We start from the raw sequence: 72,089 nt of genomic DNA on the forward strand, positions 1-72,089 counted from the left end.
GTATCTAAGACAAGAGTGGTAAAAAACGATTGACATTCTTTGAGGATTGGGAATCCAAGATAAGAATAGTCCTAGAAGGACATAACTTGTGAACATATGGATGGGTTATGTGCCTTGATATGTAGTGTGGTGTCCCATGTAAAGCCTCCCAACATTGTTCTCTGATCTTGTTGAGAGACAAAGTTTGTTAGTCAAGGCCTTGCTATGTTGAAAATGTTGGTTGTGATCATGTGATTTTGATGCTTAAAGATGGCTTACCAATCTGACTCTTCTTATAATAACTTTATAAAGTGAGTATTATCCTTGTACCAGTTGAATAATTATGAATACCTCACTAGTTAAGAGGGAGTGTTGAAAAGTGTAACTAATATCGGTCTCCATAAGTGTTGTTTGGCTCATGATATGATGTAATTATGTACTTGTCAAAAAGAAGAAAAAGAAAATATTGTAAAAGAAAAATTATTTTATTAAGCGTGGGTTTCATGCTAGTTTTTTTTTGTCACTCAGTCAAAGAACCCATTGAGTGCTTCTAGGGTTTTTGCATTAGACATGGTCCATATAAATATGTAAAATACCCCTTTCGGGCATTCGTATCGTCAAGAAAATATTTATTTTACATTCTAGAAGTGTCCTTTTTTTCCCAAGTCTAATTAGGCCAACCTTCCACAAAAACTTATTGTAGGCTTAAAGATCCATGAGACAGATAAATAAGACGACTTCAACCTCCTTTTGTGACATGACAAGAAAACACACATCTATCCTTTCATTTGTGGTTTGAGAAAATGCATATGAAGGTATGTTTTCAAGCTAGAAGAGCCTAACAAATATAAGTCAAGTCAAGAAGAATTTGGATCCTTACATCTATCTTTGTTTTGGTTACATATGTGAAAGGTCTGAGACGACCAGGGTTACCTCAAGTTTTAGTACCTCAGAGGAAGCTATAGTTTGTTTTCAAAGCTTGAAAATTCCTTATCTTGTGAAGACATTAGCTCACTGCTCTTGGGAAAATTAGTCTTTCATTGAAGAAAGGCCAGTTGGCTTGGTTTTGGTGGAAGCAGTGTTATTGTCTTGGCCTTGGAAGTCTCCTTTGAAATTGATTCTATAAGAAGAGAATTTATTTCTAGGTTTTCCCCTTAGAGGGGTTTTTCCCTAGTTTGGAGCCTATCTCTGGTGTTCTTTCTATGTGTTTTTGATCTTCATTGTATTGAAATTTATTTGATGATTAGAACATAAGAAGTAGAATATAACAACATCACAGTTAATTTTCAAGTAATAGAGAAATGAAATAATAAAATCCCTAACTACTTCCCTAAAGGATTTATCAATAGTTGTAACTTGTACTATCAAAGTAAAGTGCTATAAAATAGTAGTGAAATTTTAGAGACCTTATTTTAAAGAGTTATCAAGATTTCATAAAAAGAAACCTCTCAAATGTGACACCTACATTCTTAGGACAAATTCAAAATTATGACATCCCAACATATGCTAACAAGCTCGAACAACATGGAACAAGAATAAACTATTCCTACAATGCGTTGAAATGAAAAATTTTGACAACATTGAACAACAATCAGATTTCTTTGTTTAAATAATTGGAGAGAAACAAATATAGGTTATAGACACATGCATGCCCCAAAAAATCATTCTCAAATCATCAAAATATTTGTTATTTAAGGAACAAAAAACTTGTTTATTTCCCATGGATCCAATGTTACTAGAAACTCACGATGAGATACACAATGAATTATAATAAGGTTTGGAATTTCTTTTTTAAAAAATGAAACAAAGCTATTTCCATGTCCAATCATTGTTGAAACTTCATCTATGAAAAATGAAATCATTATACTTAAGACCTCTATCATTATTAATTGATTAAAAATATCATATATTGAGTTTCCTTTTCCATTCATTATGTTCGTAAGCTTCATACACTATGAGATAGGTGGCCCAAAGCCCTTTCAATCTAAATAGGTTGTATAAACAACAAGATGTTGCTCTAAGCTTTGATCAATGCTCATCAACCATTAATGAGAAGAAATGATTTTCTAGCATATTTTAAATTTGAATATACTCGAGATGTTTTGATATGCAATATATAAAAACATTTATAATTTGCTTATTTGTGTATGAATAATACTCATGAAAATTTCACATATATGGTGTTTTTGCATCCATGATAAATTTGAAAAGTTTTTGATATTTCGATAAGGATAAATCTTCTTGAAAGACAAAATATGATATTTTCATTGTAGTAATCACTCTTTCTTTATTTGCATCTTCCATCTCTCTAATATGATTTGGAATTAGCTTTTTCTTTCTTTCCAATGTACTTATCCATGCCTTAGCATCTTTATGTACTAGTGACTTTTCATAAGTAATAAGAGCATCATGTTATAATGCAGTACAACCATTCCGCAAACCTCATGGTCCACTCATCCTATACTTCTCACAATAGATACATTTCATAGTTATTATATCATCACACCACACATAATTCAACCAATCAAACTTATCTAACCATTCCATAAGAATTTTTGTTTTGGCACTTTCATTTGTGCTTGATAATTAACCTTTTCCTTACCTCCATTTGTTTTTATCTGGATCTTCATTAAAAGAGCTTCCAAAATTTTCATGTAATTATTGTTTGAATTGAATATCATGGGTTTCTTCATGTGTTATTGAATGATCTTCAACCTTGGAGGTTTCTGTTTTTTCTGTCCACATTTCTCCAATAGTAGGTTGTATTTTTATTTTTTGAGACATTTTTGAAATTGTAAAAGAAATAGGTGAAACAAAAGAATTTAACTCAATCATAAATCATAAAAAAGGTCATATATAAGCCCATGAGACGTAGAATAAACAATGACAAGGTGTATTGTTAAGTGACTATATAATGTGAAGGTCACTAGTTTGAAACTCTGTGGGCAAAAATCCAGTCATGTTAAAGATTGGTGTGGCTGAGGCCAGGTGCGAGCCCAAGGTGATTTTAATGGTTTAGATGCTTTTGGGTCATTGTTTCTCAAATCAAAAGTTAAGCCTATAATCGTATTTGGAGACTCAAAAGATTTGACCCAAAAAAAATAGAGGCCATATATATAAAGTAATACTTATCTAAGAAAATATTTTCAATAATTATAAAATCTCTAAAGGTAAAGTTTTATAATTTTAAAATGCATCTTTAAAATATATCACTACTAATATCTATTACAAAATCAAAATTTATTAAACCAAAATCCTAAACCAAAACCAAATTTAAATTGATTGAAATTCTCCTCTTAAAAAAATACATTTCAAAACATATTGAATATATTCAATGTACTTATATAAGCACAAAATTTTATGATGTTATTAATATACTTTATATACTAAATAAACAATGAAAAGAGAAAATGAATTTAAACATTGGCTAGTATCTACAACTTCGCTTAATTATAGCTTAATTAAACTAAAAAATAACAAAAGACAGATTTCATCACAAAAATAAAACAACTAATAAAATAGTGTATTGTTGAATATCATCACCAAAAATTAAGAAATGTGATTAACCAATATTGTTTATATTAACATGTATGTGTTATATATATATATATATATATATAGAGAGAGAGAGAGAGAGAGAGAGAGAGAGAGAGAGAGGTTTCTAACATAACAGTAAGTCATCTTAAATTGAAAAATGCCTAGTTTCTAATCAAAATACTTAGTTCCTAAAACATTTGGCATGGTGAAAAAAAATCATTAAAAAAATTTAAATATTGAAATAAAGAAAATATATCATTGGCCCTTTCAAAAAAATATCTAAATATTATAGGTTTGTCTATAATTTGTGATTTAGTATTAAAATCGTTGAATTTGCACTTTCAATAAAACCAGGAATAAAGTTGCAATAGATTAAACAACTTTAATAAAATTCACACCAACTTTTTGAATGGTAACTGAGACCAATATTTTGTGTTTGGTTCGAGGAAAGAAGAAAATTCACACATTAACCTCCCAATAAATGTCGAACAATCTCCAGCTACTTGAAACAAAATATGGAACTTCAAAGTGGGATCCTAATAATACCCCAATTAGAGTTTCAAATCCTTTGGAAGATTAATTTCTTGAATTATTGAATTCAATTTCTTGTTACAAGATCAATTTCTTAAATTTTTTATATACTTGGAGGTAGAAATTATAAAAATTATGCTTAAATAAAACAAATTCAACAAAGTTAGGAAAAAAAATGTTCATGAGATCCTAAAAATTAGTCACTATACATCAAAAAAAATTTCTTAACAAAATTAGGAAAGAAATGCTCACAAGATTCTAAAAACTAATAATTAATTATTATAAAAGTTACGTGTAAACAAGATTTTTTTTTATAATTAATGCAATTAGAATTGAAAATAGAGAAAAAAAATTGATAAAAACAAAAAAGTCAAATTAAAAAGTAATAAAACAAAAAAAATTATTAGGAAAATATTTTTTAATTATTTTTTCCTCTTTAAAATTTGTCATCTTACAAAAAAAGCTATAGAAAAAATAAAAAGTTGAAAATATGGAGACAAAACTATAATTCATGAAAATAGAAATAATAGAAAAATGGGAAAATTCAAAAAGTTATATAAAAAATAAATAAAACTAAAAACAAAAAATTAGTAACTAATAGAAATGGAAGTAACTAAATAATCCATAATAATATATCAATCAATCACCTTACAAATAAATAAATTCTCAATATTAAACTATGAGTAAGCAACATAACCTTTTTGGTAAAAAACAAACTAATAAACAGTCAAAGACCACTTAATACCTAATACCATAAAAATAATAAAAAAATAGATTTCTATATATATACATTCAATATATATTTATATAAATATTCAATTAAACATTACTTACTATTTCATCAAATAAATAATAATAATAATAAAAAAATTAATTTCAAAAAGCTAGGAGTATCATTTACAAGTTATTATCCAATAAGACAACTTGGAGCAATGGTGCATTGAAGAATAAAAATTACAATCACCTAAACAAGAAGTGAAACCAGGTTGAGTAACCCAAGCACCTGGTTGCACTACCTAAAACATAAAACTGTAATGAAATTGTTTTATTTTTCCCTAAATTTTCTCAAATGTTCCCCTCACTTCTTCATTACTCCACAATTTAATTATTACTTGGTATGCATTCTATGAGTGGTTTGGTCAAGATTCAAAACCATACCATTGCTAAGGAAGTAGAGAAGCAGCTACATTTGGATCATTATTTCTAGGCATTGGATCAAGCTACATTTGCCCTAACCATGTACCTATAGCCAGACACAAATATGGAAAACTAAAAGGTATTCCCTTAACTTGAAATCAAGGTATGCTCTTAAAACTTATCATAATTTTTAGGTTTATTAATTAGTAGTTAAATCGTAAACCTCACATGCATTGGCTTTGGACTTGGGAATTCAGAGAGAGTATTTTCAAAGTCCAATTTTAAATTGATTTAAACCTAATCTTCTTGTAACTCACCTAATCCCTATTACTTACTCTCATTTAAGACGTGTAGCTAAAGAACTGGGAAGTGGGAAGTCAAATATATGGTTTATATTTTTTTAACCTCTCTTTTAATGCCTATTTATACCTCTCATCTCATCACATGATTTTTAAAGTTATATTTTATTTTCATTTATGCTTTATATTTAATTTTATGGCTTTGTATTTTTTGTTTTTTAAATGGATTATTTATTTATTTTCTTCATAATTTGTTAAAAAAAATATCCTTTAAATCATATTATATAAAGAGGGTAGGAAAAATGAGCTGGCTAGAGTTTTTTGAAAAAAAAATAAAAATGATTGATCAATGTTGCCTACTTTATTTATTCTATCATTGCAAGTTACTAGAAAAAGTCATTTCATTGCAGCTTTAGCGTATTGTTAATGATTATATTTTCATTCCATTATTTATTTTTTACTAAATTATTATCTAATATAAATAATTTCGAATACTAAAATTGTAATTAAAATATTCATTTTTGTCTTACCATAATTACTATTAACAAATTTTTAATAAATAAATGAAAACATTTCACCACTTAATAATCTAAATTTTCATTAAACATTTCAATCAAATTATTAATAAATCTATATATTAAAGATTTTTATCGAGATTAAAAAGTTATAATTATGTTTATTGTATTATTTAGAAAATAATTCACTTTATACTTTTATTTTTTTTAATATTTTTTAGGTTACATGAAAAAGTATAAATACAAAACTAAACTTGGTAGAATTATCATTACAATAATGAAATTAAACTAAGTTGTACTAATGAATTCCTTAGCATATTTTCTTATAAAGTTGTCAAAGTGACACCAATGATTGAGATTTTAAAATTAAAATTAAAATTATGTTTAATGTATTATTTCTAAAATAATATTGTTATATAAACATGCTCACATTGAGTATGTATACTTATTTTTGCATTTTAAATAATTTTTTATATGATATGAAGAAGTATATATACAAGGTGAAACTTGCTCACGATTATCATTGCAAAAACAAAATTAAACTAAGTTATAGCAATGCATTATTTGACATATTTTCTCATAAAGTTTCCCTTTGACTTAATTTGGGCAAACAAACCATAAAAAATATTTTTTTATAATATTTTTTTATAAATGAAACCATATATCTTTTGACACCTTCAAAGACACATTACAATGAATACAAGACAATATATAAGATCATGGTGATGCCACAAAGTCAATGATCAATGTAACTCAAAACTAATTCCAACCATCTTCAAGAAAGCTAACTCTATATCAATAAACACTTATAGTATCAAATGCCATGTATCATAAACACTTCCAAACACTTATAGTATCAAATGCCATGTATCATAAGCACTTCCAACATGAGTTATTGAAAAGGAAATCAAAAAATACATGATTAACTATCTTTGACCTTTAAATTACGATCACATGCCATTTAGAATACAAATTTTGTCCATTTGAATTTGGTGAGTAAACTCTGCCAAATAACCAACTAGACAAACAATCTCACCAAATAAAAACCTTGAATAAGTAAATATGATACAATTATCCATTGAAAATCGTCCTTTAAGCTACTCCATTATTTATTAAAAATAAGAAATAATAACATATTCTTATCCATAATGTGATAAAATTTCCTGTGGTTAAACTTCGAGTTTAAAGAAGATTTAAAAACCATTCATCTTAGATATAATCTCTTTCAAAATAATATTGCAAATACATATTAAGGCATCTATTTAAGATTCGAAGGGTTTGACTATGATAAATCACTTTCCAATCAGTCCACATCGCAAGCTTAAGTTAAGGTAAGTGGCAAATGTAATAAATACTTATATGTAACATTCGAAACCACAAGAAATCTATGTATAGACCAATTAAAACATTGTGAGTAGCAATTACTTTTCTCTTGAGCATAGGACCAACTACTAGTGCATTGAAGTTTTAATTGCTTTATTCAAAATTAAAAGCCCAATCCAATGAAAATGTGCATTGAAGTTTTAATTGCTTCATTCAAAATTAAAAGTTCAAGCAAATGAAAATGTTAAAAATCATTTCAAGAGATTACAATGAAGTTTATTTGGTGAATTGATGATTCATTAACTTGGATAATTAATGTATTAAATCATGGTGGATTCTTTAAGATGTTAGAAAAATCAAGTCATTGTCAAAAACTTAATATTGATAAATTGGTTAAATTTTTTGTGAAAAAAATTTAAGAATTTGGTTATTAAAACATAGGTTTAAGACTTGAGTTAATGGCATGTTCTTTTATTTTTTAATTACTTGAAGTATTTTTGCTTCATGAGTCTTGATTTTTCTTCAACTCAATGTTGAAATTTTTAGTGACATGGACATTATTGGTTATTTTTTATTATGTAAAAATAAATTCTAATAGAAAGGCAAGTAGTTTGCAATATTTTATATTATAAATAATTTACAAATTTTTTTATTTGGGTCAATTTATGATATCTATATGTCAACTCATATAATCCAAAGATTATATTCAAGGTCACATATATTAGAAAATATAGCTAAGTTCGGTCTTCATAACTATCATTGTGCTTTAATCATCTCGTATTTCATGATATATATATATATATATATATATATATATATATATATATATATATATATATATAGTCAAATTTGTTCTTCATGCTTCTAGGGTTTATTGAGTCAAAATAATATTTGTCATGAGTCAATCTATTGTACTTGAGTCAAGTCCCATTTGGACTTTTGGAAGAAAAATGAAAAAGAATTTTATTTGAGTCAAAAGAGTCAATTTTGTCCCCACAAGACCAAGTTGTCCCTGGAAGGTACCTATTTGACCTCCTGGATGTATATATATATAATGCATTTCGACCTGATTTGGAGACCATCAAGAAACTTTGAATTTTGTGCCAAGATGAGAGTGAAAACCAATGAAAAAAAGAGGAAAAGATCAAAAGTAAAAGGAGAGAGAGTGAAGGTCAAAGGAGAGAGAATTATGCCATGTGAAAATTTTCTTCCTTAATTTTTGTCACATGTCTAAAGTTTCAGAGAATTGCAATGGTTGAAAATTAAAGGTTGTTGCCAGAAAACCATAGTTTGGCCAGATTTGAAGAGATTTGACCATCATTGACTTAGTTGGATTTGAATTGGTTGTATAAGATTCGAAGGAGGGGTGACTTGGGTCTTGTGGGAGGTCTTGGTCTTGGATTTCTCAATTTGACTTGATTCTATAAGAAGAGAAGATTGTTTGGGTTTTCCCCATTGTAGGATTTTGCCCTTGCTTGGAGCCTATATCTTGTGTTCATTCTCTTTTATGATCTTCATGGTTTATGTTTTGGTAATTTCTTGATGAAGGAAACATAATAAAAGTAATAAGCCGCTAACATATTTTCATAAACCATTATCAAGGAAGAGAAATTAACCCTAATTTGTTGTTGTATTGGTTTCTAAACATGGAATCAAAGCTAAGGTGCGAACAAGGCATCTTGAAGATCACCTTTGTTGGCATAAGTGGAAGATATTGTTACAACAATCATCCTAGCTACTTTGGAGAACATCATTTGAAATGGGCATAAGGAAGAAGACTAAAAAATCATCACTCATCTTGAAGAAAAGACTAATACATCAACTATCCATCTCTCTATCTATCATTAGAGGTTCCCATTCAAGAAGTCACCATAGCAGCTTGAAGACCTCTCTATAGAAGACATCTCTCAAGAACATCCTTGAAGATCTTTAGAAACATCAAGATTCTCAGGAACATCATCTACATTCTTGGAAATATCATCATTCATCATTGGAGCAACTTGAAGATACTATTGTACCAACCATCCTAGAAGTCATCATTCAAGGACATCTTTGAAGACTCCTAGAATCATCAAAATTCTTGGAAGCATCAAGAGGGCAACAAGCATCTCACTCTGACAAGTAAGTACTTTATTACACTCCATGTCTCAATATTCAAGTCAAATGGCATATTTTTGCAAGGAAGGCAACAAACTCGATGGGCCATCAAACTTTCAAGCTTGGAAGAAGAGAATTGATTTCCTTGTTAGAGAAAACAAGTTATGATTCACGTTCTAGGAAAAGCTATAGAGCCGGGTAAGGGAAAGACTTGAGAATTGGCCAAGTACAATAAAGGAGAAGTTAGGGCTCAAAGAATTCTCATTGAGTCCATCAAAGATCATCTTATCCCCTTTGTTGCAAATTTGGGCACATCTAAAGGAATCTATCACAAATTGGTAAAACTATATGTTGTCAGTACTAAAGGGAAAAAAAATATATTTGAGAAATCAACTTTACAAAACAATATTGTCAAAATATGAAGACTTGGCCTCATACCTTGTGAAAATATCACAATTGAAAGATCAACTACAAGGGCTTGGAGAATATCAAATTCTTAAGTAACTACTTGTGTACTCAATGCTCTACCTTCATATTGGAGTAGTTTTGTGACCAACATCTATTCAAGAAAGGACACTCCAAACTTCAATGAGCTATGGGCTTTGTGTATTCTAGAAGAAACAAGATTGAAATCCAAGGATGATATCAATCCCAAAAATGAAAGTCTCAAGCTTTTTCTACTAGATCAACGAAGAAGTTTGGAGAATTTGGAAGATTTCAACCTCATCAAAAATTTGGATGATTTGGTCTATCTAGGACTTCATAGCTCATGCAACAACTACATTGTATCATGTTGATTTAGATGCAGTCATTTAGCAGAAAAGGAACTCAAGGATCTTCTACAGTAACAAAACCTTCGTTATAGAAGTTTCTTCAATGTATGGAAGAATTATAGTAACATGGCAGGAGAATATTCCATTAGAAGATCATGGAAGCAACATCAAAGCAATTTAAGAGGTTTAAAAGTATGAAGATAGTCGAGTTGCAACATAAAGGCATAATTGGAGCATTTTTCATCTTAAGGAAGGAACCTCATAGACATCATCTTCAAAGAAAGTTAAAGAGAAGTTCATTCAAAAGGAATTCAATGAGATGGTTATATGAAAAGATGTATGCATATCTTCAGAAAATAACTCTTCATGAAAAGGAAGATTCATGTCTTCAGAGGAAGTTGATGTTGGGTGTGTGTTATATTCTTTCCATGACTATTCCCATGCATGGGGGGGAGGACAACCCCCCCTGTTCATTGCGCAGATCACAGCAAGGGGCAGTAGTCACCCCTATGAAGGAGTTTGAGGGGGGTAGTAGCCCCCTCTATGGTGTCCGAGGCAGCGCCTCGGGGAAATATTTTTTGGACCCTATATTAGGTGGGCGGACCTACCTATGGTTTTATGCGTGGTTTTTGCACATGGTTTTGGGCATGATGGTTTTCTGCCCATGGTATTTTGTAGATCCAGTCAAGGGACATATGGTTATTTTCTAATCTAGGGTTAATGGATTGGCGTTTATGGATGCTTCGACATGTATATATATGTATTGTAACATTGAAAGGAATATCATGAAAAATCAATCTGGCAGTCCCGGTTTTGGGTTCCAGGGGAAAATCTATGTGTATATTTATTTTATGTTTTATGCTCTCGCCATTGTTTATTTTCTGTTTTTAGAATTCATATGTAAATAATTTATGTATGGGGTTAAAACCTACAAATTTTTTTATTTTATTTTATTTTTTATTTTTTTTTTTTTTTTTTTTCTGAATGCGACTAATTCTATTATCATACAAAACAGAGATACAAAATAGAGTACATTGGGCAAGGCTAAGAAGTTTTGCCTATCAGCCCTTGCCTTGCCCTGCTTTCAGTTCCAAAATTGAGAAGATTCAAAATTGGAATTTGTTGCTTGACCACTGCCGACACATTTACATAACAGATGATAACTGAATAGACTCCAGGGCCATGGACTGACCCGGACAAAGACAAACAAACACCTGGACCATTACATCCGACACCTGAACCATTACAGCCGACACATTGACAGAGATAGAGCCGCCGCTTGGCAGAGTTATACATTGAAATCCCAAGAAAAATAGCAGAGATTACCGGGAGCGAGTTCATTCATCATCAGTGGTCTGGGGCGCCTCTTCAATTCGGCACCCGAAACGGAGAGAATCCTCGGAGTCTGAGAGCTGGATGACCGCGTCAGGGCTGCCTTCTTGTGCTGGCCTGCTTGGACCAGCAAGCGTTGAACCAGCAAGCGTTGAAGGGCCGGCAGCCGGGTCGCAATTTGAAGCTGGGCGCGCTAGATCCGGTCCAAGTTCACGTCCAGGGGCCAACCAACCAGTTCCAGCCTCAACCGGAAGGCACGCAATAGGTGAATCCTCTCTGCTGGAGCGCTGCCCATCCGGCAAAGGCTCTGCCTCCATGTTCTGTGTAACGCCAGGCTCAATCATTATAGAAACAACCAGTGTAGAATTAACTTGAGGGCAGGGGAGCCGATACCTAAGCATTGGGAGCTCCATCTGTCCTTCTTCAGAATTTGGGCTTCTGCCATCATGCCCACCCTCCTCCTCATTGCTGCCCTGGAATCTCTGAGGCAGCGACGTTACTTCGATGGAGGAGGAGGGCGAATTGTAATCATGCTGCTGCGGGAGGGCCCTGCCTCTGGTTCCCCCTCGTCGGCTGCCCATCCGCGGCCTTTCCCTCGGCATTGCTGAACTTCTCCCTCTATGAAAACCAACACAAGCACCCTGAGCTCCTACCGCTACGAAAACCAACACAATCACCGCACTGTTGCAGGTGGTGCTCCTTCCAGGCCCAGAAACCGGCGGAACGCACCTCAAATCCTTACTCCCATTTCCGTCTGAGCGGAGCAGGGCCTCACCACAATGATCGCTCATATCCCTCTGCAAATCGAGCCCTCTCTGCTTTAAACACTCTGCTGCATCGAACGCCATCCTCCTCCCTCGAGCCGAGAAGACAGGCATTAATGCCTTCGTCCGTCTGCTTTCAAGCGGATTAATATCCCGCTGCGCGTGGTACCACCTGACGTCGTAGGCCTGCCACCTGCCCACGTGATGGCTCATGCCATTACCACGTCTCCAATGCACCCGCATCCGGGAGGTTAAAACCTACAATTGAAAGGAAGAGAAATATGAATATAGATAAGAAATATGCTTATAATGATATGTCTTGATTAGATTGGAAAATTTAAGTTATTCAATATATAATATCATAACATATGGGAAGAACACCATGAACCAATTTCAATTTCTAAAATATCTATCTATCTACAAGATAACATATAATATCTAAAATGGGACTCCTAAGGAAATTATAAAACAATAGTGGAAATAATAAAATAATATTTGATTACATCATCAAATTTTAGAGGGAAAAAAGAAAAAACTATTTTTTCAGCTTATCTCCCTATTGGTTTACTCAAATTTCGAGCGGAAACACTTGTTGGATGCAGAATTTGATTCCTCATCCAAGGAGTACCCATGTTGCATATTTTCGATGGACGCTGCTACATGAAAAATGAGAAATACATGAAAAGATGCAGAATTGATTCCTCATCCAAGGAGTACCCATGTTGCATACTTTCGATGGACCCTGCTACATGAAAAAGGAGAAATACATGAAAAAACATGATTGCAATCACGTTTTTCATGTATTTCTCATTTTTCGTGTAGTAGGGTCCATCGAAAGTATTCAACATGGGTACTCCTTGGATGAGGAATTAAATGTTGCATCCAATGAGTGCTCCCACTCAAAATTTTAGTAAAACCTTAGAGATATAAGTTGAAAATAAGAGTTGAAAAGTAGTTTTATTATTTTATTATTTTTTAATATTTTTATTTTTTTACTCCAAAAATGGTGAATCATCCCCCATGGTTAACATCATCATCATGAATCCTATTTGTTCTTATAAAGTTTATTTTGGTTGTACATTTTTCTTAGGAGGCCCATTTTAGACCTCGAAATTCCACTAATGACAGTCTCTTGAAGAACTTAAGGAAGATAGTAATGACAACTTCAGAGGATGCTAGAAGCACGAAGTGGCTTAAAGGAACTTGTAGCATGAAATTTGAAGTATCTTCACTGTTTTGGCAATTCTAATGATGAGAAAATATGTTTGGAATATGATATGACTTTGAGGAAGAATACATGGGAGAAATGTGCACATTGTAAAGGAAAGAAAGGCATCAATTTGGTATAGGAAGTCATGAGATAGTTTGTTGATCACTTGGTGGTGTGACGGATTCAACATTGATCTAGAAGAAGTTCACTTTCCCCAGACTTATAGAGGGAACTATAATTGGCTCTACATTTATTGGTTTGACAAGATAATTTTGATGTCAAAGATACTACAAATGGTGGCTAATGGAAAGTGATATAAAAGGATGATGGGAAAAATGCTATCACGAAGATAGACTATGAAAGAGTTTGGCTCCATAAAATGTTTGACATCCAGGAAGGTTGAATCTCGGTATAATGTGATATGAGATAGGAGCCCTGCAACTACAACTAAATATCCAAGAAAGAAAAAGTAGTTGATGATTGAGACAAGCTGAGGCTTGCGGTTATATCTCCCTGATTGATAGGGAGTAAGGATCTCCTCCCTAGTTGAGAGGGAATGATGAGGGACATTTTATTCTCCATGTGTCATTGACTAGGCTAGGACTAATAACTGTAAGTCTAGTGAAGGCATTGGTAGAAAGAATGCAAGATTGCATAAGCATCTAGGGATTGATACTTCTTGAGGATTGGAAATCCAAGATAGGTAGTCTCGAGGATTAATACTTTTTGAGGATAGGACAGGCTATCTAAGATAAGAGTTGTTAAAGAGGTTCGATATTCTTTGAGAATTGGGAATTCAAGATAAGAATAATCTTGTAAGGACATAGCTGATGAACATCTGAATGGGGTATGTACCTTAAGAGGCAACAATAGTGGTGTCCAAATGTATGCCTCCCAACATTGTGCTCTAATCTAGTGGAGAGTTAGAGCTTGTTAGTCAAGGTATTGCTATATTGCAGATTTACAATGAGGGTTATGATGTTGATGCTAGATGATGCTTATCAAAATGAACTCTTCTTATGAGAATATTTCAATTTGAGAGTATTTGTATATCCTAGTATGTAATTATGAATACCTCCCTAGTTAAGAGGGAGTGTTGGAAAATGTAACTAAGTTTGGTCTTCATAATTATCATTGTACTTGTATCATCATGTATTTCATGAAAAAACAAAAGAAGAAAAATAGTTTATTATTATTATTATTATTATTATTATTTCATTAGTCAAGCATGTTCTTCATGCTTCTAGGGTTGACTGAGTCAAAATAATGTTTCTCATGAGTCAATCTATTGTACTTGAGTCAAGTCCCATTTGGACTTTCGGAAGAGAGAATAAAATAATTTTATTTGAGTCAAAAGACTCAATTTTGTCCCCACAAGGCCAATTCGGCCCTTCCTCGACAAGTCGACCCTACAAGGGACCTATTCGACCTCCTAAATGTGTATATATACAATGCAATTCGACCTCATTTGGATACCATCAAGCAACTTCGATTTCTATATCAAGAAGAGAGTGAAAACCAACGAAAAACAAGAAAAAAAGAGCAAAAGTCAAAGGAGAGAGAGAGAGTGAAGGTCAAAGGAGAGAGAATTATGTCACATGTGCGAAATTTCAGCCCTAATTCTGACACACATGCAAACTTTCAAAGAATTGTAAGGGCTGAAAATTGTAGATCTATTGTAGGGATAGAAAATCATAGTTTGACCAAATTTGAAGAGATTTGACAATCCTTGACTTTGTTAGATTTGACTTGGTTGTAAAAGATTGGAAGGAGGGCTAACTAGGGTCTTGTGGGAGGTCTTGGTCTTGGTTTTTGGTTCTTTGATTTCTCACTTTGATCTAGTTCTATAATAAGAGAAAATTGGATGGACTTTCCCCCTTGTGGGGTTTTTCCCTAGCTTGGAGCATGTATCTTGTGTTCATTGTCTTGTGCGATATTCATGGTTTATGTTTTGGTAATTGTTTGATCAAGTAAACATAATAAAAGTAATAAGAAACCAACATATATTCACAAGCAAATATCAAGGAATAGAAACCAACCCTAATTTATTACCCTATTGGATTCTCAAAAACATATTGTTTTTGACCATTTCTTTTCAGGAGAAAAAAACAAAACATTCTTACATTAATCAAAGAATGTTTTACATGATCTTAGTTCATGATCGAGACAATATGCCTGTCCGTTGTTCAACAACAGACCTAGAGGGTTTCTTGAAAAAATATAAAGAAAAAAAAACCTTGTTAACTCATAAATAAAATATATAATATCCACAGGAGAAGAACTACAAAAATAAGATAATGCAGATGAAACGCTTTGCTAAGTGAAGAGGACAAAGACTAAAATATCATAGAAATCAAGAAAAAATTGTTAAGGGAACATAGATTATATCTCAAAAGTACTTTATCCATAGATCGATCCATCGAGAATTTGTTCAGGAAGGAGAGACAAAGCATGCTTGCAGAGAGCATCAACTTTTGTGTTCTATTCTCTGTAAACATGTTGAAAATATATCTCAGAGAATGAAGCATTTAAATCCTGAATCATCTGCATACATTTGCAAAGAGAGGGGACCTCCAAAGCATTCTATCCTTGGATCCAATGGATCATGGAGAGAGAATCCCCAATGATCAGTGTTTTTTCAATGCTAAGCCATAATGAGCATTGAAGGGCTCCCCATAAAGCTAACATTTCAGCCCTACACTTGTCCCTGTGGCCTCTAAACCAACGAAAACGATAGAGTAAGTAGGTGTCAATAAGGAGAGAAAATCCAAATCCACAATGCCCATGAGAGGCTCCATCAAAATATAAGATCAAGAATATGTCATCCAAGTCAACAAGCTTAATGGGCCAGGAAGTCGCCTTGGGAACCCAAGGGCCAATTTCCCAGAAATGTGCAACTATCTGTAGAGAAGTAATCTTAGCATCAAGAGTAATGCTCTAAAGAATATACTCATTTTGAGTGCACCAAATGCCCCATAGGACATATAGAGGGACCGCCCTAAAGGCTTTTGCTTGACATTCCTAAGAGAAAATACAAGTAGGTATAGAGGAGCAATCTCTGATAACATAGACCCCTACGAGTGTGGAAACCTCCACCCAGATGAAAGATACAAAGGGACATTGTAAAAATAGATGGTTGCAATCCTCCAAATCATACCTACAAAGGGAGCATCTAACAGGGCCCACAAATCCCTTCTTCAACAAATTATCCCATGTTAAAATGTGAATATGAATAACTAACCAAGTGAAACATTTAATCTTTAATGGGACTTCCCAACTCCATAGATGAGTAATGTAATCCACATGGGGTAAATATTGGATGTTGGAGGTAATGTATTCATATATTTCATTGGCAACAATCCTACCATTGATGTTATGACCACCCCAAACCAGTCGATCATGTCGTTGTGATAAATTAATTCCAACATGACAAAGGAGGTTGTGATAGCCTTCCCATTCACTCTAAAGGAATGTCGAGTTCTTGATTTTCCAAGCATGTGGCCAGGTAGGGACAAATAGTGGCATTAAACGACCCATCTAAGGGCTAGAAAGATTGTGAATACTTTGTTGATTAAGGATGTTGATGATAGGATCCGAAAGGAGATGACTGTCGAGCATTCCTTTTATGGCACCCATCCCGACTTGGATTCTCTGACCGTCTCAAACCAACCAGTGGACGTTACTGCAAAGCCATGAGATCAAATTCCTAAGGCTATGTCAGATGATCGATGCATAAGAATTCGATGGAGCCCCGCTGCAGAAACCCACTCCTCCAACCCTTGATGATGTATATATTTGGAAAACATGATACTCTGCCACATTCCTCTTTCACTAAAAACCCTCCATAGATTTGTAGCCAATAGTGCAAGATTAAATCTCCTAGAATCTAGAATGCCCCACCTGCCCTTATTGATTGGACTAGAGATCGGACTTAACCCAGTGAGGTGAATCTTTCTACTAGAATCAGAGCCATACCAAAGGAATTTGGTAATTATTGAGTCAATTTTTTGAATGATTCACTGGGGGATATGAAATAGTTGCATCCAAAACACTGGAATGCCTCGTAATACCGCCTTTTTCATAATGACCCTGCCCCCAATGTTAACCATTTGTGGTCCCAACATTAACACCTTTTCAAATTTGGTGACTAGCCACTCCCAATCTACTTGTATTTGTAGGGTTTTAAATAGCATCCCAAGTACATAAAGCCCTCAGACATGGGGCAAATTTTCACCCCAAATAATGTGGCAATCTTGAGTAACTCCACCGAGTCCCCATCATCTAAGATTAACTTAATCTTTTCTTTATTTTTGTTCAACCTGGAAACTTTTCCAAATTTCTCAAATATCCTGTAGAAGGAGTCCCACTTAGAGATTTTAGCTTCCCCTACGCATAGGAAATTAGAAACGAACATTAGGTGAGACAATTTGTTATTTCTGGAGATCCCACAACCTAAAATGGTGCCAACCTCCTTGATGGCATTGATCCCTTTACTGAAGGCATCCATAACAAGGATAAATAGAAATGGAGACAAAGCATAGCCTTGTCTAATCCCCTTGTGCATTTTAAAAATTTGTGTGGGCTCCCCATATATGGGAACTGACATTGAAGTCGTTGTGATGCAAGCCATGATCCATTGTACAATTGTTTTTTCATGAATCCAATTTTGTACAAAATCATGGCGAGGAACTCCCAATCCACACAGTCATATGCACAATTTTGGTTGATTTTAATAAGACAAGATTTTAACTTCCTTGTTTCGACAGAGTGAATATATTCTTGTGCAATGGAAACTGTGTCTCGAATCCTCTTCTTAGACTAGAATCCAAATTGCTCCAACAAAATATGAGGGGAAATAATCTTTTTGACTCGGTTAGCAATGAGCTTGGACATCATTATATAAAATGAATTACACAAGTAAATTGGCCTATAGTTAGAGAGAAACAAAGAATTTGTTTTCTTGGGAATTAATGTAAGGAAGGTAGAGTTAATTGCACCTAGGATGTGTCCAGAACACCTAATTTCCTCCACCGTGTCGTCAAGATCAGATCCCATCAATTCAAAAAACTGTAAGAAGAAATCGACTGGACAACCATCAGGCCTAACACTCTTGTCCTTGGATGTTTCCTTAATGTTTGAAGCAACTCCTCTTCCGCACTTTGAGCATCCATCAGAGCAGTATCCTCATCATTGACCATCGCAGGAAACAGGTTGACCATTTCCATTTTGTTTGTCATAAAGTCTCCCTCTCTTTCCATGAATTGATTTTTGACAAATCAAATTTCCTCTATTTTTATATCCTTAGCTGGGGAGTGGATGTGCCCGAAATCATTTTGTATGGCCCATATATAGTTTAATTTGTTTCCTTTTGGATGAAACCCTATGAAAAAAATATATTTTTCTAGTCTCCACCCTTGATCCAAGCTAATCGACATTTTTTCCACCATTCCTCTTCCTGTAGTTTAAGAATTTTATCCTTCCTAATCCCCAGATTCAGTATGGCCTAATGTTGGTGCTCGAAAAAATAACCAAGGGTTGTCAATGGCTAGAGAGACCGGGGAGGTCCAAGAATGATGAACCAACTCTTGGAAGTTTGGATCGTTGAACCACATATGATTAAATTTAAAAGGTAACTTAATCTGCTCCAACTCATCGTGCCATTCTAGGATGATGGCATCATGATCATAAATGTCGAAGAAAAATGTCCATGATTGGATTTGTTTCATCCTACGACACATAAATGATTCCACTAAGAATTTATTGATTATTTTCATTACGCAGTCTTCCCTAGATCGACCATTACGCTAGGTCAGGCACAAAGGGGCGAGAGCAATGTCTCTAAGTGCCCTTCAATTAAAAATATCAGTGAAAAAGACAGGCAATGGGTCCAATTTGGCCCTATGTCCCCAAAACTCTCTTGCTTCTAATGTAAATTTCAAATCCCCAATGATAATCAATGGGTGTATATCCAAGATTCCAGATAATTCAACCAATTCCTAGAAAGATTTACGATTATTATATGGGGAATATATGTTTAAGATATGAAATTTGTGTCTCAATCCCCGAAAGTAATTGATCAATACAATACTAGCACGAGTCTTGTATCCCTGAAAGGAGAAATATGATGAGTCCCGAATTGCAACAAGGCCACCCCAATTTCCTTGTGAGCTTGTAGCACAACATTGTGATGCAAGAGCATCCAGACCTAGCCAGCAATGTGATGGTGTGGTCACATGTTGTGGCTAAAGAAAGTTTGGAGGAAGAATTGGTTATTTAATTTGTATTAATTTCAAATTATGTAAGTAGTTAATTGTTGCCTAATTTTGAACAAAATTGGGAATAAAATGGCAAGTGATCTTCCCTGCATGGAGATCAAACCAGTTAGTTATATTGATTAGTTAGAGTAGGATGTGATTTCTAAAAATATTATGAAGTCCTTCATTTATGGAAGGAGATGGTTAGATAGAGAATATATGTGTTTCCTTTCTTTTCTGAAAGGGAGGATACAAAGAGATAGGATTCACAATGGAGTTGTAAGCCTACGGGAAGATTAGGAACAGAGGCCACTAATTTGAAGAATCGGGCCAGAGAGGAAAGATTCAGGAGAGGATTGAGTAGAGCGAGAGCGAGGATAGTGTGTGGATTGTATTTTGAAACAGAGATATTTCATTTGTGTAATCATCCAAGGTGAGACTCTATAATCGTTTTATGTTGAATGAATGATATTGTGTGTGTGTGATCAATTATCGAGCCTGCGGAAACCCTCACTGTGCTTTTGTTTCCTTTGTATTCGGGCAGAGTGATTATCCCTTAGTTTTGTTATGTTTAACGCCTAAAACGTATGATTGATAGAAGTCGGGGCTTTATTTTAAATATCATTGTTGATGCCGATTCAGCAAAGTCTATTTACATAGTTTTGGTCCCACAAGAGAAAAACCTGAATTACACTATGAATCAGCGCAAAACACAGTCGAATCTGAAATCCGGATTTGAAATCTTATAAAGGGTGGCTTATATCCATATTGAGTCTGTAAGAATATTGGATTGGTGCTTTAGAGCGGATAAAACCTGGCTTGGAGGATTGCGACTATGCGATATGAGATCAAATCGTAGCTGTTAGATCGCGATCAACCGTGACCGTTGGATCACGAAAGTAGTTTTTCTATAGTGCGTGATATTTTGGGTGGATGATGAATTGTAAACGGATTTGAATGGTGGTCGCTCGATCCCATTCACCCTTCGACACGTAGCAGTGTGGGTGAATATGAAAACCGCTTGATCAGGCGGTTAATCCCCGTGTTAATTGTCAGCTTGAAACAGTTGTGAACCATTGGATTGGAAAAGGGAATGAACTGTGGAGATCAGTCAATCGGGGATCGGTGATCGGAGCACACACTAGGAAGGCGATGGACCGAGAGTAGACCCGCCAATATATATGAACGCGAATGTAAAATATTTGAGATCCATATATATGTGTGGAGCGGGGTTTCTCGTGTATTTCATGTGTTTCTATGTATTGCGATAAAAAGTGTTGATCAGGGTTTTAAGGCTAAAGTGGAATTAAACACTTCAATGTAATGGGTTTTGATAGCTTAAGTGGTCCCATTTTGAAATAAAAAGTACCAAACTACACTTCCGATATGTATATGTGGGCATGGAGCTTTAAAGCCTTATAAGGGTGAACTAGTCTCGAAGGTGTTTAGGGTGTGGCAGCCATATGGTTGCATCATTTTTGGTATCAGAGCAAGAAAAGGGAAGAAAATTTCCTACAAGAAGGATGTCTTGCTTATGAATGTTATGACTACAAAGGTATGAAAGCTAAAGTAGTTGAATGAATGGCAATGTTGGGCACAAGACTACAACAGTAAGACTGTAGAAGAACTTTTGGAAGTTCTTAAAGATTGTAGCATAACCTCATTCCAGCTGAGGCTTGGAATAGATAGGGACAGAAGAGTCCTTAAGAGAAGTGAGTGGAGCAACCAGTGAGAGAGAGCCAGATTTCTCAATGCAAGTTCTAAGGAAAGAGGACTTGGACACCAGGCAAAGGATAAGCTTGGTGAGAAGATCAACATAGAAGGAAGTTGATTAGCTACAGGTGTAGGAGCTCACACAGAAGAGAAGATGGCTATGGAAAGTCATATGGAAGGTTCAGAAGAAGGCTATAAGATGAAGGAGAAGGGTGCTTGAACAATCTGTATAAAACAGATGAATCAAGCAGAGATTGACAAGGAAATTGTTGAGATAAGAGAAGAACTTGATGCGGTAGTGATGTTGCTAGAGGAGAACCAAAGACAAAGTTGGGTCTTGAAGAAAAAGCTAGTGAATTGGCCTAAGTTGCAGAGAAGGCTGCAACAAGAACATGTAAAGTGGTTGATGGAAAACCTCAGAGAAGCAGAAGCAAAAATGGAAGTTTCCATTTGTAGACCAGAATAGGGTGAAATGTTGGGTGAAGAGGATAATGGGAGATCAGCTAAAGATCTCATGAACTATTGGCATAGTTCAGAACAATTAGAATATATGTTGACAAGGTAATTAGATGAGGCAATGAAGCCTTGTGATTTTAATTCTCATAGTTTGTGTATGTTTGCAAGATATGCAGAGAATGATGGACAGTCTGGTGAAACAATCACAAATAGGAATGAAGCTCTCGAGGTGAAGTATGATGGATAATGCCTTTTAGAGGAAAACGGTGTTGATTTATTGCAGCAGAAAGAACTCATAGATGAATTTATGTTTGGTGTAAGACAGTCAAATGAAGTTGATATGGATCACAAGTCTAATGAAAATGCCATAGTGGTATTCCAAGAAGGTAAACAAATGAATTTGTTTGATGAAATTGATGAAATAACTTTGCAATATGACAATGCAGAAAATAGAATAACTCAAGAGGGTTGCCAGGAAAAGAATGAAGCTGAGAATGGAAGTTGTGATGAACTGTTGGAGAGATTTCATATGGAAATAGAATTCTTGGAAATATTGCTCAAGGAACCTGAAGGAGAAATGAAGCTTTCAGAACCTGATGAAGAAAAGGATATGGTTACTATGCATGATAAGGATGAAATGTCTCTAACATTTATAGAGTTAAGTGAATGTTTAGACTCTTCAGTTAATGATGTGACTATAGGTATGGAAGACAACATTAATAAATATGATGCTGAAATCAGAGAAATTGAGTAGAGATTATTTGAAGGTGAAATGGAAGATCAGGAGCAACAAGGAAGTTATGTCCTCAAAGACATGAAGGAAGCAGAAGTATTAATTCAACAGGATAAAGATGGAAGGAACCAACAATTTAAAAGAGATGATCAACAACATGAGAATGAATTTGAGGAAGGCATTAGATTGCAGAAGTATAGTAACTGGCAGCATAATGAAGAACAAGATATTAGTTTGACAGTACAAAGAAAGACAAATGAAGACCAAAGATACAGATGGAGAATGAAGAAAATGGTCAAGTGGAAGCTATTGCAACAAAGGTGGAATGGAAAGCTGATGAACAAGTTTAGGGAACTTAAACAAATTCATATTGATTTGTTAGAGAAGGAGAGACTCAAAGGAATGAAGTCATAGCAAGAAGGATCTACTGAAATCCAGAAGATCTATGATGGAAGATTAGTGCTTGGAGCATCAAAAGAGGATGATAGATATTGTATTTTGAAAACTGAAAGTTATTGTGTGTTTGTAGGTTATGAAAACTTGAGGAGAAAAAAGCAATTGTTGGACACTTTCATATTAACAGGTGGAAAGATGACTATCCACAACCATATGAAGAATAAAGAGAAAAGTTACAGTCAAGTGAAGGAAGATGTCCAATCAGATGACATCCAAAGGATAGGTGAAAAGGAGGGTGGCAAAGGAATTATTGAGGTCAAAGGAGTGTTTGGAAAGGAAGAGATCCATTCATATGAATATGGAACAAAGATTTTTCTCAGGAAAACTGATGAAGCTAGTACGAACCAAATGGAGAATCTTATGAAGACCTTGGTGTCTCATAGTTTTGAAACTAATATTTTATGTGTAAATGCAAGATACACTGAAGTAAGGCAACTGTTTAGTGTTGTCATAAGTGAAAAGAAAAGTAAAGATATGATTTTTCAGAAGTTAGAAGAAGGCAATTCACATAATCTTGTGATGTAAAGGAAAGAGCAGTTGTTAAACATAGTTGTAGTAAATTATGAAAATATTGGACAACTATCGAGGATTGAAGCTAGAGGAGAACAACTAGTGAAGGTTGATATAGAGGACTTCGTAGATATTAAACAGTTATTGAAGATTATTAACCTTGAAGAAAGCCAGAGTAAAGAAGGACTATATGGAAAAGAAGTTGTCAGAAATGTTGGCATAATAAGGAAATAGGGTAAAGCATTTGTGTTTAATGATTTGATTAATTCGGGTGAAGATTTATATGCAAAAACAAGGAAATGTGAAGTCAATTTGAAACAAGAAGTTGATCCTAAAGATTAGATTGAAGTAAGGAGGGATGAGATCAGAATGTCTCAGAAAGATGGAATGATGTTGAATTTAAAGTATGGAATTGTTGAACTAGAGACAAGTTCAAGAGATGATAGTAACAGGATTACTATTGTACCACAAAGAGTTATTGAGGAAAAAGGGACTGAAAAGGACATTTCAAAAGTAGACAAAGATGATGTCATAATCCTTAAGGGTGCAAAAAATAAGTTACTAGAAGAAGAGGTATTCCAAGTACCTAAGCAAGCAAGAAGAATTCTTAGTTTTCAAGAAATTTGGGGAGTTGCAGGTATACTGAGAATTGAAGTAAGAAGAGGTGAAGCCATGAATGAGAAACTAGAAGAAGGAAATGAAATTGTTGCAGGGGATCAATGGAGAAGGCATTTGTACATTTCAGAAATGTATATGGAAAAATATTGGCACAGGGATTATGATGTTCTTATGCAAGAACACATCCAGTTGCAGAAGAATAGTATTCATCATCTAAGAAGTGAAGTGGACAAAGAAATTGATGAGTTGTGGAGACTCATACAAAAACATTCCAATAAACTAAATAGAGGACAAAAGAAGGAAGGAAGATTGGCTAGAAAGAATGGTACAGGTGAAGGTAATGGTAAACTGCAAATTAAAGTGTGGAAGTCTAACATAAATTATGATGATGAACAAAAAGTAGTAAGATATATGAAAAAGACAACAGCAGACAGTGAGAGCATAACTAATGGGACAATACAGCGTAAAGTATGGAGACCGAGAGAACAACAAACAACAACAGTAACCAAGGACAGACTACTTAACAAAGTAAGGGATCTAGGAGGACAGAGATCAGAAGCACATGATCAAGAGATCATGATTATTTTTAACCTTAGGAGTTTGATGTAGGAGAATCTAGACCTAGCCAACAATGTGATGGTATGGTCTTATGTTGTGGCTAATGAAAGTTTGGAGGAAGAATTGGTTATTTAATTTGTATTAATTTCAAATTATGTAAGTAGTTAACTATTGCCTAATTCTGAATAGAATTGGGAATAAAATGGCATGTGATCATCCCTACGTGGAGATCAAGCCAATTAGTTATATTGATTAGTTAGAGTAGGATGTGATTTCTCAAAATATTGGGAAGTCCTTCATTTGTGGAAGGAGATGGTTAGACAGAGCATATATGTGTTTCCTTTCTTTTCTGAAAGGGAGGAGACAGAGAGGTAGGATTCACAATGGATTTGTAAGCCTACGGGAAGATTAGGAACATAGGCCACTAATTTGAAGAATCAGGCTAGAGAGGAAAGATTCAGGAGAGGATTGAGTAGAGCGAGAGCGAGGATAGTGTGTGGATTGTATTTTGAAATAGAGATATTCATTTGTGTAATCGTCCAAGGCGAGACTCTATAATCGTTTTATGTTGAATGAATGATATTGTGTGTGTGTGATCAATTATCCAGCTTGCGGAAACCCTCGTTGTGCTTTTGTTTCCATTGTATTCGGGCAGAGTGATTGTCCCTTAGTTTTGTTATGTTTGTTAGCACCTAAATCTGCCCTAGGCTGAAGGAAGACAAAATTCAGGGTAACCACAAACCACGCTCAGTCTGGTAGCTAGCCCTACCAGAACAGGAGAGGGCTCTCTCTGAGTCACACTCAGCGAATAAGTAAATGGAATGGTCTGAGATGACTAACAGTGAAGTATTGATCTTAGGCTAGTAAGTAAATATGGATACAAGAAGCAATTTTTTATGAATGACTGAGTTTCTAGGATGGTATGGGACCAACGGACAGCAATGAGCAGAGAATTTAATACAAAGGGACAGATTACTTCGTGAGGCAAGATAGGCGGAAAGTCTAGCAATTTAGTTTGAAATAACACGGAATGGAGGAATTTCTTAGGAGGGTGAAAAGGGCATAAGTACATGAATCCTTTTCAACAGAAGAAGAACACTGAACATGAAATTTTCCCACAGGCAGAGCAATGAAAATGAATTCTACCTTATCTAACTTAGAAAAATTTCACTGGAAATGAATATGAAATGAACTGTGAAACATTACGAAATGCATATGAAACATAAGAGACACATTTGCTATACTCACAACCACATGAATCTCATGAAATAGAGCCGCTGCCTTTCATTAATCCTCTGTCAAAATATACAATGAAGAACTGAGTTTCTCTCCCACAGTCTCCCAGAAATTACAGGCCAACCCTTTGCAAATGGTTTGCATACAATAAATAGACTATGCCATGAGGAAATAGAATGACCAAGAGTTGGGGAGTTTTTCGAATCATTACAAAGTGGAAGTGGAAAGCCAACCATTAGTTACAGGTGCAGTGTTACAAAAATGAAAGATGTCTTGGGTGACTGCTCGCCTTCCTTTGCCACTTGGATAGAAGCCAACATTTAGTGAAAATATTATTTAAACTTTGCCTTAGGTGCCGAAAAAAATATAGTGTAAATGAGCGGGCCCACTTGGAGAAATTCGCGAATTGAAATGTCGCGGAGCGGAAGTGATTTTGGCCTTTGGGTCTATATGCACCACGCCCAAATCTATATGCACCGTACCACTTTGGAGGCGATTTTGAGGTACCTGCACGAATCCAAATTATGCCTAAGTGTGCTTGTTGGAAAGCCTGGACTGTCTACTTTCTAACCCAAGTGGAATTTCTGAACTTGGTGCTCATTTGCCCCTCCAAAACTTCATTCTCCAAAGACTGCTTCTTGTGTGTCAAAATAGGGGCAGAGAGGTCATTTTTTGAGTGTTTTTGACCTCCTGGGGACTCAAAACTTGCCCAAACTTCTTGTCCATGCACCAGCAGTCATGATTCTTCATGCTGAATCCAAAAATGAAAACCATTTGTGATTTGGAGCTCCCAATCCTAAGCGCCGCGCTAGTGGCGCAGCGCACAGGGAGAAAAACCCTATTTTTTGCAAAAAAATGTCTAGGTCCACACTTTTTCTTCATGGTCCATGACCATTAGGTCCCGTACCTAATGGTCATGGATCCTGCGGACCTGACCGCACCTTTCTTTGTGACAAGGTGCGGACCCCTAAGTGCGCCATGCCCTTTTTTCAAATGACTTTTGAAGACCTTCCCGATGTCCAAATTGGGTGAATGATAGCTCGTTGGAAAGGTATTTGAGTCTAATTTCCAACCCAACTATAATTTTGCAATTTGGAGTTCATTTTCCTTGTCAAAAGTCAAATCTCCCAAGACTGGTCAAAATGTGCAGAATGAGGCTACCTCAAGGCAAAGTGATGTTGCAGTCAACTTTTGAAGGTCTTTCTCAACTCCAAATTGAGCTCATGATAGTTAATTGGAAAGATATTTGTGTCTAGTCATCATTTGACTCATCAAGCAATTCATTTGGCCAACCAAGCTAGAAGAAAACTTGATTTTCCCAAGGTCACTTCAGAGGTGCATCAATTCTCCCGAGCCAATTGTATTTTTGAGATTTTTATAAAACTGTGACACCTGTGTAAAAAGTGAAGGAGGTTTTTATTCCTTGGCTTATTTTAAATAAAAACCTCTCTTAGTTTTCCCAAATTCATCTTTTATTTCTCAGAAACATCATTTGAGTGAATTATTGAACCTTCCTCTAGCCTGCAAGTATTACTGAAGCACTTTGAGAACAACAATTTTCAAACCCTAGACCTAATGACTGAAATGAGTCTTCTCCATTAAAATATCAAACATTGATTTTCATGGATTTTAATAACTTTGACGAAAATACCTAAGCCAGCAGGTACAAGACATGAGGGGAATGAACTGACAAGACCCTTCCGTCAGATTATGGCATGCCTCTAGCAGAATACAGTTGAGTGAATGGAACAAGACACCTAAAAATGAGGTGCAGAAAGAGTTTTGATCTCTAACGAAGGACTGAAAAGACTGACTCTAACAATGTTTAACGTCTAAAACGTATGATTGATAGAAGTTGGGGCTTTATTTTAAATATCATTGTTGATGCCGGGTCGGCGAAGTCTATTTACATAGTTTTGGTCCCGCAAGGGAAAAACCTGAACTACACTAAGGATTAGCGCAAAACACAATCAGATTTGAAATCTGGATTTGAAATCTTATAAAGGGTGGCTTATATCGATATCAAGTCTGTAAGAATATTGGATAGGCACTCTAAAGCAGACAGAGCCTAGCTTGGAGGATTGCGACTATGCGATATGTGATCAAATCGTAGTCGTTATATCGCGATCAATAGTGACCGTTCGATCGCGAAAGTAGTTTTTCTACAGTGTGTGGTATTTCGAGTGGCTGATGAACTGTAAGTGGATTTGAATGGTGGTCACTCGATCCCATTCACCCTTCGACACGTAGTAGCGAGGGTGAATAGGGAAACTACTTTATCGGGCGGTTAATCCCCGTGTTAATTGTCCGCCCAAAACAGTTGTGAATCGATGGATTGGAAAAGAGAATGAACAGTGGATATCAACCGATTTGGGATCGGTGATCGGAGCACACATTAGGAAGGCAATGGACCGAGAGCAGATCCGCCGATATATATGAACGTGGATGTAAAATATTTGAGATCCGGATATATGTGTGGGGCGGGGTTTCCCATGTATTTCTCGTGTTTCTATGTATTGCAATAAAAAGTGTTGATCGGGGTTTTAAGGCTAAAGTGGAATGAAACACTTCTGATAATGTAATGGGTTTTGATAGCTTAAGTGGTCCCATTTTTAAAGAAAAACCACCAAACTACACTTCCGATATGTATATGTGGGCATGGAGCTTTAAAGTCTTATAAGGGTGAACTAGTCCCAAAGGTGTTTAGGGTGTGGCAGCCATATGGTTGCATCACAGTGCCATGAAGGACATACCTTGAGCATAATCTCGAGATATTTCTCCATAGTCATCATTGATTCATTTGACCCATTGGAAGGCCCTGGATCAAATGGTGGCTAGAGCGTCTCCTCCATAGCTTCAAAGAACTGAGTGTTTAGTTCAGTCTCTATATCCCCAAAAAGAGTGAGATTTATTTTTCATTCCTTCGACTGGAATTAGGTTTTTTCGATCCCCCATCAGCCTTACAATCTGTATTTTGTACAAATTTTTTCTTAATAGACATAGGTGGCCTAATCCAAGGTTTCCTGTCAGCACCTGTAAATCCACATCAATGGATATTGGAGACATATTTTAGTTGAGATCATTTATGTTGCAAATTGGAGACAATAATGAGAGTCGGCTTGATTTATTGGTTGATTTTACGATTGCTTTTCCTTTCCTATTTTTTGGAGTCAAGAGCGGTAGATTCATGGATTTTATCTAGAATATTTCCTCTTTGTTGCAGATCTCAATTCCCATAGTATATTCAAGGGCCTCCCCAGACTTCTGACCTGAGGGGTTCATATCACAATGATCATTTTCCGATGACACCTTTGTTGATCTATTAGGGGGGGGTGGTTGTTTAGAGAATTTATGTAATACATGATCAAATCCAACTTTCCAATGTTAGAGAACCATGTATCCATGTCTTTTAACCCAGGGTAATGTTGCAATTTTCATTGCATATTCCTCCTTTATGAAATGAAATCCAAACCGACCATTGACCATCACACTTACATTCGGTCTATATCTAAGAAAGGACGCCTAACTGTTTTGGATCCATTCTTTAATCTAAGCTCCATATGAAAATTCATAAACCCAGAATCCCTACTGCAGTAAACTGATGTTACTTCTCCTACTTGTTAATCCATGCAAGTTATTACGGTGTTCTATTGTAAATATCAAAGTAAATACAACTACAACTTTCACTTAATTAAATTATATGCAGAAACAAGAAACTGAGAAAGAAAGAAATACAACACATATACACATTTATTTTTGGACAAATCTCCCTAGAAAAACCCAGTGTGGGAAAATCAATGCACCAGCTGCGGGTTTTATTATTAAGCAGTAGTAATTTTTGAATAGGATCTCTGGATGCCTTCCTAGCAATCCAAATACAGAGAATATCATTGATAGAGAGATAAGTGAGGTTAACTCACACTATCACTAGAAATCCTGGTTGATCCAACCACTGAATGAACTGCCCCTGGCTACCTCTACACTGTCACTGCGTTAGCCCAACGTCACACCCTCTGGGGACAATGTCACCCCTTCCGTTGATCGATTTTCTGCCCAAGAACTTCGATTTTCACCTTCCGGCTTCACACTCTGTATTCCGGACTCTGCAATCGATTCCTTCAGAAAATTTTGGGATTCCCTCTTGGCTTCTGCGTGGCCTTGTGTGGCTCTGCATCAACATCTCTAGCTATGCGTTGCCTCTGTTGGATCTCTCTCTGCCTTCTCTGCTGAGTATTCTTCGACTGGGAAAGATTTCCCTTCAGATATTATCCTTGCCCCTCACTGCAAAAGATCACTATCGAAAATCTCTCTGGGAGCTGCTATGCTTCAAAAAATTGAACTGTTGATCTCCCCTCTATGTGTTCTCCAAGTGCCCCTCAAGTGTCTTCTTATATCTCTCTGTTGGAAAACCAATGACCCAGATTAGCTTCTAATCAATGGATTAGATAATTTTGGCTTGATCCTCATCTTCTTATAGAAGTTTCACCCACAGTTAGATTAATACCCATTAATTAGTTTAATTTCCTAAGTTTAGACTTAGGGACCTATTAAAAATAATTAATTAATTTAATAAAATTGTCTCCGGGTGGAATTTACCAAAAGGATTTCTGGGTATTGGAGAATTCATGTGTCTAAGCCTTCCTCCAAAATTTGAGACTTAGAGCACAGTCGATGCTACCAAAAATCAACATTCCCTTTTATAGAGGAATGTGCTCTAACAATGCACCCTACTGAAGCATCACTCTGTTTTGTAACATCTCCTTCTGTGTTGTTGATGTCTAAAATCCTATCCACCAACTATTGCACAAATGTTGCATCTGTACTACTGCTGAACCTGCTACTGTCAACACTTCATCTGTACTACAACTCCCTCTCAAATTTTCATCCGTGTTGCTGCTCAAACTGCTACTGCCAATACTGCATCTGCACTGCAACCTTCTCCAACTGTTGTTGTTACTGCATCAGAAATGAAAAAGCATCCCAAACTATTGAACTGGTGTTTAGTATGATGCATCTCGTTGTTGGAGTTTAAGTCCTGCTAGTCCCTACGCTGACCCTCTGAAGCCTTTACGTTGTTGTTAACCTTTGCTTTATGCCAACTCCACTATTGCCAAATCTGCACTGCACTGCTCAGTCTCTGGCTCTCCTAGCCACTGCAACTGTCACTCTGACACTCCTCTACATCAACTGACCCGGTCCATCCTACTACTACAGATCTGGGATCCTGTAGCTAGGAATTGATCTGACAAGTGGGCTCCTCAAGGATCCTTCCTATATATAATTCTTTCACACTACAACTCTAAATCTTCCCACCTCCCTCCTGGAGATGCCTAGGTTGTCATGGCGAACTCCTCCTCAATCTTTGTGACTTCAAACTTCGGATCATGCTTCTCATCCTTTTCCTTCTTATTGAGAGGACACTGTGTTGCGTAGTGACCGAATTCACCACACCTGAAGCATTTGATCTTTGAAACATATTTCTTCTTCTTCCATTGCACTTGCTACCCCTTGGATGCGAGGGTTGCATTCTCTTCCTCCTCCTTGGGCTTTGACCCACTACTACTACTTCGGTCAAGTTTACAGTTGACCAAGTCTCTCCTCAGCTCCTCTTGCTGAAGAGTTTCCGACATTCCGTCCTAGTCTGGCAAAGTCGCCCTACCCAGGATGCTCTGGAAAAAACTTGTCACACTTCTAAGACTGAGTTGAGCACCAGTCTTACAATCTCATAATCTTGAGGTGTCGAACCCACAACTGCCAGCTCATCTTGGGTCTCCTGAAGCTTCGCAAGGAACGGACCAGTGTGTTCCCCCTTCTCCATCTGCATAGATCTCAGCTTCTGCTCCAAGTACACCTTTCGTTTCTCGGAAGATCCCTGATACAATGTCGACAATGCATCTCTCATCTCCTTAATAGTCACTCTACCATGGGGGCATCACCCACCAAACCTCTAACATAGCATGTGTGTTCATGACATACTCAACAATTCCCTTAATTTGAGTACATATTGGAAAACATCTCTAAAAATCACATTATTTAACCCCCTACCAATATAAATCCACCTTCCAAATTTATAAAACCCCTATTTTCACTAAATATTGTATGTATCTATTTTTTATTCACATTTTTTATACCCTTTTATTTTTATATCCTTGGTATAGTGACATGATGCCTCTCTTATGACCCCACATGCATTCTACAATGCACCTTTCTTCTTTTGATATACATTGTAAATGCATATTAGTTCTCCCACAATGCAATTACTTAACCTACACTCAATCACATCTCACTATGATTTGTGGCATTTAATGGTCTAAGGCACACAAAGATCAACCATGTTTTAGGAAGATTGATTATGTGCATGTATATAAAATAACATATAAATTGATCTATATGATGATTAAAAATCAATTGATGAATCTTAATGAATAGGTTTGCATCTACAACCAAGGTTGGGGCCCTAAATCTCAAATCAAGGGTGCAATCCCAACCTAGACATTCTTAGAAGAAGAGGATGGACAAGTTCATTTCGGCCCAACAACCCAACTCGACACTTCAGTTTTCTCAATTCATTTCGGCATAATTCCAGGTAAGACCTCCCTTTTTGCTTCACCTCTTTCGCGGTATATAAAGAATGATAAATTGTTTAATGTTAATTGATTTTTATTATATGTTAACAAATTTTAATAAATGTTCATATACTCGGTTAAGCTTCCATTTAATTTTTCCATGAATATAGGTTATCAGATATTCCTCAATGTAAATAAATTAACAAAATCTGCATCTAAAATTTAAGTGTCTTTTGATTACCATGTAAAATATAACGAAACAAATGAACTGCTACAGAAAGAAAAACAAAATATTATTAAATATGTGTTGTAAACCAAATCCATTGATGACAAACTGATTAAAAATAACATTGAGCCTTGCACTAGATTTCTATATAATGGCCCTACATTTCTATATTATGGGTCATGGATATTTGAGCAGGATTTCATAAAATTATAGCAATGGTGGGCGATGTAGCAACCTAGAATGATGATCCGAGGCATAATATTGAGCAAGTTTTCATAAAATTATAGCAATGGTGGGCGATCTAACAACCTAGAATGAGGATCAGAGACGTTTTTCTCGAGGATCTGAAACCGGTATTATTGGGATAAATGCTTTGAAAAAAGTAAATAAATACTTCACTAAATAAAAGGTATCATAGAAGGGGATAAACCGATCTTGTGAAAAAAAAATATATCGATCACTTTTCAATGGTAAAAAATTAGCGCATAAAGATCAAAGGTTGTCATTTCATTCGGATCCCCCAAGGTCATCCGAGCTTTAACAATTGGAGGGGGTCCAAAATCTTGTTTTTCCAAAACCATTTTGATACTACGTGGCATCAATGGGAGGAGTTCGGACCCCCCAGGTACAAAACTATTTACCATTTGAGACCCCCTCCGAAATCCACTGGTGGTTTCAATAACGCATGGTTAAAGCGGCAATACGATCCTATGTGGTGTAATTCCCCACTTAAATCTTATCCTACAAATTTTGTTAATGTGTACATTATCTGAAAATATTGAGAAACATTGGTCTAATATAAAATTCATGATTTCCATTATTCAAATTCCCCACTTACCTTCTCAAATTGAATATTAGGTAGGATATGGTCTCCTTCCAGTATTTCAAAATATATGTATTCATCTCACATTCCCCAATGTACCCTTGCATTTACTTGGGAGAAGACATAGTCCTCTCCATCTCACTATCAATATATATATTCATTTCACATTACCCAATGTACCCTCACATCTACTTGGGAGAAGACATAGTCCTCTCCATCTCATTATCAATATATATATTCATTTCACATTACCCAATGTACCCTCACATTTACTAAGGAGAAGACATGGTCCTCTCCATGTAATTACATCTCACATTCCCCAATGTACCCTCACATTTACTTAGGAGAAGACATAGTCCTCTCCATTTAACTATATATATATATATATATATATATATATATATATATATATATATATATATATATTCACCTCATTCCCAAATGTACTTTTCAGATTTACTTGGGAGAAGACATGGTCCTTTCTCATTAAATTCCTAATTTTATATTCATGTCACATTTCCAAATGTCCTCCCAGCTTACTTGGGAGAAGACAAGTCAACTGTAAGGATGAATGAGAAGTTAATGACATTAGTGAGAGGTGGTTGAGATGGAGAAGGGAAGGAGGGTATAAAAAGGGAAGGGGGAAGGAAGAAAAGGGGGGTTGGGGGTCTTGCTTATGATTGTGGGGGTTAGTTGTGATTGTTTGGGCTTGTTGTGTTTTTTGGAGACCTTAGGAACCTGTGGAGGTTTCTTGGGTTGTTGAGAGGAGGGAAGTATTGTTATCTTGGTTTGGATCTTTCATTTGGACACATGCACTACATATGGTTGGACTTGGGCTCGGAGGGCTAGGGAACCTGTGGAGGTTTTCTAGGTTAGGAATTATTTCCTAGTTGGCTAGGAGGTAAATCCGGTTGGGTCCGTAAAGAGCGTTCAGTAGGAGAAGCAGGGCAGAGGTATCTCCAACAGCCACCGATATAAGTATTCCTCCATAGACTACTCTTGTAAAGTTAATTAGAATGAAATATTCACCTTAATTTATGTTGATTATAATGTAAATGTTAAAATTTTATTTGTTTAAAAGCCGTGTAAGTAGGTAAGTTAAAGCCTCTTATCGCATTTAATTTCAGAAGAAATTAATTCTATTAGCAGACCCTAGGGAGGTCTCTTACACATCGTATCAGAGCCAAGTTCAAACACTGAGACCTATGGACCAATCCACTTCTATAAATTTTTAGGTTGATGTTGGATTTTAGTTATAAAAAAAAAAAAAAAAAAATTGAAGTACTCAGAAGCATGAAAATCTCTAATAATCACTCGTGAACAAGGGGTATCCCAAGGGACCAAGTTGCCAACAAATACATAATGGTATTGGATTCATAATAATGGATAACTAACAAATTAGGTTCAAAAAAAAAAATCATACATCTAGTAAGCCTTCCAATAGTCTCCTAGTACATAAACACTTTGCCAAAGAAGATTGGAGGGCCTATTTTAATTGATAAGTTCAGAATCACTGCCTCCTTTGCTTTTTGAGAGGATTTTGAAATCAGGGGTTTTGCTTTGAGGGTTTTTGAGTGAACCTATTGGTCACTTTCTAAGCGTTGAGATTGTTTGATAAAGAGCTGCTACAGGTCCTTATCTCAGTACAACACTAAGGATGAAACCAGCCTAATTGCTGATTCTTCTAATAAAAAAATAAAATAAATCTACACCTTCTATATACACATCTCTATTAAACCGTCTAGTTTCATAGAACTTCAAAATATCACAAGGTCACAGCAACTGATTGCATTACTACTGCGTCATCTTTTTCGGGGTTATTGAACCCAGTTCTCTTTGAACAAAGTTTACATGATTTACTCCTTGACTGTAACTGGTTTGACATCGTGATCTTTATGAGGTTTGGATTGTGTTATGGTAAATGTTGTTTCAGTCTTTGACATTTTTGTAACTGACGATTTTACGGATTATGGATGCCAGTTATTGTGGTTCTCAATTTTTTTTTTGTGGTCCTTACTTGCAGTTGTACGCATATAATACCCGGTCACTTGATCTTTTATAGCAATTACATTCATTTAAACTTTCCATTTTAGTAGCAGATGCCTTATCTGTTTTTATGTGAGTTGTATCAACCCATACAAAGAGTTCCTTGAATGAACATGTATCATGCTAATCGGTTTGAGGCATATGATGCAAATCCTTCTCGGCACTTATATGCACATATGCTTTGTCAAATTAGTGGACAAGTTATTGTCAACATTTTTTTTGCGTCACTCAACAATGCATATAGGGGAGTCAGCTATATTTGCTAAGGGTTTCTGGTTTTCGATATCCCAGAGCATTGGCTCCTTGTCCCATTCTAAGATTGCATCTGTGTTAGTTACATAAACACATTCCTAATTTACAACGATTTGAGATTATATTTTTTTTGAATTTTCTATTCATTTAGCAACTTGGCACAGATGCAATATGTTGGCTCGGAACTACTCCAACTAGCAAATTTTAGCTTCCCTCTATATAAGATATATGAGTTGGGAAATGATTATATTTATTTATTTTTCTTTTTGAGATACCATTTTTGAACACACTGGTTTTCGGTTTGGTGTATATATTTTTGAGCTTCTCTTAGAGTATATACGACTGTTGTATAATATGAAGCCAATTAAATTGTCTCAATCTTAAATGGTGTACTGTGAATTAGGATGATTATGCACCAGATATAAGATACCCCTTGGGATACCTCGAAACCTCCCACAATTTTTCTGAGTTTTATTGGGTTTTTCGGTGAGGAGTTTTGTCAAACATTTGGTGAGAACATGGTTGTAGGTGCACTTTTATAATTCGATTCAAATAAGGCAAACAGAGTAGCATGATACCGCCATGAATAAAGCCTTAACCCAGCAATATGTAATTTATATTAGGCCACGAAGAGTTACATATCACTGTACAATGTGTTTCAGCAATGAAAAGAGGAATAAAATAAAATACCAGTTGACTGTTGCCCAATTATATGGCTGTTACAATGCCCAGAATGTACCAGCAAGATTATATCTCTCCAACAGAGGCTACAACAGGTACAAATAATAATCCCACGCACAACACTTTAACTCTTCCCACTAAGACAGGGAACACGACCCTCTCATAATCAGCAAATCTGGTAATAATTCAGCGGTGTGGACTTCAATACATTAAGTGCTTTGGATGAGGTTCCAGCCATACAAAATTAAGAGAAATAGACTCCAAGATGACTGTAACTCATTCCCCTTTCATATAGAAATATCAGCCCATGTAAAGACTGACTATACCAGCCTTTAAACTAACAGCAAATCGACCCCCCTCTTTCATACTCTACCTTCAGATTGACTGTAAATACCATGCGGTTCACTCAGCCAGCAAAATGGGTAGTTCGTGGTCGCTTCAGCAGTGCTAATCTCTGCACATATCTCCTTTTGTCATTAAGAGATTAACATCATATCGATTACAACCCTGTCATTACTATGACTTCTTTAATATTAAATTTCAGCATAAACCTGCCTACGCTAGCCAATAATAATATCTTTGGCGTAAAATCAATTGATTGTCTCTTTTAATCTCAAGGGACATTATTCCACATAATATTTATGCAATAAACATATACCTATGCTTTTGAAGCAATCAACGATGTTGAGCCATTTCGAAGAGGTTTTGAAGGTTGTTTCTTGTTTGCAGAGCTCTGTCTAGTGGAAGTTCCTTTGTCTGCTACTAGACTCACTGACTTGTTTAAAAACATAGAAAGAGAGGTTTTACTCTTGGTTGTCTCTCCACTACTCGCCTCCTTCCTCATTCCGAGACCATTCTCCAATTTTCTTAAAGCCTTCAGAAGCCCGTTGGCAGGTTTGTTAGGCTCAAAAGAAACCAAAGGCTTTGATGCCCTAGATGTAGCATTTGATAATGATTTTGTTGAAATTGCTGATTTGCTGCGATTTGCTTGAGCTATCTTCTCTTTTGAAGAAGAAATATCCTGAAATTGGTTCGAACGAGCATGAAATAATCCCAATGATAACAGTGATAACAAAATAATGGCATCAGTGTAAAGGAATAGAATATCACCTATGCCATAGCAATAGAATCAGAATCAGAAATCTCACCTTACGATTAGGTTTTCTCTTTTGATCTTGCCTTTGAGAATCTGATAGGGCATGGTTAGATGTCACTTCCTCCTCTGCTTCTTCCATGTTTGTTTCCACACCCTGTGGTTCTTTAGGGTTATACCCATGTTCTAGTTCTTGTTTGAATGGCAATGGTTTTTCAAGTTCTCCCAGATCCAAATCTTCTAAATCTGCGTTGTTTCAAGTGTATAGTGTTGTTTTTAATTCTCTTCAATCATCTTGTTGCTAGAAGAAATGACCTCTGTAGCCATCTCATCTTGCTGAACATTATCCAACATCGAAGGTAAAGGTTGGCTTGCCTCTGTTTCTCCTATATACATGCTGACAGTTCCTTTCTCTGTATCTGAATTGTGAGGTGTATTGTCATATTCAATTGACTGCGTATAAGGATCCTCTTCAGTTTCCAAACCATTCCGTTCAGCAGCATCTTGCAGAACCCTTGAGTCTTCATGACTGTGACCTTCATTAAAAAGCACATCATTATCTGTCTCTGAATGGACTTCATTTTCAATCTCTGAATGGACTTCATTTTCAGTCTCTGCATGGGCTTCCAGCTGAGCCTACTATTCTAAAAGCCTTTCGAGCTGCTATTTTATGAATCCATGATTTAAAAAAAAAAAAAAACCATCATCGATCCAAGCGCGCAAAGCCAAAAAAAAATATAATAAATAAATTATAATTAAAAGGAATTATTTTTAGACGCTGGGTCAGGACTTTAAGCAATCAGTTAGCGTGCATCCTCTGTAAGTTCTGTTGGCGTGCAACCATTTTGGCAAACACTTTGTGCACATCCTCCAAACTCCCACATTTCGAATACATATCAACCATAGCATTTTCCATGATCACATCAAAACCACACCCAGCTGTAATTATATCTTCATGAATCTCCATTTCCCTCTTCCAGAGCCTCCAATTTTGCACAGGCTGAAATTGCGCCCGCAAAAGTGAACTCGTTGGGTTGAATTCTTGATCGCTGCATTTGACGAAACAACGCCAAACCCCTAGAGCATTCCCGTTCTTGGCATATGCCGCAAAATATGTATTTATAGTGAACTAACATATTGACACTAAAAGAAGAGGAGTCACCATGTGTCGCCTTCCTAGTGACTCTATTTGATATAATTCATGATAGCTGGTAATTGTTTCAGATTCTTTTTCATTAAAAAAAATAAAAAAAAATATGGAGTATAGTATTATTTAATTTAAAAATAAATAAACTTAAAATAAACAATTAATTGGATTGAGATTTAAGTGATTTATTAGTTAGATGCAATAGTATATAGTTAAAGGATATTATGGATATTTAGTGAAGAAATATATTTTATTTATTCATCTCAAACAGTTTAGATATAGTATCACTATATGTTCACATTTAAATGGAAAATATTAATGATATTTGATATTATTATTATTATTATTATTATTATTATTATATATATATATATATATATATATATATATATATATATATAATTTCTTATATCTATCTTTTGGGAATACACAAATGGAACGCTAATATTATATAATTTGAAATTAGTGTTGTATAAATTGAAATAAAATAATAAATACATCAATTTATATAGTATTGATTGTTTTGATGTAAAATGTAAGTTATTTATTAAAGAAAGGTACTATGTATTAAAAAAAAAGAAAAAAAAGAGTAAGAATAATTTATACAAGTTGGATATATATATATATATATATATATATATATATATATATATATATATATATATATATATATATAAAGGGGGGAGTGTATGCTCAAAGAGCCAAAGAACTATAATCAAAGGATTGTCCAATTAAAAACTCAACAACTATTGGAGTTGGTTTCCCAACTTGGTTTCAAAGGTAAATATTGTGTTCATTGTGCCTTGAATGGTTTTGATACTTCTATGTCTAAGAAAGAAATATGTGTTTGAGAGTTTTTCCTTATATGTAAACTACTACTTGAAATAGGATTAATGGTTTATTGGTGAGTACACAAGAATGGTTCAAAATTTCATTTTATATGAGTATTTTGAAAGCCACCAAGAGTGAACTAATATTTGAGTATATTAAACCAACTCATTAAAATAAAAATGTGTAGGTTGTATAAGAAATCACACATGAGAGGATTTAATCGATCCTTGGGAATCTTCTCAGTACTAATAATGCTTGTTTACAAGCATAGTAAAAGAAAAACTTATGACTATCATGTATGTGAGTCAGCTAAGAGGGACAAGTCCTAGGATGGATTAATAAGTCTTAGATATCGTGTAGATTTTGAACAAATCAAAATGGTGAGGACGCGAAGGAATCAAGGGCCTGGAGAGTCTTCACAAGGACCTCCTTCAAATAACCCATTACCTTCACCAGAATTGACTCTCATCCTGCGTTCCCTGGAAGCAATTAATGAAACCTTAAGAGGGTGCCAAACAAATGAAATGGAAGGGGAACACCCTTCATCAGGGTTAGGGAACCCTGAGGGATCTAGAGACTATGATAGAAGACCTCCAGTTGAGGACATTACTAGGGAGCTCCAGAAGATTAAGCTCCCAGAGTTTGCAGGAGGTCGTGCCAGTGAGCGTGCAGAAGCCTGGTTAGAGGGGATGGGAAGGTGTTTTGCACTAAGGGATTACAATTCCAATTCCAAAGCCAAAATAGCAATATTCCAACTCAGAGATAGTGCTATGAATTGGTGGGGTAACTTGGAGCGTCAACTACACCTCACTCCAGACACAGTTACTTGGGAATTATTTGAGGAGAGGTTCAGGAAGAAGTACCTACCAACGTATTATGAAGAACAACAGGTAGGAGCCTTCCATGCCCTGATACAGGGAGGTCGTACTATAGAAGAATATGAAATTCGATTTATGGAATTGGTCAAGTATGTCTCATACATGGATACTGACCAACGCCAAGTGGATCATTTTATGTATGGATTGAGACCTAAGATTAGGGGAATGGTGCGGATGTGGAAACCATCCTCAGTTGCAGAAGTTGTAGAACAGGCTCGTTATGTCGAAAACACCTAGATTTAAAGGGTGAAGGCAGAGCCATCTTTCCACGTCAAACAGGGTTTATGGGGAAGGCCCCTTGTACCTTCCCAAGGGGAGGAAGTCGGAGGCCCCCACCGACAGTAGGCATTTCAATGGTTTCTAGTGTAGCTTCACCCACAGCTTCAAGGGCGCGTACAAATCAAAGTCATATGTGAGGAGTAGCAAGTAGGGGCAGGGGTTCCAAGGGAAGAAACTCTTTCCAAAGAACTCCACAACATTCGGTTCAAGGTCCACCACGCATCACTTGTTGGGGATGCGGAGGACCTCATTACCAGCGGGACTGCCCTGAGTTTCGAACCGGTAACAACAAAAGAGAGGGAAAAGAACCAATGGGGAGAGCAGGTAGCCACCACCGAATCTATGCAGCAGTTGACAATCAGCAAGTTGAACACCATTCTGCCATGGTGGAAACCTCAGGTATGATAAAGAAAGTAAAAGTTGAGATTTTGTTTGACTCTGGTGCTACAGATAGCTTTATTTCAACAGTTGCATTAGAAAAATGTGGGTTGGCAGCCAATGAGCACGATGACTTTAAACAAGTTGAGATGGCTTCTGGAATAAAACACGCAGTAGGGCCTAGTGTTGACCAATGTCAGGTAAACCTCGGGGTATGTATGACTATGTTGAAGGCATACATCACAGAATTGGCAACGTATGATGTAATTGTTGAAATGGATTGGCTAGAACCTCATCGAGCTTTAGTAGACTGTTTCAAGAAGAAGGTGATCTGTTTAGATGATGAAGGTAGGCCAATTGAGATTTGTGGAATCAAGAGGGGAGTGTCCCTACGATTCATATCCATGATGAAGGTAAAACGTTGTCTCAGACAAGGTTGCAAACTGTATTTGGTCAAGACTGTAAGTGACCAGAAGGGACCTTCCCTGGATCAACATCCAGTTTTGGTAGAATTCAAGGATGTTTTTCCAGAGGAATTGCCTGGATTACCTCCTATAAGAGAGATTGATTTCACCATTGATCTGAAACCAGGTGCGCAACCAATATCTAAGACACCCTATAGGATGACAACTCCAGAGCTTTGTGAGTTATAGATGCAGTTAAAGGAGCTCTTAGACTTGGGATTGATCAGACCTAGTATTTCCCCTTGGGGTGCACCAGTAATTTTTGTCAAGAAGAAGGATGGTTCCTTGCAACTATGCATAGATTATAGAGACTTAAACAAAGCCACAATAAATAATAGGTACCCAATACCTCGAATAGATGACTTATTTGATCAAATGAAGGGGGCAACGGTCTTCTCAAAAATCGATCTACGATCTGGATACCACTAATTGAGGATAAAGGAGGAAGATATCTCAAAAACTACATTTCAAACTCGGTTTGGGCACTATGAGTTTGTAGTTGTTCCATTCGGTTTAACCAATGCACCAACAGTATTCATGAGCCTCATGAATGGTGTGTTCAGGAAGTATTTGGACCAATTCGTGCAAGTCTTCCTTGATGACATTCTTATATATTCCAAGAATGAAAAGGAGCATGAAAAGAACCTAAGGGTGGTATTGACTTGTTTAAGGGAAAATCAATTGTATGGGAAATTGTCAAAGTGTTCCTTCTTTCAGAAGAAAGTCCATTACCTTGGGCACATAATTTCAGGAGAAGGGATTTCAGTTGACCTGGAAAAGGTGAAGGCCATAATGGATTGGCCAGTACCAAAAAATGCCCATGAGGTACGTAGTTTTATGGGGCTAGCTGGGTATTATCGCAGGTTTGTGGAAGGGTTTTCAAGGATTGCAAAACCCACCACCACATTACAGCAAAAGGGGGTTAGGTATGAATGGAAAAATGAATGTGGAACTGCATTCACAGAGCTGAAGAGGTTACTAACTAGTGCACCAATCCTTCAAGTACCAGACATGAGAAAAAACTTCATTGTCTGCACCGATGCTTCGGCATAGGGATTGGGTGCAGTATTGATGCAAGAAGGCGGAGTAATAGCTTACGCTTCTAGAAAATTGAAGAAGCATGAAGAGTTATATGCTACCCACGACTTAGAACTGGCAGCAGTGATGTTAGCCTTGAAGCTATGGAGACACTACCTCATTGGGAGAAGATTTGAGTTAAGAACAGATCATCAAAGCCTAAAGCATCTCTTCACTCAAAGAGATTTGAACGCCAAACAAAGGTAATGGAGTGAATTCATGAGTGAGTATGATTTTGAAATCTCATACATCAAGGGAAAGGAGAATGTAGTGGCGGATGCACTAAGCAGGAGGCCACGAACTTTCTCCCTAGTAGCCTTAAAGGTAAATTTAAGGGAGCGGATATTGGAGAAACTCTTCGAAGATAGTTAATATTTAAAAGTCATCTCAGCTATCCAAAATGGGAAACAGATAGAACCAAAGTTTGAAGGATATGTCCTTGAACCAGATGGGATATTGAGATTCCAAGGGATAATGTACGTACCTAAGGAAGGGGGTATAAGAGAAACCATCCTCGGAGAGTCCCATAGAGCGCTCTATTGTGCACATCCTGGGGTAAAGAAAATGTATGCAGACACAAGGAAACTCTTCTTTTGGGCAGGCATGAAGCATGACATAGTCCAATTTGTCGCCAAATGTCTTGAATGTCAGTGAGTGAAGGCTGATCATCGCCATCCAGCAGGACTCCTACAACCTCATGACATCCCTACATCTAAATGGGAAGTAATTTCCATGGATTTTATGGTGGGTTTGCCACTCACTTCCCAGAGGCACAATGCTATATTGGTTATAGTTGATAAATTGACCAAAAGTGCCCATTTCATCCCAGTAAGGGACACTTATGATGTTACGGATGTGGCTGAGTGTTTGTCAATGAAGTTATTCGACTACACGGATTGCCCACAAAGATCATTTCTAATAGAGACTCCCGATTTACATCTAGTTTTTGGACAAGTTTGCAGTCAGCACTGGGAAATCAGTTAAACCTAAGCACTGCATATCATCCAGAAACATATGGGCAAACTGAAAGAGTAAATCAGGTTATGGAGGACATGCTTAGGATGTACGTCATGGATAATCAGACTCAGTGGGAAAGGTACTTACCATTGGTAGAGTTTGCCTATAATAACAGTTATCACAGTTCAATTGGGATGCCTCCTTATCAAGATCTATATGGAAGACCTTGCAAGATGTCATTGAGTTGGGAAAGGTTGGAGGACCGAGTGATAGTTGGCCCAGAATTAGTTCAAGAAATGGAGGAATAGGTAAAGCAGGTTCGACAAAGGTTAAAGGAAGCATAGGATAGATAGAAGAGTTATGGTGATTCACATAGGATTGATCGCAGTTATGAAGTAGGGGACCAAGCTTTTATTCATATCTGGCCCAACAAAAGCACCATTCGGTTTGGGAAGGGGACAAAATTGTCACCTCGGTTCGTAGTACCTTTTAGGATCAAAGAGAAGATTGGACCAGTTGCCTATCATCTTGTACTGCCACCCCATTTGCATAAAACTCATGATGTTTTTCATGTATATGTTTTGCGACATTATGTTTCTGATGAATCTCACAAACTGGATTGGCAAGACTTGCAGGTCTCGGACATGGGAACCGTGATAGTAGAACCATTACGCATACTGGACCATAGGGTTTGACAGCTTAGAAATCACACGGTGGACCAAGTTAATTTCCAGTGGGATAAGTATAGCCCAGGATCTGCTACCTGGGAGGATGCAGAGACTATGCATCGTGACTACCCCTCACTTTTTGAGCATCTGTGATGCCTATTTTGACTTAGATAGCTACCTATGTTAAGATCCTATTTCCATGTTATTTATTTATGAACATTATGTAATATTGATGCATTTGGTTGACACATAAAACTACTTATATGAATCAGTTGATAGATTTGATATTAATGATAGAAATGGTCGATGTATGGACTACATGTATGACTCACTTAGTGATGGATTATCTAGTGTGTAACTTATCTGAATTATTTTAGTTCATATATAGCTCAAGTGGATATGATTTATTTAAATGAATGACTTAGCGAGAATTCCTAGATTGACACATGGATACTAGACTTAGTAATGTGATGATTATATGTCTTGTTGTTATATAAATGCATGAATGAGAGCTAACCCGCAGGGGAAAAAGAACTATGTGATAGCCAAGAGGGAAGGATGAGACATCTCATGAGGAAGGTATAATGTACATTATTTTACTTCATTTGGTATCTACTTGATATGCACTCTTATGACACGAGAAAAATGCAAATGACAGGTGGCAAGATGACCTGACTGGATTATTTGATGACAAGTCCAACCAGCTCTGTAGTGTGGTCTGTATTAGGGTATTGACCCTAGTTCTGCAGGAGGGGTGGAGGCATTTCCCACCGTGTATCCTCCGAAACCTGGAATCGTGGGAGGGCAGTGGTGGACACGCTCCCCTAGACGTGTGATGACGATTTCCAGTTGCCTGTTGGGGAAGTTAGGTCGAGGTATTCAATGCTTCCACCATGTTGGTTTTATCAGTGGTTAGTATGGTCGTTGCCACTGATAAAGTAGCAGAGGATGGATAGGGTGGGGATGGAAGTAGGCCAGGGTGGATAGGAGGATATAGATCAGTTGGAGACTCTTGATTGGAAGAAATGTCATTGTCGAACTTATTAGATTTTATTGCTATAACTCTCTCTGGTTGTTATGCATTCAAACTCCTTGCACCTTTTCATTCTAACTTTGGGATGAAGTTTTCTGAAGGAGGGGTGTATGTAATGCCCCACTTAAATCTTATCCTACAAATTTTGTTAATTTGTACATTATTTGAAATTATTGAGAAATATTGGTCTAATATAAAATTCATGATTTCCATTATTCAAATTCCCCACTTACCTTCTCAAATTGAATATTAGGTAGGATATGGTCTCCTTCCAATATTTCAAAATATATGTATTCATCTCACATTCCCAAATATACCCGCACATTTACTTGGGAGAAGACATAGTCCTCTCCATCTCACTATCAAAATAAATATTCATTCACATTACCCAATGTACCCTCACATCTACTTGGGAGAAGACATAGTCCTCTCCATCTCATTGTCAATATATATATTCATTTCACATTACCAATGCACCCTCACATTTACTAAGGAGAAGAAATGTTCCTCTCCATGTAATTACATCTCACATTCCCTAATGTACCCTCACATTTACTTAGGAGAAGACATGGTCCTCTCCATTTAACTATTAATATATATATATTCACCTCACATTCCCAAATGTACTTTTCAGATTTACTTGGGAGAAGACATGGTCCTTTCTCATTAAATTCCCAATTTTATATTCATGTCACATTTCCAAATGTACTCCCAGCTTACTTGGGAGAAGAGAAGTCAACTGTAAGGATGGATGAGAAGTTAATGACATTAATGAGAGGTGGTTGAGATGGAGAAGGGAAGGAGGGTATAAAAAGGGAAGGGGGAAGGAAGAAAAGGGGGGGTTGGGGGTCTTGCTTATGATTGTGGGGGTTGGTTGTGATTGTTTGGGCTTGTTGTGTTTTTTGGAGACCTTAGGAACCTGTGGAGGTTTCTTGGGTTGTTGAGAGGAGGGAAGTATTGTTATCTTGGTTTGGATCTTTCATTTGGACACACACACTACATCTGGTTGGACTTGGGCTCGGAGGGCTAGGGAACCTGTGGAGGTTTCCTGGGCTAGGAATTATTTCCTAGTTGGCTGGGAGGTAAATCTGGTTGGGTCCGTAAAGAGGAGCATTCAGCAGGGCAGAGGTATCTCCATCAGCCACCGGTACAGGTATTCCTCCATAGACTACTCTTGTAAAGTTAATTAGAATGAAATATTCACCTTAATTTATGTTGATTATAATGTAAATGTTAAAATTTTATTTGTTTAAAATTCATGTAAGTAGGTAAGTTAAAGCCTCTTATCGCATTCAATTTCAGAAGAAATTAATTCTATTAGCAGACCCTAGGGAGGTCTCTTACATGTGGCCATGATTCAGATGCGCAGAATCTATTTTCGCCATGAGAACAACAGACTCAAAAACTAATGGAGCTTGGAAACCTCTCAATTCCTACAGGCACTGGCCCTCTACTGCCCATCCTTGCCATCCACCATGATCCATCATTGCAAGGAAATGATGGAAAGGATTTAACTCATCACAATATGGTGGGGGAACTACAATAGCAACAGAGCATCCATTCACATTCATGATGTTTGAAATTGGTCCAAGATATTACTGAGGAGGCAGATATTGTTGTTTCTAACGCAGGTATGGCCAATTTGGTTCATGGTGACTGCCTGAAGCCTAGAGCTGTGGTGATTGATGATGGCATAAATCTAGCGGAGGATCACAATAACAAAAGAGGTTACCAATTATATTTTGACAATATCAAGATGGAGGTGGAGGCATTGAAGAGGATAAAGGATGAAGAATCAAAACTTTTTTGTGAGAAATAATATTTTTGTTATTTCAATGTACTTGTTTGTATCAAGGAATCAATGGTTGTTGTTTCATCTTGTGATGTAGATTTGGTTGTAGAGGAAGATCTGGAACATAGTTATGAGAGTGGTCATGCCTTCTTGAGGGATTTGAAACTTGTTATAGCCCAGATAGTAGCGAAGGGTTGGTCCCTGTAGATTTCAAACGTGTTTCTATGAAGGTTGATATCCTTCGCTCGAATTTGGTTTCTATTGTTAAAGAAGGATGCATTTATTTGCAGGGCACAGGTCTTGAGCTTGCAGCTCTAGATGAATCTACATCGAATGATAATGTTCAGAAGTGGCTTTGCAGCAACACTGCAAAAATTTCTGCAATAATGATATACAAAAGTTGCAACTGGAGGCAATTTTAGCCCTAGCAGAATTGAAGCAGGGGCTCTCTATGTGTGGTTGTAAATGTTAGACATAAGTTAGCATTTTACATAGACAACATCAGCAAGAAATCTTTTCCTAGTTGCTAAAAAGGACAGTAATTAAATTCATTATTAAGGAGAACTAAATGATAAAAAACAAAAACAAAAACATCACTTATTATTAAAGATACACTCACTTATTAGTTGTAACATAACGAAAAAGCATTAGCAAGTTAACAGATGTGCAATACATCCATATCTAGTATTTCTCATTACATATCGTAGACTAACCTCAACAATACACAGTTGCATGTAGACTATGAAGAAAATCATGTCTCGGAAGCCTTCACAAGAAAAAACTTTCAGAAAGCTTTGGATTGTTTTTTTGCACTGGTAAGGTGTACCTAGAAAAATATAAATATACATAAAACAATATATTAAAGTCTAAAACTATGATATTCTTACAATTAACAGAAAATGCAAGTGGGTGACCTTCCAGTAGAATTCAAGCACTGTTGTAGCAACACAACGAACAATAATACAAGTTTTTTCATAAAAATTGTGCCACCTACAATGTCCACTCTAGTGTAAGAGCCCTGAGAAGAATCAAACTCTTGGACAAGCCAAGAAAAATTACTTTAAACACTATGGTGTAAACAAAAATCATATTGTCAAGACTCAAAACACAAATTAAATACATAATAACATGAAATAACGTAAAAAAACATAGTCTTCACTATAAACAAGACTAAATTTGTATATCTACCCCATAATGAAGAAAAAAGTTTCTTTATCTGACCATATTGCACTTGAAAGTTCCCAACTATATAGCATGAAGTCAAAATATCTAGGTTGTGCACCATCAAAAACCAAATTCCAAATTTCCAACCATTCCATAGTTTAAATCTAAACAACGAATATATGCCAAGGCCTGAAAATATTATGATATATCTTTTAAAAAAACATCTCCATCAAACAATTGTTTATGGGATGATGATACAACCAACAGTAGATTTGTACATCCAACTCTAGAAATGTCCACTTCTACAAACTCAAATATTGCATGTTTAGGATTGTGCTTCATGCTAGAATAAATTGAATCTATGAAACAACTCCATAGACCTAGAGCCAAGTCAGCTTGTTAAGCACTAGTTAGAAAAAGATTTGTAAAAGCACTACAAAAAACCTATGGCTACTGTGAAAAACCTATGACCATTTTTAAGACACATTACAAAGCCTGGTGTTAGAATATTCATCTGTTAGTTGAAAAGTACATATCATACAATTCACAGTGTACCATGCCCTCCTAAATTGAATCGAGCTTTTTCTTATTAATGTGCATTGTGGTAGAAGCTAGATCCTTCTTCTTATGAAATGTTGATGCACCAACTCCTATAGCTTCTGTTGAAGCGACATTTATTCTTGGATCTTGAATAATATTCTCATATTTGTTTGGCATGGTAGAAGTGGGGTAGGAGAGGTCACAAGGGTATTTCTTGGGCCTTCATTTAAAGCAATGGACTCTAAAACTTCCACTTTACTCTTCAATTTGGGCTTCAAAGCATGAATTCTTGTATAGAGCCTGCAAAATAAACCCATATCAATATATTTTGTTTATAGCATAATCACATCATACCTCTTGTAACATAATCACATCGTACCCATAAATAAGCTAAATTGATAAGTCACTGAACACATACAAGTAGAATGTGTCACAGTCCAAAGGTTAGATTCCAATCCTTCTTCAGAGTATTGACACATATCTCTCCATTGCTTGCAATATTAGGGTGGCAGATTTTTGTGAAAAAATACCCACATTCCAAGCCAATCATAACTATTGAAAGACGCCAAAGTTTATTTCTCAGTTTTTACAAGTCATGCATCCCCCTTATATACTTGATGATTTAGATAAGCAGTAAGTAGAAAAACAAAAAGAATGTCTTATAGGAAACTAAACATATAAAGCAAACATAATATCCATTTAAGAGAATGTAAATTAGATGAAGAATCATTATAAGGATCAACAATTACCTCAGGGAGGAGAGTTTGGAAAATTAGGAATTAGAACTAGTTTCATTTGAAAAACACCAAATTCATATGGAGTGCCAGCTGTAGGAAAAAACATCAATAAATGTAAATATAGCTCATGTTCCAAAAATCTAGTAATAACCATGCAAAAAAATGAATTCAGATGCTTCAGTAAATGAAATATGAAAAAATAATCCCTTTTCTAGTGCTCTATCTCTGCATGAAAATTTTATACGAATCAAGTTAAAAAATGCTCAAATGGGAATAATAAATTCTCAAAATGGCAGTTGAATTGGACTTGAATTCCAATGGTTATACCACTATATCCTCCATGGAAAGGGGACTTGATGTGAGTGGTTTTGGGTGAATTAGATGAGCATTGTATATCAATGTAGCTTAGAATTTGGTACATATGAGCAAGTTGTAATTGCATTAATGAATGAGATTCAAAGCCAATGGCCATTGCATTATGGCTTTGTACATTGCTAGGAGATGAGAGATGCTATACACAAAAGAAAATGGACCACAAAGAACCCTTACTGCCGAGCACATAATGACTTACGAAATTAACCCTGTAGATGAGCTCAACACTAAAATTTCCCAGAAGAATTGTGAGACCAGTGACAACCTTAAATAGAACAACATCCTTCTCTTCTCAAGTCTTCTTCAATGAGCATGCAATAAGCTTCAGGACAAAGGAATGCCTTCTTCTATGGGAGATCTGGAAAGTTTGTTGCTTTATCCCCTTCTGAAGTGTCACACTTGTTTTTGTATGCAATATTACTCTAAAGCCATCAAGCAAATCTAAGAAGCAAATATCAAGGAAAATGTCTTGCAGTAAGCACAAAAATATCACTTGTTGAAAATCAACTGAAAAAGGATGTCTGATATCTGACTCAAGTTGGTCATTACACTGTTTTCTCCAATGCACTCTTCAACTAATGTTGAAACATCTGCTTGCATTTCCTTTTTCACCAAAAATATTTGATACACCACTTCCTCCATTTGTTTTGAAATGATAAATGTGCATAATTCTTTGTGGAGTCAACAGTGATAAACTCACCTCCAAGAAGATACTTATCTAAAGAATCTTTCCAAGAACATATGTCTATCAATACAAAGTTCAAACCAATAATAAATTTAAAGTTAAAACCTTAAATAAAATTACAATGTCCCAACAACACTTTTGCATACCTTGGAATTGTTCAACGAAGGGATAAATTTATCAACAAAGACTTGTAATTTGTTCACCTCCCCACCAAGACTTGTAAAAGGACAATTATGGATTCTTCCTACCATTTTCAAGAGCAAATAATTTTGCACAGATACAATGCATAAACAGTCAACAAGGTGTTGCAAAGGCAAAAGAAAATAGGTATAGTTATTGTATTCAATAGCAAGTTATTCTTAGTAATGCTCCAAATAGCTAACCAAAAGATGGCCATTTACAACACATCTACCTTATGTTTCCACATCCACCTATAGATAACATGTTGTTGGGATGGAAGTCCCATGCTCTCTGTTGCACCATCATTTACTGTGTAAAAATAGTTAAGCAATATGTAAAATATTAGGATATGACTACAAGATAACCTTGAAATAGTCAAACATTGTGGATAAAAAAAATATTCAATTCATGGAAGGCAATAGAAAGTAATCAAAATTGTACATAATACACTTTCTAATATAATAATCATTATTGAACAACATAAAATCAAATTGAAATTTAAGAAAATACACCAATACCAGTAGTGATGAGAGATCTTCCCTTGAGATGGCCAATAATAGACTTCTTGTAACTGTTTCAGAAACAAGGCCTAATTTGATTATAGCCATCATTTCCTTACAGGATTCTATCATTTCTTTGAATAATCCCTTGATCAGTCCTAGATGCAACTCCATAGAGGTCTAGATATAGCTCAGCAAACCCTTCAAATTTGGCAGAAATGATAAATCTTACAAAAGGTGAGGATAAGGCTACAAACAATCTTCCTTGGAGGTATTTTGAATATATATAGATTTCTTTCAGAAGAGCCCAAAACAGATGATTAAATGAGCATCAAATTATTCTAGAAATCATAGAGAGATAACACAATAATGTCCTCCAACTTCACTCATAATAATCCCAAATTTTGTCCATAGAGATGCCATTGAAAATAATTAGGTCAAATACTATTGAGGTCTACTAAAAAGAGGGCCCAAATAGGTCCCAGAACAGGCCTGAAATTAATACAAAAATGCCTCAGATTGGGGGGGGGTTGGTCTCAGAAAGGTCGAGAAGGGCCTTAGGAAAGGGCTAGTCTGTGCCTTAAATGAGCCAAAAGGAAATGTAAGATAGATGCGAATTAGCCTCATAAAATAAATCATTTCATAAATACCCAAGATCCTTTCAAATTGATTCAGAAGTGCCCAATAACAAGGGTCTGAACTACATGATATTCAAATTGATTGAGAAATGCCCTTTCAAAGTGCTTATGTAGTTCATATCATTTATTGCAAGAATTCAAGAATTCTAAAAGCTTACCAGCCATCTTGGAGATTCTAGGAAAACAAATTGCCATCACCCTTCCAATCTACCAGAAGCACATATCTCAATAAAGTTGCAAACAATTTAGAAACAAACTACCATGATCCAGGTGGATATTGGTGGCCACCTGCCAAGTCCACCTGGACCCCCACCATTGTTTCTCTCAGCATTTTCAGTTTCCTTAATTGTAGCACAATTTACTATTTTTAGCAGTTTTTCGGGTCCTGAACTTCTGGAACCGTTTTGAGGTCCTAAACGACGTTTTTTGAGAAATTTCGGGGCAACATGGGTCAATGGGCTGATGTTTCCCTTCCCAAAGTGGTAGTGCTCGGATAGATCTTTCTAACGAGCTATTGTACTCGTCAAACGGAGATCGTATGCCAAAGTTACGACCTCGAGAAGTTGATGTACCAATTTACCCAAACGGGGCCCACAGTTTGGCGTTTCATCTCCTAGGGTTAGGTTTTGGAATGTTAAGGGTTTTCCATTATTTCTCAACAATAAATAGGCCTTCAAGCCTCATTGTAACACAGTTCAGAGGCATGTAGCCACCACATCTCTTCTCAGAGATAAGCTACCATCGCCCTAGCTGGTTTATTTCCATTTCTAGTTGTAAGCATATTTCAGTATTTTCCATTAATGAAATGAACTATTATTTCCGCTGCATCTTTGTGTATATGGTTATCTCTGTAATTTGTTGCATTCCTGTTTAAATCTAGATCAGTGGTATCAGAGCGGTATGCTTTTTCTCTGTTTTTCTTTGCATGTCCCCAACAAGGTCGGGATATAAGGAGTTAGGGCTTGAACTGGTTGAACCTTTGCAAGACCAGCCTCGCAAATCCCGACGGCCTCCCATGGCGGATGAGAAGAAAGACGAGGGGGCAGGAGATCCCATCAAAATCTTGCTCGAAGAAGCCCTCGAGCGACAACGGAACGCGATGATGGACAACTTTGCCCAGATCCTTCAGCGGCTACCCAGAAGCGACGCATCGGCTTCCAGTAGCTACTCTGGAAACGCCACGCCCTTTAAGGTACAAGTTAATTTTGAAATCCCCATATTCGAGGGTCAGATAGACGCAGATGCCGTAGATAAATGGTTAAATCTGCTAGAGGGTTATTTTTCTGTTCATGAATTTTCGAGTCGGGAAAATATTGTTTTCGCTCTTCTCAAAGCAGCCCCCCACGTCAAGGACTGGTGGGAAACCTACTCCGAGCAGAAGGATGAAAGTACTGGCTCACTATTTTCAGCCGCACCCAGCTGGAATTCATTCTGGGATGCCATCAAGGAGCAGTACTACCCTGTCAGAAGCTATGAGGATGAATACATAAAGTGGACCACGCTGCAGCAGGGAAGGGACCAAGACGTGCCAGAGTTCACCAATCTTTTCCATACCCTTCGCACAAAGTTGGGTATCAAGGATTCAGAGCAACATTTGATACTCAAATACTGTGGCTACCTGCACAAGTACATCCAGGAAGAAATACAATTCCTGAACATCTCCTCGCTCGCCACAGCATACCTATATGCCGTCAAGGTTGAGCAGAAGTTTAAACAAAAGAAGCAAGACTTTGGATCTGCAAATCCAAAGCAGGGGAAAGGTGCCCCTAAACCACAGAACAAAGGACAAAGCCAAGGCGGGACAACCCAAGACAACCCGTCGAAGCTGCAAGAAAAGAACAACGCTGCGAAGCCGAAAAAGGACACTGGAAAATAGTGTGAGTTCCATAAGAGCTCCACTCACAACACGAGTGTCGGGCCAAGCAGTCACTGGGGGCTGAGCTAAAGGTTTCAGAATCAGATGCATGTTCCGACTCTGAGTCAGAACCCGATAAGGGGAAGCAGATCATTGATGCGGATCCCAATGCCACTGTTGCTACCGCCAAGATCCAGAAAAATGAACCCGAAGATCCAGAGGAGGAGGAGCGTCTCTTCCACTCCTAGATGTGGGTAAAGGGCTCCCCGATACAGTTCATTGTTGATAGCGGGAGTCAAAAGAACCTCATTTCGACAGAGGTCGTGAAGCGGTTGGGCTTACCGACCACAGCACATCCACAACCATACACCATTGGGTGGCTTCACCAAGGACGAGATCTTCACGTGAGCCAGCAGTGTCGCCTTCCATACAACATCAAGCCCTTCACGGATGAGGTATTGTGTGACATTGCTCCCCTTGAAGTTTGTGATGTATTATTAGGACAACCATACTTTTGGAAGCGACATGCTGTGTATGAATCAAGGCCCCGTGCTGTTATTATTACATTGGGAAGTAAGTTGTACAGGATACCAAAGGTAGCACCACCTACCGCCATCTCTTTGATTACTGCAAAACAATGCAGTAAGATCATTTCCAAAACCAGGAAATTTGTTTTCCTGATGATACGCCCTCAAGGAAAGAAGAAGACAGTGGTCGTGACATCCAGACGGGGTCCTTCCGCACGACAAATATAGATGGACAAGGTTGTGGAGGAGTACGAGGACATCTTCACCTCCCCTGCATGGGTTCCTCTGCACTGTCAGGTCAAGCACTCCATTGATCTAACCCCAGGTGCGCCGCTACCCAATGGACCAATTTATCGGCACTTTGTTCTGGAGAACAATGAAATCAAGAGGCAAATTCAGGAGCTCTTGCAGAAAGGTCACATCCGTCCGAGTTCATCGCCTTGTGGGAGCCCGATCGTGTTGGTACAGAAGAAGGATGGGACGTGGAGACTCTGTATTGACTATAGGGCGTTGAACAAGATCACTGTCCGTAATAGGTACCCGATCCCGCGGATTGATGACCTCCTGGACCAACTAAAGGGGGCAAAATATTTCAGCAAGATCGATCTGAAGTCAGGATATCACCAGGTACCAATCGAACCCTCTGATGTGTGGAAGATTGCCTTCAAATCCAAGGAGGGCCTTTTCGAATGGTTGGTTATGCCTTTCGGATTGACGAATGCTCCTGCAACCTTCATGAGGCTAATGGATGACATCTTGCGGCAACACAAGCTATGTGCCAATTTGGAGAAATGCACTTTTGGCATGACCCAGGTTCAGTATCTAGGATACATCATTGATGAATAGGGGGTGCATGTCGATCCATCCAAGATCCAAGTCATTCGGGATTGGCCATCTCCAACCACTCTAACAGAGCTCCGCAGCTTTCTAGGTCTTGCCAACTTCTACCGTAGGTTCGTGTTGGGGTTTTCTCATATTACTTGGCCCTTGAGTCAAGTCACCAAGGGAGGGGCGAAAGCAAAATTATTTTGGTTTGAATCTCAAAAGAAGGCATCCATGGAGTTGAAGGATCACCTCTGCACGGCACCAGTGCTCGCATTACCAGATTTACAACAACCATTTGAGGTCGAGACAGATGCCTCTGACTATGCTATTGGGGCAGTCCTTACTCAACATGGACATCCAGTGGCATATCACAGTGAAACACTTTCAGACACAGTCCGGAAGTACCCCACTTATGATAAAGAGATGTATTCCGTTGTACAGGCCTGCCGACAATGGAAGCATTACATTTTGGGGAAGGAAACGGTCATCCACACAGACCACCAACCCCTGCAGTTCATACAGACCCAAGGGAAATTGCAGAATGATCGCCATCAAAAGTGGTCTACATACCTGCAACAGTTCCACTTGAATATCAAGTATAAGAAGGGCAGCACCAATAATGTTGCAGATTGCCTCAGTCAACCACCGATCATGGCGTTAACCACCGTGCTCAACTCTTGTGGGCATGAGACTTTTGATTGGCCACTTCTCTACAAAAGCGACCCAGAATTCGGCCACACATAACAGATACTCTTGGAGGGTCGGCATGTTTCAGATTTTCACCTCCAGGATGCCCTGTTATGCCACCTGGGTCACCTTTGTGTTCCTTCAAGCGAGCATGCCAAGACGATTTGGGAAGCACACTACAGTCGGGCTACTGGGCATTTCGGGGTCGAGAAAACAGTGGCAGTACTGCAAAATTATTTCTATTGGCCGAATCTTCGACAGGATGTTGGGAAGTACATAAGATCATGTACTGCATGTGCCATTGCCAAACCGACCATTAAGAAGCACGGCCTCTATACCCCGTTGCCTACCCCTAGTTGACCTTGGGAATCCATCTCCATGGATTACATGTCAGGCCTTCCTTCCACTAAGCATGGAAATGACTGTGTTTTTGTGGTCGTCGACAGGTTCTCGAAGATGGCCATTATGGCGGCCTGCAAGAAGAATATCATAGCAGAATCCACTGCTAAACTCTTCCTTGAACGAGTGTGGGTGCACTTTGGGATCCCACAATCTATCATCTCAGATTGGGACAGTTGGTTTCTCAGCACATTTTGGTCCAGTCTCTGGTCAATGCTGGACACCAAACTCACGAAGTCCACAGCCTTCCATCCTCAAACTGATGGCCAGACAGAGGTTGTCAATAGGATGATTGTGCACAGTGTTGCAGGAATCGCCCCCCCCCGGATCCAAAGGCAGAATCGCGAATCGTACGGAATCGATCCGGAATCCCCACAAGAAGCGCGATTCCGTTTTTGAGGTGGCGCGATTCCGGGTTAAAAAAACGATTCCTGCCATTTGAGGTTGCGGCCCCCCGGAATCGCGCAACCTGGACGCAACCTGCACGCAACCTGGACGCAACCTGGACGCAACCCACCAATATGACATCATTCTCATATAGGATTCCTAATACCATATAACTTGAGCATTGTAGCCTGAATATACGGTCTTACTGCTATGAATACAATGTCAACTCAATGAATATACATTGAAAAAGGGCGGGTTGCGTGGCGCAACCGGAAGCGCAATCATCTACTGAACTGATGGATGCACTTCTATATATTCATATATTGCTGTAATTAGAACATAGCAATACCATACTCAAGCTATTTGAGCAGTGATATCCATACATAATGCTAAGTGCATATAAGAATGAAGAAGTCTCTGCTTATAGGTTTATACCCATCATTGCCAATATTGGGAAGCCATACCAATATTGATCTATATGAGAAACGATAACATATATATGACTGAAGCAAGTGACATGTCCATATTGAATTGATGTCATGAACAAATGTCATAATGCAAAGAATCATACTGAAGCATATGCCAATGATCATATGACACTATTGGTAAATCATACCAGGAGCAAGAGCATAGCCATATAACGAACGTCCAATTATTCCAGAGGTGCAGTATCAAATTATCAATACACTGTGAGAGTAGATCTGAGAGACTTCCTTGTAAAGTTTGCAATTCTTGCTAATGTAGTTTGTTGGCCTTACCTTGCTTCAAATCACTGTGATCTTATGTCCAACTATGCTTCCACCTATGCTGATCTACTAGGTATTCAATGTACTGCTGGTGGGGCTTAAGGTTCCTCCTCAAGCCTCCTACAATTCACGGTTTTGCTACAGCAAGGTCTAGGTCTTCATATACATGAAAATATACTTGGTTATAACTGCACTGATCCTCAGGATGACTGTGGCCTGGGTAGAGGACCTTAACTAGGCCTTCACCCCCTCAAAACAGACCCCCCAAGCTGCTGTAGAAACAACCCTTCTTTGTGGCCTAGAGAAGAATGAGAATCTCCTTCGATGACAAGGAACCACCCCCCTTTACCTGTGTTGTTGCTTGAGATGACTGCAGCTAGGGCAGTAGGTCCCTTCTAGGCCTCTTGGCGCTCTCAAATCCTCCTCCTCATACAGCTGTAGCAGCACCTTCCTGCAGCCTTGTAAACAGAGACAAACCCTCCACAAAATAGCACAGAAAAAGCATCAATACTTCTTGACTTGTGGCCTGATCTAGCAAGTGAGATGCTGCCCTAAATAGTCTTGAATTAGCTCTCCAAGCCTCCTTGCTGGCTGCTTCCATTAAATGCTGAAGGAGGACTTTGCAATCATGGTTTGAATTTTCAAATTTGATTTGTGGCCTTCATGAGCAATTGAGCCCAGCTCTGACATATTCCCGAACTTGAATTCTAACAGTCCCTTGCTTGATAGAAACTTGATAACTTTCCTTGTGATTGCATTCCTTCTCTTGCTTGAGCTTGTCCTATGAAATTTTATAGGCATCAAGCAGTATCAAATTGATACTGATGTATGTTTGTAATAGCTAGAATATAGATGATTGTTGTACATACTAGTAACTACAATGGAATCATGGATGCCATATCTATCTTGATTTATGCAAAAATATGCATGTTTTCATGTCTTCTACAATTAATTTGGTATTTGGGATGTTTGTTTTGAGTATAAATGCAAAAAAATATAAAAATATATATATATATATATATATATATATAGCAGACGCTTCCGCGGACGCTTCGCTTCCTAGATTTTTGGAAAATGACGCTTCCGCGCTCCGCGCTTCCGCTTCGCTCCCGCTTCGTGCAACATTGATTGTGCACATTCTGCGCATGTATAACTCAAAGCATCCACGCACACGGGACGAGAGCCTCCCCTATGTTCAACACAGCTACAACCGGGCTCTTCACAGCTCCACTGGCCATAGCCCTTTTCAGGTGGGTTTGGGATTCCAGCCACTATGCCCCATTGATGTGGCCATGCCACTTGCAGCTACTCACATAAATTCAGCTCATGTCCAGTCCGAAACAGATAAGGCCACCAACTTCATTGAGCGCATCCAACATATTCGCCAGCAGGTCCATGACATTCTTGAGAAATCAAATGCCAAGTACAAGCAGCCACATGATCAACATCGGGTGCCACACAAGTTTCAGGTGGGCGACAAAGTCTGGTTGCATTTGCAAAAGGAACGCCTTACTGGAGCCTATCGGAAATTGAGACCACTCTGATATGGTCCTTACACCATTACTAAGGCTATGGGAGACAATGCATTTGAGCACAACATTCCCCCATTCCTTGGCCTGCACCCAGTGTTCAATGTGGACCGCCTTCGGCCATACTTTCCACCATTGCTAGACACATCCGACATTGCAGAATAGCTCAAACCCACAGAATTAAATCCAGATTGCATGGAACAAGCTGCAACTGATCGGATCATGGACACACAGATCAAGAACACTCGCCAACAAAATATCCAACTGTATCGAGTTGTCAAAGCAGGCCAACTCCTTCAGCAGGGCAAGTGGCTCACTAGGGAACAAGTTCAACAAAAGTTTCCTCATCTCATGGAGGAACTCAATGCAATGGGGACCATTGCTTCCTAAGGGGGGAGGAATGATCCAGGTGGATATTGGTGGCCACCTGCCAAGTCCACCTGGACCCCCACCATTGTTTCTCTCAGCATTTTCAGTTTCCTTAATTGTAGCACAATTTACTATTTTTAGCAGTTTTTCGGGTCTTGAACTTCTGGAGCCGTTTTGAGGCCCTAAACGATGTTTTTTGGGAAATCTGGGGGCAACATGGGTCCATGGACCGATGTTTCCCTTCCCAAAGTGGTAGTGCTCGGATAGATCTTTCTAACGAGCTATTGTACTCGTCAAACGGAGATCGTATGCCAAAGTTACGACCCCGGGAAGTTGATGTACCAATTTACCCAAACGGGGCCCACAATTTGGCGTTTCATCTCCTAGGGTTAGGTTTTGGAATGTTAAGGTTTTTCCATTATTTCTCAAAAATAAATAGGCCTTCGAGCCTCATTGTAACACAGTTCAGAGGCATGTAGCCACCACATCTCTTCTCAGAGATAAGCTACCATCGCCCTAGCTGGTTTATTTCCATTTCTAGTTGTAAGCATATTTTAGTATTTTCCATTAATGAAATGAAGTATTCTTTCCGCTGCATCTTTGTGTATATGGTTATCTCTGTAATTTGTTGCATTCCTGTTTAAATCCGGATCATACCATCACCTGTCCAAAACCCTTTACATATAATAATTACTGTTAATGTCATTTAGTGAAATCATTGAAAGGAAATGCCCAAAATATGATTGAGGACTCAATTGTCAATAATAACCAAGTGCAATTTAATTGTTGTAGACCCCATGTGTATGGCCAAAACATAAATAATTCCAAAATGAATTTGATGGCACATTTGAACTACAGGCTCTGATTTATATGTACAATTTAAAAAATAGGAAAGCCAACTACCACATAAACATTCAAAATAAAGTTTACTTCATGTGCTAGACGTTGCTCTGGTGTAAATTTGTTGACTTGAGTGAGCAGAAAACCATCTCGTCTGAATCTCGTGCCATCAGATCTTTGATATCCTTTCTAGCAAGTGAACCATTAATCTAAAAATTCAAGGAAAATGTTAACATTAGTGAGAAGAATCACATACTTATCCACAAAACATATTCCTGAAAAAGGAACCATCTCTTCTTGTTTTTCATGATTAAATGGACCAACTTCAGAGGAACCACAATGAAGGCATCCAACACAAGTGTTGAGGTAAGGGGTACACTTATCTCCAAATTGTATATATATGTTGAGGTAAGGGGTACATATAGTTATATAGGTATGTAATTCTATTTTTTTATGGAGGAAATACCAAATTAACATTTGAATGAAACACAACTACAAAAGGATGAATGGCTAGTGAAAGAAACTTACACCAAAAAGCACGTAGCAGAAAAAGGTTGAGTTATCTCGAACATTCACCATTTGAACTATTCACTAGACCTAAAACCAAAAAGTACAAAATTAACATCAGATTCATACAAACAAATCAACAAAAATACAACCAATAATTATTTATAAATGATCCAACATATGGAAATACATAAGGAAGGAGAAAGTAGAATGTTTCGAAAATCTACCTTGTTCAAAATTTTCACAAAATCTAAAAAAAACAAAAAAACTTTGTAATCATAATCTTCTAATTTTTATGTATCATTCTTAACATTGTATGATACGTTTGTGATTGCTATAACAGATTCAAATTGTAAAAAAGCATGATCTGTCAAATTGTACTTATACATGTGTTTCCCCTTTATTCTACTATACCAACATAATCGAAACTTGATGCCTTCTAATCTATCCAAAAGGTTAATGTCATTGTGGTAATCAAACACCCTATTACCATCATTCTTCATTATTCGTTGAACCCTTCCAATGTACCACGTTCCACAAGACACACCTTGTTTTGTACTTTGAGGAACACATTTTCTTGCAGTACGTTCAGTGGGGGGAATTGAGTTTCTTTCAAACAACACCCCACAATCTAATCCAATTCCAAAGCATCTCTCCTAAAGTAGACCCCATTTATCACTTTTGTCAACCTAGCTTTGGATAATGTCGGATTTCCATTCAACTGACTAACCAAACATGCTTTAAACATATTATTACCATCAAGATCCACCACTGGATTTATCGTTTTGCTTCCATTTTCATCAATGGAATCTAAAATTTCATCCAACTCGTGTCTCCACTCACTTTCCATTATTTGCAATTCACTTTCATTGTGTACCAATGATGATGAAAATTGGAATATAGAGTTGGAACAACTCGGTGGAGAAGCATCAACTACTTCATCCACAATTTGAAATGTTGGATAATTCTGATCCTCTGTCCATGGTTTAACCCACCAAGAAGATTGAGTGTAATTTTCTGGTTGCATTCCAAGAGTTGATAAAATGTCTTGTGCATCCTTCAATCCAATCTTAAGGGCTTCTACAATTTTAGCGTTTATGGATATTGAATCATATTGCGACAATATGTCAATGTTTTGTATTGTTTCTTGGTGCAATCTATTCCAAATGCTTTCTTGCTTCTTATGAGATTTATTAAAATGAAGCCCTTGGGGATTTTATTCTTCTTCAACAACTCTATTAAGGGTTCCAACAACATGAAGCAAGTCAGTGAAATCATAGGCCCTCTCCACTCCAACCATCCCACCAACTTTACTAAAGAAGTTCTCACATACATCTAACCCAGTCAAGTGCAAAACACATGGAAAGTTAGAGTAATGATCTCGAAACAATCTCATCAACAAAACTGCAAAATGGCAAGAAATTTTCACATCTTGATATGCTTCTCTGCTGATGAAATTTATGTTGACATTAGTATGAGATTGTTTCTATACCCAACATAACCATAATGTGAAGAAATGATGAACTTGTGAAGCATTTCACACCCTTTCCCAAAGGTTCAAACTATGAGACATAAAGATGTCAATGTAGTCAACAACAATCATTAGATAAGTCTTTGTAGCTAGTGTCCTCTCTAACTTTCCACTTGGTGTACTTCTCAACTCTTTCAAACACCTCTGAACATGCCTTGAAGCAATGCGTTGTGCGGATCCCCAATTTTGTTGATCCATCCTCTCTATATATTCACCCTTAAGCTTGCGATCATCCACTTTAAAAGTGTGATAAACCATTCTGACATGACCAAAACTTATGTAATTATTTCCTAAAACCAATTCTCATTGACCGCTAAACAAAGGATTCACTAGATTTTTGCTGTTGTGGATGTAATCATGGTCATGCAATCTTGTTACATTGCAACCATTGTACAACCCAGTTAGTCTCCACCCTTCCCAAGGAATTTGATATCGAAGACCTGATGTTGAAGAATAATCCTTCAACATAAGTTGTCTTTTTTCTTCTATCCCCGTCTGAGGAATGACCAACAATAGGCCCCAAATTATTTTCCACGTGTTTCTTCCACATAGATTTTACCTTTTCCCATTGATGATAAACAAAATTTGCATTGAACCTATTGCATGTTGGATGAACAACCACAACCAAACGAGGAAGCTTTTCATGTAAAGGGTTTCCAATATAACATGTGCATAATGGCCAATAAAATTGTTCTTAAGATAATTTGTTATAATCTCATAGCCTACAGATCCCTCACCAACTCTCACCAAGAAATGTGATTGGCATTGATGTTCTTCTTTCGTACCACAAAACCCCACCAGTGTATCGCTTTTTGCTACCCACCTAACATATTTTTTCACAACTATTTCATCTTCAGTGAGAAATACAGGAATTGGGCCATCTATACCATGCTTGGCTTTATAAGAAGCATAAACTTTTCCAACTGCCTCAAAAATATGCTCATGCTCCCCTGGGATATATGCTAATGACTTTCTAACTTGCCTTAAAGTCGTAGATATTGAAGGACCATCTAGATTCAAGCTAATAAAGCTATGTAATCTAGGACCTCCCCATAACTTGATCATCTCATAAAGGGATTTTGTGGATGTACTATACCTTCTCTCTGTTGTTGCATGCATCAGGTTATGAAAAATATCCTTGACAAATTCCCAAACTGCATCTTTACTTTATAATTTTCCTTGCTTATGTGCCTCACACACATCCCTGCAAAACATAAAAACATCTTTCATTTTTGTCAATTCAAACAACTTTTCCTTTAGAGATCTCATTCTAATAGAGAGTGTAGCAACCTTTGTCCTCTCCCACCAAAGAGATCACATTGTTGATCTATGGTTAGCATTTGTAACCTTTGCAACATTCTTCAACTCATTTTGAATCAAATAGTCGAGTCTTCTACCTTTTCCTGTATCTCGTTCACTTCCTTTATTGGTGCACATTGATTCATGGTATAATCACATCCTGAAGTCATCACATTCTGGAATCAACTTACAAAAGTTGCATGTTAATGAATCAAATGGGATCCCTATTTCAAAAGCCCTCTGGCAATGAATATGCCTATATGTACCATCAATACGACATTCAATACCCTCATAACATAACATGATCTTGGTATGCTTCTCTATGGCCCATAATTTTCCACCCCTTTGATCATCCATTAGGACCTTTGTTTCCAATCTCTCCCCATTTCTATCAATATAAGGATACCAATACCCCCAACATTGTAGTAACAAGGGAGATAATTGAGATATAATAAGATGACAACAAACAAATAAATTTGAAGTAAGATAAATAAAATAATATACAAATTCATATTCAAGTTTAGTCTAAGATGTTAATTAACACACCTGAAGTAGAAGGATTTGCACTTGTAGAACCCCTATGTAATATTGATGGTGATAATGGGACCAAGAACCTAGTCAAACTTTGTTGGGACTTATCATTGGTAGGCTTCTTGGGTCTCCCAATTGTGCCACTCCTCAGCCCAATCTCCTCATGTGAACCCTCATTTGTAGTAGTAGCAGTGTGCTTCTTTGATTTCATGTGTTCATTTAGAAAACTGAAAATATTACCACTTGTCAGCACTAAACAAAACCATTTATTGCATCGTGTACATTCCACTCTCACTTTTTTCATGTCCTTATACTCTGCAAGTGTTGCTTCCACCACCTTGAACAAATTAGGCTCTTGTGTCTTGTTGAAATAATCTAGAAGTTTGATTGCTTGATCAATATGAAATTCATCTCCAACCATCATTGTCTGTTGTACATCGTTACATGAAGGAATTTCGCTACCACTTGGCATTGATAGGCGTTGTTGATGGGCCCCTGTTTTCATATAATGGTTTTTGAAGTTGCATGTTGTTTGCGCTGCCAAGGATACATCACCTGTTCCATTTTCAATGCCACAAATTTCACAATGGATCTTTATTTTACGTTCACCCTTTTCTACATATACTTTAAGAGTAATTTTCTCATTGACAAACTCTTCCATTAAACTTTTAACTTTTTTTTCGCAAGATGCCAATACACTAGGATCAACAACTATGAATTGTTCCATTGACAAAGACATATTTTCAACTCTTGGTTGTTTATGAATAGGTCCCTCCACATTCACTTCAATGTTTTCAAAGATTGGTATTATTTCAACTACATTTGAACACATTTCTTCCACATCAAATGTGCCTAGTTTCCTCTTGATGCCTACAAGTGTTGTATAAACTTTCCATTTTTTATCTTGCTTTGAATTTAAACATGTTCCATCCTGGATAAAATCAAAAGGTTATCCAACAATTTCATCATCCATAATTTCATCACGAATTTCAGCAAATGTTCAACCTTCTCAACACTTGACCACGCCAATGATAAAATTATCTTCACCGGTAGCAATTTTATAAAACAACTCCATTTGTTTATGCACATAAATAAATGAAAAAGTAAGTAAAATTCCACAAGCATATTGGTTATTATAAAACAAAGAGCAAAGAAGCAAGGTATGAAATTTCAATTCAAAGCTCCAAAAAACATGAAGAAATATTACTATTTGGATGAAACACCTTGATTCAAAGTGTATTATCAGTGAATTCCTCAAATGGACTGAAACCAAAAATAAAACATATTACTATAACAAATTTGAGAGTTGATTTATTGTTGCACCAGAACTCGACAAAACATTATACAACTATTTTTAATTCATAATCTTAATGTGATTTATAACCAGAATTTCAAATAATTTTCTAAAAATGCCCATTATTAAGTTAGATAGGCCAAATATCTGTGCATCTTGAAATTGTTTCAACCATGTAAATACCCGTTAAAATTGGAAACTAGGACCAAATTCCACTTTGGAAAGCTTCCATGGGGAAGATTATTGTAGCATTATTGCAGCTCGTATGGCAACTAATTCTTAGCCAACCATGATGCTCAAATAACTATTTGGAGGAAGTTTAACTCCTATGGTGTACTAAACATTTTCGACGTATTTCAGAATTTGTATCAAGAAAAAATAATTTTTGAAAATTTGATGATATACTTTGGATTTCTAAAATATTTCAAAATCCAAATTTGAAAAAGAGAATTTTTGAAAATTTGATGGTGTAATTGAAAGTTCTCAAATATTTCAAAATTTGCACTTGCTAAGATAAATGCCTTCTCCAAAATTTAAAACTATATTTATTCTAAATAGTTTTTTCCAGAATTGACAGATTTACAGTTGAATATTTTATATGTGTTAAGTTTTAATAGATATGTATCTTATGGTTTGATAGATGTGTATCCTAAAAAAGATTGACCCTGGTTTTCTGGTAAGAACCATCTCTATAAAACTATAAACTCATTCTCCCCCATATGGAGTGATGTATAGGCAAGTCTGAGACCAAGCATGTGATTTAATGATTAATGTTAATAATACTGAACAAATTCCTATATAAAGCCCTCTCTTTGAGTATGCTGGTAGAGTGATAATGCAAACTTATGATTCATGATTCTCATGATAATTCTGTTTCAAAGAATACTAATGAAAATCAATTATGTTTCAAAGAATACTTTAAAAAAATGGAATATGAAATTGAGATAACATATACTTTAAAAAAAATTACCTTTTCGAAAAGAGAATTTAAGGATTTTAAACTATTTCAGATGCTTACCATGGATAGAAGGTGCAGGGGCAGGTGCAGACATGACAGGTGGAGGTGCAGGTGGAGGGATGGAAGGAGGTGGAGGGCTAGAAGGAGGTGTAGGTGGAGGTGCAGGTGGAGGGATGGAAGGAGGTGGAGGGCTAGAAGGAGGTGTAGGTGGAGGTGGAGTGCTAGAAGGAGGTGGATGTGGAGATGTCGATGGAGGTGGAATTCATATTGCTCCATGGAAATTAATAAAGAAAATATATACAAAGAAAATGAAAGGCTGAAAGCAAAGCTGCAAGCTTCTGAAACAACCATTGAGGAACTCCAAAATAATGTTTCATCACTGGACAGACAGACAGAAGAACTATCCATGGAAATGGAAACACTAAAGATACAACTCGCAAAGGAGACTAAACAGGGACAAGAATTTGCAAGGGAAATTTCCTCTCTCAAAGTAGAGTGAGATAACATGAAACTAGAAGTTGAACAACTCAAGGGTTTAGGACAAGGCAATGAAAAGCTTAAAGCTACAAATAAAGCATCAAATTAGATGGATAATGCCAAGCGTATCATAGACGAGCTCGAGAAAGAGATAGGCTATGAGAAACGGGTTAATATAAATCTCAATTTGCAGCTATAGAAGACACAAGAATCAAATTCCGAGCTTCTTCTAGACGTTCAAGATTTAGAATTGTTATTATAGAAGAAAAGTAAAGAGATTGAGGAGATCTCTATCAAATCCTGTGATGTTTCAAAATCTAGTGAAGATAATAAAGGAAGGCAATTTGAGGATATTGAAATGGAGTGGCTACAAACACTATCATCTTCAAAGCAAAAAATCAGAGAGATTACTAACAAAATTATCCACAGTAATAGTGGAAGAAGCTTCCAATTCTTGCAAGGTGACATGGAGACTTTAGAGACAAATTTTTAAGAGGCTGAAAAATAAAGTAGAAGATTGATTTGTAACTTTAAAAATGAAATAGATACAAAAAACAAAAGAATAGTTGAGCTTGAATATGATATTCATAATTCATCCAAGTCAATCCATCCTATCAAAGCAAGTGAAAATAATCTACAAGCCCAAAAACAAAATGTAAAAAACATTACTCTTGACTTGAAAGAGGATGAAAGGCTGGAATATAACCACCCATTCAAGAAAAATGCAATATGTGATATACAAGCTTTGCAGGATAAGATTTTGCAGCTTGATGAAGCACAAGTTGAATTGGAAAACATGAACAGGAAATTAGAGGAGGAAATTAGGATATATAAGCTTGACATTGCAGACTTAGAATCTCAACTTGCAATGGTTGATGAGGAAGCCCAGGAACTTACAAAAACTAACCAGCATCTAGAAGCAAAACTTGAAACTTTGGAGGCAGAAAACCTTGAGTTGCAAAATTGCCTCCATGCAAGCCAAGAAGCTATATGTGATATACAAGCTTTGCATGATAAGATTTTGCAACTTGATGAAGTACAGGTTGAATTGGAAAACATGAACAAGCAATTAGAGGAGGAAATTAGGATATATAAGCTTGACATTGCAGACTGAGAATCTCAACTTGCAATGGTTGATGAGTAAGCCCAAGAACTTACAGAAACTAACCAACATCTGGAAGCAAAAAATGAAACTTTGGAGGCAAAAAACCTTGAGTTGCAAAATTTCTTCCATGCAAGCCAAGAAGTTCGCAAGCTAGCACGAGAACAAATTGGGGACCTAATGGAAGAAATGTCATTATACTCAGGAAAGACTGAATCTGAAAACAGAATAAGGGAAATCTTAGATAAGAAAACTTATGAAGTAGAGGGTGATCACAGAAACAATGGTAGCACACTACTACATCTACAAGAGCAAAATGATCAACTTCTTAAGAGAATTTATGAGCTTGAGACAACTAAATCATGATGAAGAAAAAGGTGGATCTAAAGAAACAACAAAAGAAAGAAGAGAGGAATTGATGAGAATGGAGAGGAAGCTTGCATAAACACTTGAATTAGAGGCAAATATTATTGAACTCTCTAGAGAGGTTGAAGACTAGAAAAAATCATGGGACTATTTGGTAAAAGAGATGGATCAATTAGAGCATGAATTTGAAGCACTAAAATAGGAGCATGAGAAGTTTTCATCTAAAAAATCGGAGGAACAACTTCAAGAAGAATTAAAAAATCTTAGAGATGAGCATGCAACTTCTTTTTAAACCATAAGTATCCTAGAGAGTAAGGTTGAACAATTACAGCAAGAGATAGATACAAAGACAACAAAGTTTGCAGCAAATTTGGATGCATTGTTGCAATCTAAAAGGGAATGGGAACAAAGGGCCAAAAGGGAAGAAGAAGCACTAAGAATGACTCGATGGAATAATTCTACTACAACAGAATGACTTTGGGAAGAATTTAAGAGGATTTCTCAACATATGTCATCAACATTTGATGCTAATGAGAAACTAGCAACACAAGCACTTAAAGAAGCTTTTGAATTCTGCCTACAGAAAACCAATCTGCAAGAATCACTAAGAAAGGTTGAAGAAGAGATTGCATCTATGAAAAAGAAATATCAGGACAATCTGCAAGAACTTATGAACCAGTTAGGTCTCTCAAAGAAAGAGAGTGAAGCATTGTCATCAAAGCTACAAAACATGTTGGATGAGATTGAGAAACAAGTGAAGAATGAACTTAATTATAGGAGTCAGATTGAAGAGTTGTCTTTGAAGCTAGCCATGTTACAAACTGAAGTTCAAACCCTTATGAATGAAAAGAGTGAACTTACTCAAAAGGCTCATGAGTATGAGCATCTGAAAGCTGGCCTAGAAGATACTAAAATAGCCTTAGATGCAATTGAAATAGCCTTATATAGTTCCAGAGTATAGAAGATAGAGTTAGAGGCTACTTTACAAGAATCTTACCAGGAAAAATTCAAACTTGATAAGGAGCTTGGACGTCACAAGAAAATTTGAGAAATTTAGAGGTAGAATTGAAGGAACAAAAATGTTGCAGGGATGATCAAGAAACAATAATTGCATCTCTTGAGTCCAAATTAAAGGAGTAGACCATTATTGGATGGAACTCCCAGTAAAACCATCCACATAGACTATTGCACCTAACCCAATGGGACTCAAACCAAGTGTTTGTCGGCATGGAACTAGCTAATGACTAAAAACATTGGAAACAACCCATTGAGCTAACCCCTTAGGTTATGTTAGAATTAAATATAACAGGCAACTACAAAAAAATATGAAATTTTCCATTTTGATTGCTTTATCAATATTTTTCAAAGTTCACTATGATTTATTTTTATGAGAATATATTTCATCTTTACTAGAAGATATTGTTGGTTTGAAGAATGTATACTTTTAGATAGACGAGGAATGACCTGTTGTAGAGTTTTGTGAACCCAACGTTTCGGACTACGAAGTGAGTCCATCATCAGGGGATGCGTCAATAGATAATCTTTAAAATTAATGATGTATCCCAGAGCTATGATCATTGATATATATAAGAGGGTTATTAAGGAATGAAGTGAGAAATTAGGTCGGCTTATTTTATTTAAAATTCATTTATTTATTATTCATTATTATTATTATTATTATTATTATTATTATTATTTTTATTATTTTTATTATTTTTATTATTCATTTATTTATTTATTATTATAATTATTATTAATTTTTATTATTATTAATTAATTAATTTATTTATTTATTTTATTATTATTATTATTAGTTTATTATTTTTGATAATTTAATTATATAAAGTTAAATATTTTTTACTTACTTTATTCATGTGTTTAAATTAATTATTGAATTATTAGTTTATTTACTTGTTTAATTTATTATTATGTATTTATTTGTTATTATCATAAAATTATTATTATTATTATTATTATTATATATTTATTTCAAGAGTTTTGGAATATATAATTACTTTTATTATTATTATTATTATTATTATTTTTATTTACTTATTTATTTTATTTAATTATTTGTTTATATATTATTATTATTATTATTATTATTATTTTATTTTATTTTTATTTAATTTGTATATTCAAATTATTAATTTCAATTAATTAATTAGACTTATAGGATAGGTGAGTATACTTATTAATGTCTTGAATTAATATCTCTCTAATGAGAAGATTCTTCCTAAATCATCTTATCAGTCTAGCAGACACTGATTCTAAAAATGGCATATAAAGTGGCATTGGATGCATATGACATTAATTACATCTTATCAGTCTGAGTAAATAATTATACCTAAAGGGCATATGAAATACACCCAACTACCCACCAATGACTATAAAGAGGCTAATCAATGGTTGTAGAAGAGTCAATGGGCACCTAAGATTTTGCACCAACTCTGTTTACTACAATAGCTTCCCTAGACAGTGCTAATGGCAATGGCTCATGCAAAGAGCTCCCAACAAAGTCACGGACATGAGATCGATTAGATGTAATAGCTTCCCTTGAGATAGAGGAGGATGAAGGTGAATCATAAAGAGAGTGTGATATATTCCTTTGCGAAAAAATAGACCTAATTAGGAGCAAAATCCTAGACCCAAATGATGGTAGAGCAGGATGATGCAACTACTGTTGAAAATGATTATTGTGACTAGAACTGAAGCTCGAACAAGCTTCTGCGGGAAAATCAGAAGAAACCCATTGTGATGTTCCTCCAGCCCAGGGTTCATAGTGTTGGTGTTCAACAAAATGGCTACTACTCTCTCTCTCTCTGGGTGAGCATATTTCTCTTGGATGTTGAGTGTTGTTGTTTCAACTATTGGGACAATGTTATCTCCTTGGACCTATGCTGTGTAAATGCTCTGGCAACTGTGATTTTCTCCTGCTTATCTTTACATTCTCCCTCTGCTAGTGTCTGTGAGCAAAACCCAAGTTGGTGTGCCACTACCATCCCACAAAAACCAATAAGATTAGCATATATAAATCAAACATACTAAACTATTTAGTAGCAAGGCAGAGAAACAAATGGAATACATAGAACCATACATGTCAAAGCAAAGATGTCCATTGTCTCCCAGGTCCCATACTCTTTCAACTTTATATTGACGATTTAGAAGATCTCATTTCAACGTGATATAGGTGGTTGCCTTCTCTATGGGATTTCCCACTGGGATGTAAGATCACCTCACTTCTCTAGGTGAAATTATGATTGAAGTTTCCATCCACAATTTATTAAAGGAATATCTTATACATCGCTCAAGGTAGTTGTAGGTTGGAATATAAATATTTCACCTTTGTAATGAAATTTTCATGCAAGTATGAGAGATTATAGAATAGGAGTTTCATGTGATGAGTTTATACACATCTTAAGTTTCTGGGCATATTTTATTTCCATGTATCAGAGAATAATAGGTTGTCACACAAAAATCATGTCCTCCTAGCTATAGCAAGGACCTTCCATAGTTTGAGGGGAACTCTTTTTCTACTGCCCCACATGTCCTGGCATTTATGAAGCATATATGGGAATTGATGGAAAGACATGAAGATTCCATGATAAGGTTATTTATGTTTTCTTTAGGACAAGGGCATGGTGGCTAGCTGAAGCATTCTTGCAACCCAAATAGCATACATTCTCTCAAATGTCTAGTTGAAATCTTCCTCAAGCATTTCCACCCAAGGTTCAAAAATTTGATGGTACATATTAAGAGTTGTTGACAACCCTATAAGAGGAAGGCCTCCTTGGTATTTTTGAAGGCAATGATAACATTGTT

The 72,089-nt window shown here is 36.6% G+C and overlaps 1 protein-coding gene across 1 annotated transcript; it reads right to left on the reverse strand.

The window, feature by feature from the left end:
- Nucleotides 1-36,560: 36,560 nt before the first annotated feature.
- Nucleotides 36,561-38,812, reverse strand: LOC149200268 (uncharacterized). Its single transcript, XM_089399544.1, has 2 exons — nucleotides 37,774-38,812; nucleotides 36,561-37,646 (listed from the first exon to the last, which is right to left on the reverse strand). Exons 1-2 carry the CDS (start codon nucleotides 37,858-37,860, stop codon nucleotides 37,284-37,286), a joined length of 450 nt encoding a protein of 149 aa, XP_089255670.1. The 5' UTR covers nucleotides 37,861-38,812; the 3' UTR covers nucleotides 36,561-37,283.
- Nucleotides 38,813-72,089: the final 33,277 nt, after the last annotated feature.

The sequence above is a fragment of the Pinus tabuliformis genome, chromosome 2_1, assembly GCF_031772625.1.
Source record: "Pinus tabuliformis cultivar Carrire ecotype Pingquan chromosome 2_1, CPIR1, whole genome shotgun sequence".
Taxonomy (NCBI): domain Eukaryota; kingdom Viridiplantae; phylum Streptophyta; class Pinopsida; order Pinales; family Pinaceae; genus Pinus; species Pinus tabuliformis.

Bases quoted from the DNA above. Each gene is read 5' to 3' on its own strand.
- LOC149200268 (XM_089399544.1), bottom strand. From the start codon at position 37,860: ATGGAAGAAGCAGAGGAGGAAGTGACATCTAACCATGCCCTATCAGAT. The intron at 37,647-37,773 runs GTGAGATTTCTG...AACCAATTTCAG, and splicing joins AGAGAAAACCTAATCGTAAG to GATATTTCTTCTTCAAAAGA.